Here is a 72,089-nt window from a genome sequence, read left to right as displayed (position 1 = left end):
ACTTCAAGACGTTAGCTGTAACTTTTGATAGAAGGCTCAGACACACATATTTATGGCTTTATCTTATAAAATTCAATATCCCCGTGTTGAGCAGACAGGTTTTAAAGCTGTTTGAGCTAAGATTTTCAAGTTATTCACATAATGAAAACCTATACTTTCTTTCGTAAGGGAACTCCATTCAAATGCATGTAATAGTCAGAAACGCACTGTCTCGGCGAAATAAAGTGTTTTTGTACGGCTTCATGAAGTTACATGTAACTTTTGATAGAAGGCTCAGACACACATATTTATGGTTTAATCTTATAGAATTCAATATCCCCATGTTGAGCAGACAGGTTTTAAAGCTGTTTGAGCTAAGATTTTCAAGTTATTCACAAGATGAAAACCTATACTTTGTTTCGTGCGAGAACTCCATTCAAATGCATGTAATAGTCAGAAACGCACTGTCTCGGCGAAATAAAGCCTTTTTGTACAACTTCATGAAGTTAGCTGTAACTTTTGATAGAAGGCTCAGATATACTTATTTATGGCTTCATCTTATAGAATTCTATATCCCCGTGTTGAGCAGACAGGTTTTAAAGCTGTTTGAGCTAAGATTTTCAAGTTATTCACATAATGAAAACCTATACTTTGTTTCGTGCGAGAACTCCATTCAAATGCATGTAATAGTCAGAAACGCACTGTCTCGGCGAAATAAAGTGTTTTTGTACAACTTCATGAAGTTAGCTGTAACTTTTGATAGAAGGCTCAGATATACGTATTTATGGCTTTATCTCATAGAATTCAATATCCCCGTGTTGAGCTGACAGGTTTTAAAGCTGTTTGAGCTAAGATTTTCAAGTTATTCACATAATGAAAACCTATACTTTGTTTCGTGCGAGAACTCCATTCAAATGCATGTAATAGTCAGAAACGCACTGTCTCGGCGAAATAAAGTGTTTTTGTACAACTTCAAGACGTTAGCTGTAACTTTTGATAGAAGGCTCAGACACACATATTTATGGCTTTATCTTATAAAATTCAATATCCCCGTGTTGAGCAGACAGGTTTTAAAGCTGTTTGAGCTAAGATTTTCAAGTTATTCACATAATGAAAACCTATACTTTGTTTCGTAAGGGAACACCATTCAAATGCATGTAATAGTCAGAAACGCACTGTCTCGGCGAAATAAAGTGTTTTTGTACGGCTTCATGAAGTTACATGTAACTTTTGATAGAAGGCTCAGACACACATATTTATGGTTTAATCTTATAGAATTCAATATCCCCATGTTGAGCAGACAGGTTTTAAAGCTGTTTGAGCTAAGATTTTCAAGTTATTCACAAGATGAAAACCTATACTTTGTTTCGTGCGAGAACTCCATTCAAATGCATGTAATAGTCAGAAACGCACTGTCTCGGCGAAATAAAGTATTTTTGTACAACTTCATGAAGTTAGCTGTAACTTTTGATAGAAGGCTCAGATATACTTATTTATGGCTTCGCCTTATAGAGTTCAATATTCCCGTGTTGAGCAAACAGGTTTTAAAGCTGTTTGAGCTAAGATTTTCAAGTTATTCACAAGATGAAAACCTATACTTTGTTTCGTGCGAGAACCTTATTCAAATGCATGTAATAGTCAGAAACGCACTGTCTCGGCGAAATAAAGTGTTTTTGTACAACTTCATGAAGTTAGCTGTAACTTTTGATAGAAGGCTCAGATATACGTATTTATGGCTTTATCTCATAGAATTCAATATCCCCGTGTTGAGCTGACAGGTTTTAAAGCTGTTTGAGCTAAGATTTTCAAGTTATTCACATAATGAAAACCTATAATTTGTTTCGTGCGAGAACTCCATTCAAATGCATGTAATAGTCAGAAACGCACTGTCTCGGCGAAATAAAGTGTTTTTGTACAACTTCAAGACGTTAGCTGTAACTTTTGATAGAAGGCTCAGACACACATATTTATGGCTTTATCTTATAAAATTCAATATCCCCGTGTTGAGCAGACAGGTTTTAAAGCTGTTTGAGCTAAGATTTTCAAGTTATTCACAAGATGAAAACCTATACTTTGTTTCGTGCGAGAACCTTATTCAAATGCATGTAATAGTCAGAAACGCACTGTCTCGGCGAAATAAAGTGTTTTTGTACAACTTCATGAAGTTAGCTGTAACTTTTGATAGAAGGCTCAGATATACGTATTTATGGCTTTATCTCATAGAATTCAATATCCCCGTGTTGAGCTGACAGGTTTTAAAGCTGTTTGAGCTAAGATTTTCAAGTTATTCACATAATGAAAACCTATACTTTGTTTCGTGCGAGAACTCCATTCAAATGCATGTAATAGTCAGAAACGCACTGTCTCGGCGAAATAAAGTGTTTTTGTACAACTTCAAGACGTTAGCTGTAACTTTTGATAGAAGGCTCAGACACACATATTTATGGCTTTATCTTATAAAATTCAATATCCCCGTGTTGAGCAGACAGGTTTTAAAGCTGTTTGAGCTAAGATTTTCAAGTTATTCACATAATGAAAACCTATACTTTGTTTCATGCGAGAACACCATTCAAATGCATGTAATAGTTAGAAACGCACTGTCTCAGCTAAATAAAGTATTTTTGTACAACTTCATGAAGTTAGCTGTAACTTTTGATAGAAGGCTCAGATATACGTATTTATGGTTTTATCTCATAGAATGCAATATTCCCGTGTTGAGCAAACAGGTTTTAAAGCTGTTTAAGCTAAGATTTTCAAGTTATTCACAAGATGAAAACCTATACTTTGTTTCGTGCGAGAACTTTATTCAAATGCATGTAATAGTCAGAAACGCACTGTCTCGGCGAAATAAAGTGTTTTTGTACAACTTCATGAAGTTAGCTGTAACTTTTGATAGAAGGCTCAGATATACGTATTTATGGCTTTATCTCATAGAATTCAATATCCCCGTGTTGAGCAAACAGGTTTTGCAGCTGTTTGAGCTAAGATTTTCAAGTTATTCACATAATGAAAACCTATACTTTGTTTCGTGCGAGAACTCCATTCAAATGCATGTAATAGTCAGAAACGCACTGTCTCAGCGAAATAAAGTGTTTTTGTACAACTTCATGAAGTTAGCTGTAACTTTTGATAGAAGGCTCAGATATACGTATTTATGGTTTTATCTCATAGAATTCAATATTCCCGTGTTGAGCAGACAGGATTTAAAGCTGTTTGAGCTAAGATTTTCAAGTTATTCACGTAATGAAAACCTATACTTAGTTTCATGCGAGAACTCCATTCAAATGCATGTAATAGTCAGAAACGCACTTTCTTGGCGAAATAAAGCCTTTTGTACAACTTCAAGACGTTAGGTGTAACTTTTTTATAGAAGGCTCAGACACACATATTTATGGTTTTATCTCATAGAATTCAATATCCCCGTGTTGAGCAAACAGGTTTTAAAGCTGTTTGAGCTAAGATTTTCAAGTTATTCACAAGATGAAAACCTATACTTTGTTTCGTGCGAGAACTCCATTCAAATGCATGTAATAGTCAGAAACGCACTGTCTCAGCTAAATAAAGCCTTTTTGTACAACTTCATGAAGTTAGCTGTAACTTTTGATAGAAGGCTCAGATATACGTATTTATGGTTTTATCTCATAGAATTCAATATTCCCGTGTTGAGCAGACAGGATTTGCAGCTGTTTGAGCTAAGATTTTCAAGTTATTCACATAATGAAAACCTATACTTAGTTTCATGCGAGAACTCCATTCAAATGCATGTAATAGTCAGAAACGCACTGTCTCGGCGAAATAAAGTATTTTTGTACAACTTCATGAAGTTACATGTAACTTTTGATAGAAGGCTCAGACACACATATTTATGGTTTTATCTCATAGAATTCAATATCCCCGTGTTGAGCAAACAGGTTTTAAAGCTGTTTGAGCTAAGATTTTCAAGTTATTCACATAATGAAAACCTATACTTTGTTTCGTGCGAGAACTCCATTCAAATGCATGTAATAGTCAGAAACGCACTGTCTCGGCGAAATAAAGTGTTTTTGTACAACTTCAAGACGTTAGCTGTAACTTTTGATAGAAGGCTCAGACACACATATTTATGGCTTTATCTTATAAAATTCAATATCCCCGTGTTGAGCAGACAGGTTTTAAAGCTGTTTGAGCTAAGATTTTCAAGTTATTCACATAATGAAAACCTATACTTTGTTTCATGCGAGAACACCATTCAAATGCATGTAATAGTTAGAAACGCACTGTCTCAGCTAAATAAAGTATTTTTGTACAACTTCATGAAGTTAGCTGTAACTTTTGATAGAAGGCTCAGATATACGTATTTATGGTTTTATCTCATAGAATGCAATATTCCCGTGTTGAGCAAACAGGTTTTAAAGCTGTTTAAGCTAAGATTTTCAAGTTATTCACAAGATGAAAACCTATACTTTGTTTCGTGCGAGAACTTTATTCAAATGCATGTAATAGTCAGAAACGCACTGTCTCGGCGAAATAAAGTGTTTTTGTACAACTTCATGAAGTTAGCTGTAACTTTTGATAGAAGGCTCAGATATACGTATTTATGGCTTTATCTCATAGAATTCAATATCCCCGTGTTGAGCAAACAGGTTTTGCAGCTGTTTGAGCTAAGATTTTCAAGTTATTCACATATTGAAAACCTATACTTTGTTTCGTGCGAGAACTCCATTCAAATGCATGTAATAGTCAGAAACGCACTGTCTCAGCGAAATAAAGTGTTTTTGTACAACTTCATGAAGTTAGCTGTAACTTTTGATAGAAGGCTCAGATATACGTATTTATGGTTTTATCTCATAGAATTCAATATTCCCGTGTTGAGCAGACAGGATTTAAAGCTGTTTGAGCTAAGATTTTCAAGTTATTCACGTAATGAAAACCGATACTTAGTTTCATGCGAGAACTCCATTCAAATGCATGTAATAGTCAGAAACGCACTTTCTTGGCGAAATAAAGCCTTTTGTACAACTTCAAGACGTTAGGTGTAACTTTTTTATAGAAGGCTCAGACACACATATTTATGGTTTTATCTCATAGAATTCAATATCCCCGTGTTGAGCAAACAGGTTTTAAAGCTGTTTGAGCTAAGATTTTCAAGTTATTCACAAGATGAAAACCTATACTTTGTTTCGTGCGAGAACTCCATTCAAATGCATGTAATAGTCAGAAACGCACTGTCTCAGCTAAATAAAGCCTTTTTGTACAACTTCATGAAGTTAGCTGTAACTTTTGATAGAAGGCTCAGATATACGTATTTATGGTTTTATCTCATAGAATTCAATATTCCCGTGTTGAGCAGACAGGATTTGCAGCTGTTTGAGCTAAGATTTTCAAGTTATTCACATAATGAAAACCTATACTTAGTTTCATGCGAGAACTCCATTCAAATGCATGTAATAGTCAGAAACGCACTGTCTCGGCGAAATAAAGTATTTTTGTACAACTTCATGAAGTTAGCTGTAACTTTTGATAGAAGGCTCAGACACACATATTTATGGCTTTATCTTATAAAATTCAATATTCCCGTGTTGAGCAGACAGGTTTTAAAGCTGTTTGAGCTAAGATTTTCAAGTTATTCACATAATGAAAACCTATACTTTGTTTCGTAAGGGAACTCCATTCAAATGCATGTAATAGTCAGAAACGCACTGTCTCGGCGAAATAAAGTGTTTTTGTACGGCTTCATGAAGTTACATGTAACTTTTGATAGAAGGCTCAGACACACATATTTATGGTTTAATCTTATATAATTCAATATCCCCATGTTGAGCAGACAGGTTTTAAAGCTGTTTGAGCTAAGATTTTCAAGTTATTCACAAGATGAAAACCTATACTTTGTTTCGTGCGAGAACTCCATTCAAATGCATGTAATAGTCAGAAACGCACTGTCTCGGCGAAATAAAGCCTTTTTGTACAACTTCATGAAGTTAGCTGTAACTTTTGATAGAAGGCTCAGATATACTTATTTATGGCTTCATCTTATAGAATTCTATATCCCCATGTTGAGCAGACAGGTTTTAAAGCTGTTTGAGCTAAGATTTTCAAGTTATTCACATAATGAAAACCTATACTTTGTTTCGTGCGAGAACTCCATTCAAATGCATGTAATAGTCAGAAACGCACTGTCTCGGCGAAATAAAGTATTTTTGTACAACTTCATGAAGTTAGCTGTAACTTTTGATAGAAGGCTCAGATATACGTATTTATGGCTTTATCTCATAGAATTCAATATCCCCGTGTTGAGCTGACAGGTTTTAAAGCTGTTTGAGCTAAGATTTTCAAGTTATTCACATAATGAAAACCTATACTTTGTTTCGTGCGAGAACTCCATTCAAATGCATGTAATAGTCAGAAACGCACTGTCTCGGCGAAATAAAGTGTTTTTGTACAACTTCAAGACGTTAGCTGTAACTTTTGATAGAAGGCTCAGACACACATATTTATGGCTTTATCTTATAAAATTCAATATCCCCGTGTTGAGCAGACAGGTTTTAAAGCTGTTTGAGCTAAGATTTTCAAGTTATTCACATAATGAAAACCTATACTTTGTTTCGTAAGGGAACACCATTCAAATGCATGTAATAGTCAGAAACGCACTGTCTCGGCGAAATAAAGTGTTTTTGTACGGCTTCATGAAGTTACATGTAACTTTTGATAGAAGGCTCAGACACACATATTTATGGTTTAATCTTATAGAATTCAATATCCCCATGTTGAGCAGACAGGTTTTAAAGCTGTTTGAGCTAAGATTTTTGAAGTTATTCACAAGATGAAAACCTATACTTTGTTTCGTGCGAGAACTCCATTCAAATGCATGTAATAGTCAGAAACGCACTGTCTCGGCGAAATAAAGCCTTTTTGTACAACTTCATGAAGTTAGCTGTAACTTTTGATAGAAGGCTCAGATATACTTATTTATGGCTTCATCTTATAGAATTCTATATCCCCATGTTGAGCAGACAGGTTTTAAAGCTGTTTGAGCTAAGATTTTCAAGTTATTCACATAATGAAAACCTATACTTTGTTTCGTGCGAGAACTCCATTCAAATGCATGTAATAGTCAGAAACGCACTGTCTCAGCGAAATAAAGCCTTTTTGTACAACTTCATGAAGTTAGCTGTAACTTTTGATAGAAGGCTCAGATATACGTATTTATGGTTTTATCTGATAGAATTCAATATTCCCGTGTTGAGCAGACAGGATTTACAGCTGTTTGAGCTAAGATTTTCAAGTTATTCACAAGATGAAAACCTATACTTTGTTTCGTGCGAGAACTCCATTCAAATGCATGTAATAGTCAGAAACGCACTGTCTCAGCGAAATAAAGCCTTTTTGTACAACTTCATGAAGTTAGCTGTAACTTTTGATAGAAGGCTCAGATATACGTACTTATGGTTTTATCTGATAGAATTCAATATTCCCGTGTTGAGCAGACAGGATTTACAGCTGTTTGAGCTAAGATTATCAAGTTATTCACAAGATGAAAACCTATACTTTGTTTCGTGCGAGAACTCCATTCAAATGCATGTAATAGTCAGAAACGCACTGTCTCAGCGAAATAAAGCCTTTTTGTACAACTTCATGAAGTTAGCTGTAACTTTTGATAGAAGGCTCAGATATACTTATTTATGGCTTTGCCTTATAGAATTCAATATTCCCGTGTTGAGCAAACAGGTTTTAAAGCTGTTTGAGCTAAGATTTTAGAGTTATTCACAAGATGAAAACCTATACTTTGTTTCATGCGAGAACTCCATTCAAATGCATGTAATAGTCAGAAACGCACTGTCTCAGCGAAATAAAGCCTTTTTGTACAACTTCAAGACGTTAGGTGTAACTTTTTTATAGAAGGCTCAGACACACATATTTATGGCTTTAGCTCATAGAATTCAATATCCCCGTGTTGAGCAGACAGGATTTAAAGCTGTTTGAGCTAAGATTTTCAAGTTATTCACATAATGAAAACCTATACTTAGTTTCATGCGAGAACTCCATTCAAATGCATGTAATAGTCAGAAACGCACCGTCTCAGCGAAATAAAGCCTTTTTGTACAACTTCATGAAGTTAGCTGTAACTTTTGATAGAAGGCTCAGATATACTTATTTATGGCTTTGCCTTATACAATTCAATATTCCCGTGTTGAGCAAACAGGTTTTAAAGCTGTTTAAGCTAAGATTTTCAAGTTATTCACAAGATGAAAACCTATACTTTGTTTCGTGCGAGAACTTTATTCAAATGCATGTAATAGTCAGAAACGCACTGTCTCGGCGAAATAAAGTGTTTTTGTACAACTTCATGAAGTTAGCTGTAACTTTTGATAGAAGGCTCAGATATACGTATTTATGGCTTTATCTCATAGAATTCAATATCCCCGTGTTGAGCAAACAGGTTTTGCAGCTGTTTGAGCTAAGATTTTCAAGTTATTCACATAATGAAAACCTATACTTTGTTTCGTGCGAGAACTCCATTCAAATGCATGTAATAGTCAGAAACGCACTTTCTTGGCGAAATAAAGCCTTTTTGTACAACTTCAAGACGTTAGGTGTAACTTTTTTATAGAAGGCTCAGACACACATATTTATGGCTTTATCTCATAGAATTCAATATTCCCGTGTTGAGCAAACAGGTTTTGCAGCTGTTTGAGCTAAGATTTTCAAGTTATTCACATAATGAAAACCTATACTTAGTTTCATGCGAGAACACCATTCAAATGCATGTAATAGTCAGAAACGCACTGTCTCGGCGAAATAAAGTATTTTTGTACAACTTCATGAAGTTAGCTGTAACTTTTGATAGAAGGCTCAGATATACTTATTTATGGCTTTGCCTTATAGAATTCAATATTCCCGTGTTGAGCAAACAGGTTTTGCAGCTGTTTGAGCTAAGATTTTCAAGTTATTCACATAATGAAAACCTATACTTTGTTTCGTGCGAGAACCTTATTCAAATGCATGTAATAGTCAGAAACGCACTGTCTCGGCGAAATAAAGTGTTTTTGTACAACTTCATGAAGTTAGCTGTAACTTTTGATAGAAGGCTCAGATATACGTATTTATGGCTTTATCTCATAGAATTCAATATCCCCGTGTTGAGCAGACAGGTTTCAAAGCTGTTTGAGCTAAGATTTTCAAGTTATTCACAAGATGAAAACCTATACTTTGTTTCGTGCGAGAACTCCATTCAAATGCATGTAATAGTCAGAAACGCACTGTCTCAGCGAAATAAAGCCTTTTTGTACAACTTCATGAAGTTAGCTGTAACCTTTGATAGAAGGCTCAGATATACGTATTTATGGTTTTATCTCATAGAATTCAATATTCCCGTGTTGAGCAGACAGGTTTTAAAGCTGTTTGAGCTAAGATTTTCAAGTTATTCACATAATGAAAACCTATACTTTGTTTCGTGCGAGAACTCCATTCAAATGCATGTAATAGTCAGAAACGCACTGTCTCAGCGAAATAAAGCCTTTTTGTACAACTTCATGAAGTTAGCTGTAACTTTTGATAGAAGGCTCAGATATACGTATTTATGGCTTTATCTCATAGAATTTAATATCCCTGTGTTGAGCAAACAGGTTTTAAAGCTGTTTGAGCTAAGATTTTCAAGTTATTCACATAATGAAAACCTATACTTTGTTTCGTGCGAGAACTCCATTCAAATGCATGTAATAGTCAGAAACGCACTGTCTCAGCGAAATAAAGCCTTTTTGTACAACTTCAAGACGTTAGGTGTAACTTTTTTATAGAAGGCTCAGACACACATATTTATGGCTTTATCTCATAGAATTCAATATCCCCGTGTTGAGCAAACAGGTTTTGCAGCTGTTTGAGCTAAGATTTTCAAGTTATTCACATAATGAAAACCTATACTTTGTTTCATGCGAGAACTCCATTCAAATGCATGTAATAGTCAGAAACGCACTGTCTCGGCGAAATAAAGTGTTTTTGTACAACTTCATGAAGTTAGCTGTAACTTTTGATAGAAGGCTCAGATATACGTATTTATGGTTTTATCTCATAGAATTCAATATTCCCGTGTTGAGCAGACAGGATTTAAAGCTGTTTGAGCTAAGATTTTCAAGTTATTCACATAATGAAAACCTATACTTTGTTTCATGCGAGAACTCCATTCAAATGCATGTAATAGTCAGAAACGCACTTTCTTGGCGAAATAAAGCCTTTTTGTACAACTTCAAGACGTTAGGTGTAACTTTTTTATAGAAGGCTCAGACACACATATTTATGGCTTTATCTCATAGAATTCAATACTCCCGTGTTGAGCAGACAGGATTTAAAGCTGTTTGAGCTAAGATTTTCAAGTTATTCACATAATGAAAACCTATACTTTGTTTCATGCGAGAACTCCATTCAAATGCATGTAATAGTCAGAAACGCACTGTCTCGGCGAAATAAAGTATTTTTGTACAACTTCATGAAGTTAGCTGTAACTTTTGATAGAAGGCTCAGATATACTTATTTATGGCTTTGCCTTATAGAATTCAATATTCCCGTGTTGAGCAAACAGGTTTTAAAGCTGTTTGAGCTAAGATTTTCAAGTTATTCACAAGATGAAAACCTATACTTTGTTTCGTGCGAGAACCTTATTCAAATGCATGTAATAGTCAGAAACGCACTGTCTCGGCGAAATAAAGTGTTTTTGTACAACTTCATGAAGTTAGCTGTACCTTTTTATAGAAGGCTCAGATATACGTATTTATGGCTTTATCTCATAGAATTCAATATCCCCGTGTTGAGCTGACAGGTTTTAAAGCTGTTTGAGCTAAGATTTTCAAGTTATTCACATAATGAAAACCTATACTTTGTTTCGTGCGAGAACTCCATTCAAATGCATGTAATAGTCAGAAACGCACTGTCTCGGCGAAATAAAGTGTTTTTGTACAACTTCAAGACGTTAGCTGTAACTTTTGATAGAAGGCTCAGACACACATATTTATGGCTTTATCTTATAAAATTCAATATCCCCATGTTGAGCAGACAGGTTTTAAAGCTGTTTGAGCTAAGATTTTCAAGTTATTCACATAATGAAAACCTATACTTTGTTTCATGCGAGAACACCATTCAAATGCATGTAATAGTTAGAAACGCACTGTCTCAGCTAAATAAAGTATTTTTGTACAACTTCATGAAGTTAGCTGTAACTTTTGATAGAAGGCTCAGATATACGTATTTATGGTTTTATCTCATAGAATGCAATATTCCCGTGTTGAGCAAACAGGTTTTAAAGCTGTTTAAGCTAAGATTTTCAAGTTATTCACAAGATGAAAACCTATACTTTGTTTCGTGCGAGAACTTTATTCAAATGCATGTAATAGTCAGAAACGCACTGTCTCGGCGAAATAAAGTGTTTTTGTACAACTTCATGAAGTTAGCTGTAACTTTTGATAGAAGGCTCAGATATACGTATTTATGGCTTTATCTCATAGAATTCAATATCCCCGTGTTGAGCAAACAGGTTTTGCAGCTGTTTGAGCTAAGATTTTCAAGTTATTCACATATTGAAAACCTATACTTTGTTTCGTGCGAGAACTCCATTCAAATGCATGTAATAGTCAGAAACGCACTGTCTCAGCGAAATAAAGTGTTTTTGTACAACTTCATGAAGTTAGCTGTAACTTTTGATAGAAGGCTCAGATATACGTATTTATGGTTTTATCTCATAGAATTCAATATTCCCGTGTTGAGCAGACAGGATTTAAAGCTGTTTGAGCTAAGATTTTCAAGTTATTCACGTAATGAAAACCGATACTTAGTTTCATGCGAGAACTCCATTCAAATGCATGTAATAGTCAGAAACGCACTTTCTTGGCGAAATAAAGCCTTTTGTACAACTTCAAGACGTTAGGTGTAACTTTTTTATAGAAGGCTCAGACACACATATTTATGGTTTTATCTCATAGAATTCAATATCCCCGTGTTGAGCAAACAGGTTTTAAAGCTGTTTGAGCTAAGATTTTCAAGTTATTCACAAGATGAAAACCTATACTTTGTTTCGTGCGAGAACTCCATTCAAATGCATGTAATAGTCAGAAACGCACTGTCTCAGCTAAATAAAGCCTTTTTGTACAACTTCATGAAGTTAGCTGTAACTTTTGATAGAAGGCTCAGATATACGTATTTATGGTTTTATCTCATAGAATTCAATATTCCCGTGTTGAGCAGACAGGATTTGCAGCTGTTTGAGCTAAGATTTTCAAGTTATTCACATAATGAAAACCTATACTTAGTTTCATGCGAGAACTCCATTCAAATGCATGTAATAGTCAGAAACGCACTGTCTCGGCGAAATAAAGTATTTTTGTACAACTTCATGAAGTTAGCTGTAACTTTTGATAGAAGGCTCAGACACACATATTTATGGCTTTATCTTATAAAATTCAATATTCCCGTGTTGAGCAGACAGGTTTTAAAGCTGTTTGAGCTAAGATTTTCAAGTTATTCACATAATGAAAACCTATACTTTGTTTCGTAAGGGAACTCCATTCAAATGCATGTAATAGTCAGAAACGCACTGTCTCGGCGAAATAAAGTGTTTTTGTACGGCTTCATGAAGTTACATGTAACTTTTGATAGAAGGCTCAGACACACATATTTATGGTTTAATCTTATATAATTCAATATCCCCATGTTGAGCAGACAGGTTTTAAAGCTGTTTGAGCTAAGATTTTCAAGTTATTCACAAGATGAAAACCTATACTTTGTTTCGTGCGAGAACTCCATTCAAATGCATGTAATAGTCAGAAACGCACTGTCTCGGCGAAATAAAGCCTTTTTGTACAACTTCATGAAGTTAGCTGTAACTTTTGATAGAAGGCTCAGATATACTTATTTATGGCTTCATCTTATAGAATTCTATATCCCCATGTTGAGCAGACAGGTTTTAAAGCTGTTTGAGCTAAGATTTTCAAGTTATTCACATAATGAAAACCTATACTTTGTTTCGTGCGAGAACTCCATTCAAATGCATGTAATAGTCAGAAACGCACTGTCTCGGCGAAATAAAGTATTTTTGTACAACTTCATGAAGTTAGCTGTAACTTTTGATAGAAGGCTCAGATATACGTATTTATGGCTTTATCTCATAGAATTCAATATCCCCGTGTTGAGCTGACAGGTTTTAAAGCTGTTTGAGCTAAGATTTTCAAGTTATTCACATAATGAAAACCTATACTTTGTTTCGTGCGAGAACTCCATTCAAATGCATGTAATAGTCAGAAACGCACTGTCTCGGCGAAATAAAGTGTTTTTGTACAACTTCAAGACGTTAGCTGTAACTTTTGATAGAAGGCTCAGACACACATATTTATGGCTTTATCTTATAAAATTCAATATCCCCGTGTTGAGCAGACAGGTTTTAAAGCTGTTTGAGCTAAGATTTTCAAGTTATTCACATAATGAAAACCTATACTTTGTTTCGTAAGGGAACACCATTCAAATGCATGTAATAGTCAGAAACGCACTGTCTCGGCGAAATAAAGTGTTTTTGTACGGCTTCATGAAGTTACATGTAACTTTTGATAGAAGGCTCAGACACACATATTTATGGTTTAATCTTATAGAATTCAATATCCCCATGTTGAGCAGACAGGTTTTAAAGCTGTTTGAGCTAAGATTTTTGAAGTTATTCACAAGATGAAAACCTATACTTTGTTTCGTGCGAGAACTCCATTCAAATGCATGTAATAGTCAGAAACGCACTGTCTCGGCGAAATAAAGCCTTTTTGTACAACTTCATGAAGTTAGCTGTAACTTTTGATAGAAGGCTCAGATATACTTATTTATGGCTTCATCTTATAGAATTCTATATCCCCATGTTGAGCAGACAGGTTTTAAAGCTGTTTGAGCTAAGATTTTCAAGTTATTCACATAATGAAAACCTATACTTTGTTTCGTGCGAGAACTCCATTCAAATGCATGTAATAGTCAGAAACGCACTGTCTCAGCGAAATAAAGCCTTTTTGTACAACTTCATGAAGTTAGCTGTAACTTTTGATAGAAGGCTCAGATATACGTATTTATGGTTTTATCTGATAGAATTCAATATTCCCGTGTTGAGCAGACAGGATTTACAGCTGTTTGAGCTAAGATTTTCAAGTTATTCACAAGATGAAAACCTATACTTTGTTTCGTGCGAGAACTCCATTCAAATGCATGTAATAGTCAGAAACGCACTGTCTCAGCGAAATAAAGCCTTTTTGTACAACTTCATGAAGTTAGCTGTAACTTTTGATAGAAGGCTCAGATATACGTACTTATGGTTTTATCTGATAGAATTCAATATTCCCGTGTTGAGCAGACAGGATTTACAGCTGTTTGAGCTAAGATTATCAAGTTATTCACAAGATGAAAACCTATACTTTGTTTCGTGCGAGAACTCCATTCAAATGCATGTAATAGTCAGAAACGCACTGTCTCAGCGAAATAAAGCCTTTTTGTACAACTTCATGAAGTTAGCTGTAACTTTTGATAGAAGGCTCAGATATACTTATTTATGGCTTTGCCTTATAGAATTCAATATTCCCGTGTTGAGCAAACAGGTTTTAAAGCTGTTTGAGCTAAGATTTTAGAGTTATTCACAAGATGAAAACCTATACTTTGTTTCGTGCGAGAACTTTATTCAAATGCATGTAATAGTCAGAAACGCACTGTCTCGGCGAAATAAAGTGTTTTTGTACAACTTCATGAAGTTAGCTGTAACTTTTGATAGAAGGCTCAGATATACGTATTTATGGCTTTATCTCATAGAATTCAATATTCCCGTGTTGAGCAGACAGGTTTTGCAGCTGTTTGAGCTAAGATTTTCAAGTTATTCACATAATGAAAACCTATACTTTGTTTCATGCGAGAACTCCATTCAAATGCATGTAATAGTCAGAAACGCACTGTCTCAGCGAAATAAAGCCTTTTTGTACAACTTCAAGACGTTAGGTGTAACTTTTTTATAGAAGGCTCAGACACACATATTTATGGCTTTAGCTCATAGAATTCAATATCCCCGTGTTGAGCAGACAGGATTTAAAGCTGTTTGAGCTAAGATTTTCAAGTTATTCACATAATGAAAACCTATACTTAGTTTCATGCGAGAACTCCATTCAAATGCATGTAATAGTCAGAAACGCACCGTCTCAGCGAAATAAAGCCTTTTTGTACAACTTCATGAAGTTAGCTGTAACTTTTGATAGAAGGCTCAGATATACTTATTTATGGCTTTGCCTTATACAATTCAATATTCCCGTGTTGAGCAAACAGGTTTTAAAGCTGTTTAAGCTAAGATTTTCAAGTTATTCACAAGATGAAAACCTATACTTTGTTTCGTGCGAGAACTTTATTCAAATGCATGTAATAGTCAGAAACGCACTGTCTCGGCGAAATAAAGTGTTTTTGTACAACTTCATGAAGTTAGCTGTAACTTTTGATAGAAGGCTCAGATATACGTATTTATGGCTTTATCTCATAGAATTCAATATCCCCGTGTTGAGCAAACAGGTTTTGCAGCTGTTTGAGCTAAGATTTTCAAGTTATTCACATAATGAAAACCTATACTTTGTTTCGTGCGAGAACTCCATTCAAATGCATGTAATAGTCAGAAACGCACTTTCTTGGCGAAATAAAGCCTTTTTGTACAACTTCAAGACGTTAGGTGTAACTTTTTTATAGAAGGCTCAGACACACATATTTATGGCTTTATCTCATAGAATTCAATATTCCCGTGTTGAGCAGACAGGATTTAAAGCTGTTTGAGCTAAGATTTTCAAGTTATTCACATAATGAAAACCTATACTTAGTTTCATGCGAGAACACCATTCAAATGCATGTAATAGTCAGAAACGCACTGTCTCGGCGAAATAAAGTATTTTTGTACAACTTCATGAAGTTAGCTGTAACTTTTGATAGAAGGCTCAGATATACTTATTTATGGCTTTGCCTTATAGAATTCAATATTCCCGTGTTGAGCAAACAGGTTTTGCAGCTGTTTGAGCTAAGATTTTCAAGTTATTCACATAATGAAAACCTATACTTTGTTTCGTGCGAGAACCTTATTCAAATGCATGTAATAGTCAGAAACGCACTGTCTCGGCGAAATAAAGTGTTTTTGTACAACTTCATGAAGTTAGCTGTAACTTTTGATAGAAGGCTCAGATATACGTATTTATGGCTTTATCTCATAGAATTCAATATCCCCGTGTTGAGCAGACAGGTTTCAAAGCTGTTTGAGCTAAGATTTTCAAGTTATTCACAAGATGAAAACCTATACTTTGTTTCGTGCGAGAACTCCATTCAAATGCATGTAATAGTCAGAAACGCACTGTCTCAGCGAAATAAAGCCTTTTTGTACAACTTCATGAAGTTAGCTGTAACCTTTGATAGAAGGCTCAGATATACGTATTTATGGTTTTATCTCATAGAATTCAATATTCCCGTGTTGAGCAAACAGGTTTTAAAGCTGTTTGAGCTAAGATTTTCAAGTTATTCACATAATGAAAACCTATACTTTGTTTCGTGCGAGAACTCCATTCAAATGCATGTAATAGTCAGAAACGCACTGTCTCAGCGAAATAAAGCCTTTTTGTACAACTTCATGAAGTTAGCTGTAACTTTTGATAGAAGGCTCAGATATACGTATTTATGGCTTTATCTCATAGAATTTAATATCCCTGTGTTGAGCAAACAGGTTTTAAAGCTGTTTGAGCTAAGATTTTCAAGTTATTCACATAATGAAAACCTATACTTTGTTTCGTGCGAGAACTCCATTCAAATGCATGTAATAGTCAGAAACGCACTGTCTCAGCGAAATAAAGCCTTTTTGTACAACTTCAAGACGTTAGGTGTAACTTTTTTATAGAAGGCTCAGACACACATATTTATGGCTTTATCTCATAGAATTCAATATCCCCGTGTTGAGCAAACAGGTTTTGCAGCTGTTTGAGCTAAGATTTTCAAGTTATTCACATAATGAAAACCTATACTTTGTTTCATGCGAGAACTCCATTCAAATGCATGTAATAGTCAGAAACGCACTGTCTCGGCGAAATAAAGTGTTTTTGTACAACTTCATGAAGTTAGCTGTAACTTTTGATAGAAGGCTCAGATATACGTATTTATGGTTTTATCTCATAGAATTCAATATTCCCGTGTTGAGCAGACAGGATTTAAAGCTGTTTGAGCTAAGATTTTCAAGTTATTCACATAATGAAAACCTATACTTTGTTTCATGCGAGAACTCCATTCAAATGCATGTAATAGTCAGAAACGCACTTTCTTGGCGAAATAAAGCCTTTTTGTACAACTTCAAGACGTTAGGTGTAACTTTTTTATAGAAGGCTCAGACACACATATTTATGGCTTTATCTCATAGAATTCAATACTCCCGTGTTGAGCAGACAGGATTTAAAGCTGTTTGAGCTAAGATTTTCAAGTTATTCACATAATGAAAACCTATACTTTGTTTCATGCGAGAACTCCATTCAAATGCATGTAATAGTCAGAAACGCACTGTCTCGGCGAAATAAAGTATTTTTGTACAACTTCATGAAGTTAGCTGTAACTTTTGATAGAAGGCTCAGATATACTTATTTATGGCTTTGCCTTATAGAATTCAATATTCCCGTGTTGAGCAAACAGGTTTTAAAGCTGTTTGAGCTAAGATTTTCAAGTTATTCACAAGATGAAAACCTATACTTTGTTTCGTGCGAGAACCTTATTCAAATGCATGTAATAGTCAGAAACGCACTGTCTCGGCGAAATAAAGTGTTTTTGTACAACTTCATGAAGTTAGCTGTACCTTTTTATAGAAGGCTCAGATATACGTATTTATGGCTTTATCTCATAGAATTCAATATCCCCGTGTTGAGCTGACAGGTTTTAAAGCTGTTTGAGCTAAGATTTTCAAGTTATTCACATAATGAAAACCTATACTTTGTTTCGTGCGAGAACTCCATTCAAATGCATGTAATAGTCAGAAACGCACTGTCTCGGCGAAATAAAGTGTTTTTGTACAACTTCAAGACGTTAGCTGTAACTTTTGATAGAAGGCTCAGACACACATATTTATGGCTTTATCTTATAAAATTAAATATCCCCGTGTTGAGCAGACAGGTTTTAAAGCTGTTTGAGCTAAGATTTTCAAGTTATTCACATAATGAAAACCTATACTTTGTTTCGTGCGGGAACTCCATTCAAATGCATGTAATAGTCAGAAACGCACTGTCTCGGCGAAATAAAGTGTTTTTGTACGGCTTCATGAAGTTACATGTAACTTTTGATAGAAGGCTCAGACACACATATTTATGGTTTAATCTTATAGAATTCAATATCCCCATGTTGAGCAGTTATGTTTTAAAGCTGTTTGAGCTAAGATTTTCAAGTTATTCACAAGATGAAAACCTATACTTTGTTTCGTGCGAGAACTCCATTCAAATGCATGTAATAGTCAGAAACGCACTGTCTCGGCGAAATAAAGCCTTTTTGTACAACTTCATGAAGTTAGCTGTAACTTTTGATAGAAGGCTCAGATATACTTATTTATGGCTTCATCTTATAGAATTCTATATCCCCATGTTGAGCAGACAGGTTTTAAAGCTGTTTGAGCTAAGATTTTCAAGTTATTCACATAATGAAAACCTATACTTTGTTTCGTGCGAGAACTCCATTCAAATGCATGGAATAGTCAGAAACGCACTGTCTCAGCGAAATAAAGCCTTTTTGTACAACTTCATGAAGTTAGCTGTAACTTTTGATAGAAGGCTCAGATATACGTATTTATGGTTTTATCTGATAGAATTCAATATTCCCGTGTTGAGCAGACAGGATTTAAAGCTGTTTGAGCTAAGATTTTCAAGTTATTCACAAGATGAAAACCTATACTTTGTTTCGTGCGAGAACTCCATTCAAATGCATGTAATAGTCAGAAACGCACTGTCTCAGCGAAATAAAGCCTTTTTGTACAACTTCATGAAGTTAGCTGTAACTTTTGATAGAAGGCTCAGATATACGTATTTATGGTTTTATCTCATAGAATTCAATATTCCCGTGTTGAGCAGACAGGTTTTAAAGCTGTTTGAGCTAAGATTTTCAAGTTATTCACATAATGAAAACCTATACTTTGTTTCGTGCGAGAACTCCATTCAAATGCATGTAATAGTCAGAAACGCACTTTCTTGGCGAAATAAAGCCTTTTTGTACAACTTCATGAAGTTAGCTGTAACTTTTGATAGAAGGCTCAGATATACGTATTTATGGCTTTATCTCATAGAATTCAATATCCCCGTGTTGAGCAAACAAGTTTTGCAGCTGTTTGAGCTAAGATTTTCAAGTTATTCACATAATGAAAACCTATACTTTGTTTCGTGCGAGAACTCCATTCAAATGCATGTAATAGTCAGAAACGCACTGTCTCGGCGAAATAAAGTGTTTTTGTACAACTTCAAGACGTTAGCTGTAACTTTTGATAGAAGGCTCAGACACACATATTTATGGCTTTATCTTATAAAATTAAATATCCCCGTGTTGAGCAGACAGGTTTTAAAGCTGTTTGAGCTAAGATTTTCAAGTTATTCACATAATGAAAACCTATACTTTGTTTCGTGCGGGAACTCCATTCAAATGCATATAATAGTCAGAAACGCACTGTCTCGGCGAAATAAAGTGTTTTTGTACGGCTTCATGAAGTTACATGTAACTTTTGATAGAAGGCTCAGACACACATATTTATGGTTTAATCTTATAGAATTCAATATCCCCATGTTGAGCAGTTATGTTTTAAAGCTGTTTGAGCTAAGATTTTCAAGTTATTCACAAGATGAAAACCTATACTTTGTTTCGTGCGAGAACTCCATTCAAATGCATGTAATAGTCAGAAACGCACTGTCTCGGCGAAATAAAGCCTTTTTGTACAACTTCATGAAGTTAGCTGTAACTTTTGATAGAAGGCTCAGATATACTTATTTATGGCTTCATCTTATAGAATTCTATATCCCCATGTTGAGCAGACAGGTTTTAAAGCTGTTTGAGCTAAGATTTTCAAGTTATTCACATAATGAAAACCTATACTTTGTTTCGTGCGAGAACTCCATTCAAATGCATGTAATAGTCAGAAACGCACTGTCTCAGCGAAATAAAGCCTTTTTGTACAACTTCATGAAGTTAGCTGTAACTTTTGATAGAAGGCTCAGATATACGTATTTATGGTTTTATCTGATAGAATTCAATATTCCCGTGTTGAGCAGACAGGATTTAAAGCTGTTTGAGCTAAGATTTTCAAGTTATTCACAAGATGAAAACCTATACTTTGTTTCGTGCGAGAACTCCATTCAAATGCATGTAATAGTCAGAAACGCACTGTCTCAGCGAAATAAAGCCTTTTTGTACAACTTCATGAAGTTAGCTGTAACTTTTGATAGAAGGCTCAGATATACGTATTTATGGTTTTATCTCATAGAATTCAATATTCCCGTGTTGAGCAGACAGGTTTTAAAGCTGTTTGAGCTAAGATTTTCAAGTTATTCACATAATGAAAACCTATACTTTGTTTCGTGCGAGAACTCCATTCAAATGCATGTAATAGTCAGAAACGCACTGTCTCAGCGAAATAAAGCCTTTTTGTACAACTTCATGAAGTTAGCTGTAACTTTTGATAGAAGGCTCAGATATACGTATTTATGGCTTTATCTCATAGAATTTAATATTCCTGTGTTGAGCAGACAGGTTTTAAAGCTGTTTGAGCTAAGATTTTCAAGTTATTCACATAATGAAAACCTATACTTTGTTTCGTGCGAGAACTCCATTCAAATGCATGGAATAGTCAGAAACGCACTGTCTCAGCGAAATAAAGCCTTTTTGTACAACTTCATGAAGTTAGCTGTAACTTTTGATAGAAGGCTCAGATATACGTATTTATGGTTTTATCTGATAGAATTCAATATTCCCGTGTTGAGCAGACAGGATTTAAAGCTGTTTGAGCTAAGATTTTCAAGTTATTCACAAGATGAAAACCTATACTTTGTTTCGTGCGAGAACTCCATTCAAATGCATGTAATAGTCAGAAACGCACTGTCTCAGCGAAATAAAGCCTTTTTGTACAACTTCATGAAGTTAGCTGTAACTTTTGATAGAAGGCTCAGATATACGTATTTATGGTTTTATCTCATAGAATTCAATATTCCCGTGTTGAGCAGACAGGTTTTAAAGCTGTTTGAGCTAAGATTTTCAAGTTATTCACATAATGAAAACCTATACTTTGTTTCGTGCGAGAACTCCATTCAAATGCATGTAATAGTCAGAAACGCACTTTCTTGGCGAAATAAAGCCTTTTTGTACAACTTCATGAAGTTAGCTGTAACTTTTGATAGAAGGCTCAGATATACGTATTTATGGCTTTATCTCATAGAATTCAATATCCCCGTGTTGAGCAAACAAGTTTTGCAGCTGTTTGAGCTAAGATTTTCAAGTTATTCACATAATGAAAACCTATACTTTGTTTCGTGCGAGAACTCCATTCAAATGCATGTAATAGTCAGAAACGCACTGTCTCAGCGAAATAAAGCCTTTTTGTACAACTTCATGAAGTTAGCTGTAACTTTTGATAGAAGGCTCAGATATACGTATTTATGGTTTTATCTCATAGAATTCAATATTCCCGTGTTGAGCAGACAGGATTTAAAGCTGTTTGAGCTAAGATTTTCAAGTTATTCACATAATGAAAACCTATACTTAGTTTCATGCGAGAACTCCATTCAAATGCATGTAATAGTCAGAAACGCACTTTCTTGGCGAAATAAAGCCTTTTGTACAACTTCAAGACGTTAGGTGTAACTTTTTTATAGAAGGCTCAGACACACATATTTATGGTTTTATCTCATAGAATTCAATATCCCCGTGTTGAGCAAACAGGTTTTAAAGCTGTTTGAGCTAAGATTTTCAAGTTATTCACATAATGAAAACCTATACTTAGTTTCATGCGAGAACACCATTCAAATGCATGTAATAGTCAGAAACGCACTGTCTCGGCGAAATAAAGTATTTTTGTACAACTTCATGAAGTTAGCTGTAACTTTTGATAGAAGGCTCAGATATACTTATTTATGGCTTTGCCTTATAGAATTCAATATTCCCGTGTTGAGCAAACAGGTTTTAAAGCTGTTTGAGCTAAGATTTTCAAGTTATTCACAAGATGAAAACCTATACTTTGTTTCGTGCGAGAACCTTATTCAAATGCATGTAATAGTCAGAAACGCACTGTCTCAGCGAAATAAAGTGTTTTTGTACAACTTCATGAAGTTAGCTGTAACTTTTGATAGAAGGCTCAGATATACGTATTTATGGCTTTATCTCATAGAATTCAATATCCCCGTGTTGAGCTGACAGGTTTTAAAGCTGTTTGAGCTAAGATTTTCAAGTTATTCACATAATGAAAACCTATACTTTGTTTCGTGCGAGAACTCCATTCAAATGCATGTAATAGTCAGAAACGCACTGTCTCGGCGAAATAAAGTGTTTTTGTACAACTTCATGAAGTTAGCTGTAACTTTTGATAGAAGGCTCAGATATACGTATTTATGGCTTTATCTCATAGAATTCAATATCCCCGTGTTGAGCTGACAGGTTTTAAAGCTGTTTGAGCTAAGATTTTCAAGTTATTCACATAATGAAAACCTATACTTTGTTTCGTGCGAGAACTCCATTCAAATGCATGTAATAGTCAGAAACGCACTGTCTCGGCGAAATAAAGTGTTTTTGTACAACTTCAAGACGTTAGCTGTAACTTTTGATAGAAGGCTCAGACACACATATTTATGGCTTTATCTTATAAAATTCAATATCCCCGTGTTGAGCAGACAGGTTTTAAAGCTGTTTGAGCTAAGATTTTCAAGTTATTCACATAATGAAAACCTATACTTTGTTTCATGCGAGAACACCATTCAAATGCATGTAATAGTTAGAAACGCACTGTCTCAGCGAAATAAAGTATTTTTGTACAACTTCATGAAGTTAGCTGTAACTTTTGATAGAAGGCTCAGATATACGTATTTATGGTTTTATCTCATAGAATGCAATATTCCCGTGTTGAGCAAACAGGTTTTAAAGCTGTTTAAGCTAAGATTTTCAAGTTATTCACAAGATGAAAACCTATACTTTGTTTCGTGCGAGAACTTTATTCAAATGCATGTAATAGTCAGAAACGCACTGTCTCGGCGAAATAAAGTGTTTTTGTACAACTTCATGAAGTTAGCTGTAACTTTTGATAGAAGGCTCAGATATACGTATTTATGGCTTTATCTCATAGAATTCAATATCCCCGTGTTGAGCAAACAGGTTTTGCAGCTGTTTGAGCTAAGATTTTCAAGTTATTCACATAATGAAAACCTATACTTTGTTTCGTGCGAGAACTCCATTCAAATGCATGTAATAGTCAGAAACGCACTGTCTCAGCGAAATAAAGCCTTTTTGTACAACTTCATGAAGTTAGCTGTAACTTTTGATAGAAGGCTCAGATATACGTATTTATGGTTTTATCTCATAGAATTCAATATTCCCGTGTTGAGCAGACAGGATTTAAAGCTGTTTGAGCTAAGATTTTCAAGTTATTCACATAATGAAAACCTATACTTAGTTTCATGCGAGAACACCATTCAAATGCATGTAATAGTCAGAAACGCACTGTCTCGGCGAAATAAAGTATTTTTGTACAACTTCATGAAGTTAGCTGTAACTTTTGATAGAAGGCTCAGATATACTTATTTATGGCTTTGCCTTATAGAATTCAATATTCCCGTGTTGAGCAAACAGGTTTTGCAGCTGTTTGAGCTAAGATTTTCAAGTTATTCACATAATGAAAACCTATACTTTGTTTCGTGCGATAACCTTATTCAAATGCATGTAATAGTCAGAAACGCACTGTCTCGGCGAAATAAAGTGTTTTTGTACAACTTCATGAAGTTAGCTGTAACTTTTGATAGAAGGCTCAGATATACGTATTTATGGCTTTATCTCATAGAATTCAATATCCCCGTGTTGAGCAGACAGGTTTCAAAGCTGTTTGAGCTAAGATTTTCAAGTTATTCACAAGATGAAAACCTATACTTTGTTTCGTGCGAGAACTCCATTCAAATGCATGTAATAGTCAGAAACGCACTGTCTCAGCGAAATAAAGCCTTTTTGTACAACTTCATGAAGTTAGCTGTAACCTTTGATAGAAGGCTCAGATATACGTATTTATGGTTTTATCTCATAGAATTCAATATTCCCGTGTTGAGCAGACAGGTTTTAAAGCTGTTTGAGCTAAGATTTTCAAGTTATTCACATAATGAAAACCTATACTTTGTTTCGTGCGAGAACTCCATTCAAATGCATGTAATAGTCAGAAACGCACTGTCTCAGCGAAATAAAGCCTTTTTGTACAACTTCATGAAGTTAGCTGTAACTTTTGATAGAAGGCTCAGATATACTTATTTATGGCTTTGCCTTATAGAATTCAATATTCCCGTGTTGAGCAAACAGGTTTTAAAGCTGTTTGAGCTAAGATTTTCAAGTTATTCACAAGATGAAAACCTATACTTTGTTTCGTGCGAGAACTTTATTCAAATGCATGTAATAGTCAGAAACGCACTGTCTCGGCGAAATAAAGTGTTTTTGTACAACTTCATGAAGTTAGCTGTAACTTTTGATAGAAGGCTCAGATATACGTATTTATGGCTTTATCTCATAGAATTTAATATCCCTGTGTTGAGCAAACAGGTTTTAAAGCTGTTTGAGCTAAGATTTTCAAGTTATTCACATAATGAAAACCTATACTTTGTTTCGTGCGAGAACTCCATTCAAATGCATGTAATAGTCAGAAACGCACTGTCTCAGCGAAATAAAGCCTTTTTGTACAACTTCAAGACGTTAGGTGTAACTTTTTTATAGAAGGCTCAGACACACATATTTATGGCTTTATCTCATAGAATTCAATATCCCCGTGTTGAGCAAACAGGTTTTGCAGCTGTTTGAGCTAAGATTTTCAAGTTATTCACATAATGAAAACCTATACTTTGTTTCATGCGAGAACTCCATTCAAATGCATGTAATAGTCAGAAACGCACTTTCTTGGCGAAATAAAGCCTTTTTGTACAACTTCAAGACGTTAGGTGTAACTTTTTTATAGAAGGCTCAGACACACATATTTATGGCTTTATCTCATAGAATTCAATACTCCCGTGTTGAGCAGACAGGATTTAAAGCTGTTTGAGCTAAGATTTTCAAGTTATTCACATAATGAAAACCTATACTTTGTTTCATGCGAGAACTCCATTCAAATGCATGTAATAGTCAGAAACGCACTGTCTCGGCGAAATAAAGTATTTTTGTACAACTTCATGAAGTTAGCTGTAACTTTTGATAGAAGGCTCAGATATACTTATTTATGGCTTTGCCTTATAGAATTCAATATTCCCGTGTTGAGCAAACAGGTTTTAAAGCTGTTTGAGCTAAGATTTTCAAGTTATTCACAAGATGAAAACCTATACTTTGTTTCGTGCGAGAACCTTATTCAAATGCATGTAATAGTCAGAAACGCACTGTCTCGGCGAAATAAAGTGTTTTTGTACAACTTCATGAAGTTAGCTGTACCTTTTTATAGAAGGCTCAGATATACGTATTTATGGCTTTATCTCATAGAATTCAATATCCCCGTGTTGAGCTGACAGGTTTTAAAGCTGTTTGAGCTAAGATTTTCAAGTTATTCACATAATGAAAACCTATACTTTGTTTCGTGCGAGAACTCCATTCAAATGCATGTAATAGTCAGAAACGCACTGTCTCGGCGAAATAAAGTGTTTTTGTACAACTTCAAGACGTTAGCTGTAACTTTTGATAGAAGGCTCAGACACACATATTTATGGCTTTATCTTATAAAATTAAATATCCCCGTGTTGAGCAGACAGGTTTTAAAGCTGTTTGAGCTAAGATTTTCAAGTTATTCACATAATGAAAACCTATACTTTGTTTCGTGCGGGAACTCCATTCAAATGCATGTAATAGTCAGAAACGCACTGTCTCGGCGAAATAAAGTGTTTTTGTACGGCTTCATGAAGTTACATGTAACTTTTGATAGAAGGCTCAGACACACATATTTATGGTTTAATCTTATAGAATTCAATATCCCCATGTTGAGCAGTTATGTTTTAAAGCTGTTTGAGCTAAGATTTTCAAGTTATTCACAAGATGAAAACCTATACTTTGTTTCGTGCGAGAACTCCATTCAAATGCATGTAATAGTCAGAAACGCACTGTCTCGGCGAAATAAAGCCTTTTTGTACAACTTCATGAAGTTAGCTGTAACTTTTGATAGAAGGCTCAGATATACTTATTTATGGCTTCATCTTATAGAATTCTATATCCCCATGTTGAGCAGACAGGTTTTAAAGCTGTTTGAGCTAAGATTTTCAAGTTATTCACATAATGAAAACCTATACTTTGTTTCGTGCGAGAACTCCATTCAAATGCATGTAATAGTCAGAAACGCACTGTCTCAGCGAAATAAAGCCTTTTTGTACAACTTCATGAAGTTAGCTGTAACTTTTGATAGAAGGCTCAGATATACGTATTTATGGTTTTATCTCATAGAATTCAATATTCCCGTGTTGAGCAGACAGGTTTTAAAGCTGTTTGAGCTAAGATTTTCAAGTTATTCACATAATGAAAACCTATACTTTGTTTCGTGCGAGAACTCCATTCAAATGCATGTAATAGTCAGAAACGCACTGTCTCAGCGAAATAAAGCCTTTTTGTACAACTTCATGAAGTTAGCTGTAACTTTTGATAGAAGGCTCAGATATACGTATTTATGGCTTTATCTCATAGAATTTAATATTCCTGTGTTGAGCAGACAGGTTTTAAAGCTGTTTGAGCTAAGATTTTCAAGTTATTCACATAATGAAAACCTATACTTTGTTTCGTGCGAGAACTCCATTCAAATGCATGGAATAGTCAGAAACGCACTGTCTCAGCGAAATAAAGCCTTTTTGTACAACTTCATGAAGTTAGCTGTAACTTTTGATAGAAGGCTCAGATATACGTATTTATGGTTTTATCTGATAGAATTCAATATTCCCGTGTTGAGCAGACAGGATTTAAAGCTGTTTGAGCTAAGATTTTCAAGTTATTCACAAGATGAAAACCTATACTTTGTTTCGTGCGAGAACTCCATTCAAATGCATGTAATAGTCAGAAACGCACTGTCTCAGCGAAATAAAGCCTTTTTGTACAACTTCATGAAGTTAGCTGTAACTTTTGATAGAAGGCTCAGATATACGTATTTATGGTTTTATCTCATAGAATTCAATATTCCCGTGTTGAGCAGACAGGTTTTAAAGCTGTTTGAGCTAAGATTTTCAAGTTATTCACATAATGAAAACCTATACTTTGTTTCGTGCGAGAACTCCATTCAAATGCATGTAATAGTCAGAAACGCACTTTCTTGGCGAAATAAAGCCTTTTTGTACAACTTCATGAAGTTAGCTGTAACTTTTGATAGAAGGCTCAGATATACGTATTTATGGCTTTATCTCATAGAATTCAATATCCCCGTGTTGAGCAAACAAGTTTTGCAGCTGTTTGAGCTAAGATTTTCAAGTTATTCACATAATGAAAACCTATACTTTGTTTCGTGCGAGAACTCCATTCAAATGCATGTAATAGTCAGAAACGCACTGTCTCGGCGAAATAAAGTGTTTTTGTACAACTTCAAGACGTTAGCTGTAACTTTTGATAGAAGGCTCAGACACACATATTTATGGCTTTATCTTATAAAATTAAATATCCCCGTGTTGAGCAGACAGGTTTTAAAGCTGTTTGAGCTAAGATTTTCAAGTTATTCACATAATGAAAACCTATACTTTGTTTCGTGCGGGAACTCCATTCAAATGCATGTAATAGTCAGAAACGCACTGTCTCGGCGAAATAAAGTGTTTTTGTACGGCTTCATGAAGTTACATGTAACTTTTGATAGAAGGCTCAGACACACATATTTATGGTTTAATCTTATAGAATTCAATATCCCCATGTTGAGCAGTTATGTTTTAAAGCTGTTTGAGCTAAGATTTTCAAGTTATTCACAAGATGAAAACCTATACTTTGTTTCGTGCGAGAACTCCATTCAAATGCATGTAATAGTCAGAAACGCACTGTCTCGGCGAAATAAAGCCTTTTTGTACAACTTCATGAAGTTAGCTGTAACTTTTGATAGAAGGCTCAGATATACTTATTTATGGCTTCATCTTATAGAATTCTATATCCCCATGTTGAGCAGACAGGTTTTAAAGCTGTTTGAGCTAAGATTTTCAAGTTATTCACATAATGAAAACCTATACTTTGTTTCGTGCGAGAACTCCATTCAAATGCATGTAATAGTCAGAAACGCACTGTCTCAGCGAAATAAAGCCTTTTTGTACAACTTCATGAAGTTAGCTGTAACTTTTGATAGAAGGCTCAGATATACGTATTTATGGTTTTATCTGATAGAATTCAATATTCCCGTGTTGAGCAGACAGGATTTAAAGCTGTTTGAGCTAAGATTTTCAAGTTATTCACAAGATGAAAACCTATACTTTGTTTCGTGCGAGAACTCCATTCAAATGCATGTAATAGTCAGAAACGCACTGTCTCAGCGAAATAAAGCCTTTTTGTACAACTTCATGAAGTTAGCTGTAACTTTTGATAGAAGGCTCAGATATACGTATTTATGGTTTTATCTCATAGAATTCAATATTCCCGTGTTGAGCAGACAGGTTTTAAAGCTGTTTGAGCTAAGATTTTCAAGTTATTCACATAATGAAAACCTATACTTTGTTTCGTGCGAGAACTCCATTCAAATGCATGTAATAGTCAGAAACGCACTGTCTCAGCGAAATAAAGCCTTTTTGTACAACTTCATGAAGTTAGCTGTAACTTTTGATAGAAGGCTCAGATATACGTATTTATGGCTTTATCTCATAGAATTTAATATTCCTGTGTTGAGCAGACAGGTTTTAAAGCTGTTTGAGCTAAGATTTTCAAGTTATTCACATAATGAAAACCTATACTTTGTTTCGTGCGAGAACTCCATTCAAATGCATGGAATAGTCAGAAACGCACTGTCTCAGCGAAATAAAGCCTTTTTGTACAACTTCATGAAGTTAGCTGTAACTTTTGATAGAAGGCTCAGATATACGTATTTATGGTTTTATCTGATAGAATTCAATATTCCCGTGTTGAGCAGACAGGATTTAAAGCTGTTTGAGCTAAGATTTTCAAGTTATTCACAAGATGAAAACCTATACTTTGTTTCGTGCGAGAACTCCATTCAAATGCATGTAATAGTCAGAAACGCACTGTCTCAGCGAAATAAAGCCTTTTTGTACAACTTCATGAAGTTAGCTGTAACTTTTGATAGAAGGCTCAGATATACGTATTTATGATTTTATCTCATAGAATTCAATATTCCCGTGTTGAGCAGACAGGATTTAAAGCTGTTTGAGCTAAGATTTTCAAGTTATTCACATAATGAAAACCTATACTTAGTTTCATGCGAGAACTCCATTCAAATGCATGTAATAGTCAGAAACGCACTTTCTTGGCGAAATAAAGCCTTTTGTACAACTTCAAGACGTTAGGTGTAACTTTTTTATAGAAGGCTCAGACACACATATTTATGGTTTTATCTCATAGAATTCAATATCCCCGTGTTGAGCAAACAGGTTTTAAAGCTGTTTGAGCTAAGATTTTCAAGTTATTCACATAATGAAAACCTATACTTAGTTTCATGCGAGAACACCATTCAAATGCATGTAATAGTCAGAAACGCACTGTCTCGGCGAAATAAAGTATTTTTGTACAACTTCATGAAGTTAGCTGTAACTTTTGATAGAAGGCTCAGATATACTTATTTATGGCTTTGCCTTATAGAATTCAATATTCCCGTGTTGAGCAAACAGGTTTTAAAGCTGTTTGAGCTAAGATTTTCAAGTTATTCACAAGATGAAAACCTATACTTTGTTTCGTGCGAGAACCTTATTCAAATGCATGTAATAGTCAGAAACGCACTGTCTCAGCGAAATAAAGTGTTTTTGTACAACTTCATGAAGTTAGCTGTAACTTTTGATAGAAGGCTCAGATATACGTATTTATGGCTTTATCTCATAGAATTCAATATCCCCGTGTTGAGCTGACAGGTTTTAAAGCTGTTTGAGCTAAGATTTTCAAGTTATTCACATAATGAAAACCTATACTTTGTTTCGTGCGAGAACTCCATTCAAATGCATGTAATAGTCAGAAACGCACTGTCTCGGCGAAATAAAGTGTTTTTGTACAACTTCATGAAGTTAGCTGTAACTTTTGATAGAAGGCTCAGATATACGTATTTATGGCTTTATCTCATAGAATTCAATATCCCCGTGTTGAGCTGACAGGTTTTAAAGCTGTTTGAGCTAAGATTTTCAAGTTATTCACATAATGAAAACCTATACTTTGTTTCGTGCGAGAACTCCATTCAAATGCATGTAATAGTCAGAAACGCACTGTCTCGGCGAAATAAAGTGTTTTTGTACAACTTCAAGACGTTAGCTGTAACTTTTGATAGAAGGCTCAGACACACATATTTATGGCTTTATCTTATAAAATTCAATATCCCCGTGTTGAGCAGACAGGTTTTAAAGCTGTTTGAGCTAAGATTTTCAAGTTATTCACATAATGAAAACCTATACTTTGTTTCATGCGAGAACACCATTCAAATGCATGTAATAGTTAGAAACGCACTGTCTCAGCGAAATAAAGTATTTTTGTACAACTTCATGAAGTTAGCTGTAACTTTTGATAGAAGGCTCAGATATACGTATTTATGGTTTTATCTCATAGAATGCAATATTCCCGTGTTGAGCAAACAGGTTTTAAAGCTGTTTAAGCTAAGATTTTCAAGTTATTCACAAGATGAAAACCTATACTTTGTTTCGTGCGAGAACTTTATTCAAATGCATGTAATAGTCAGAAACGCACTGTCTCGGCGAAATAAAGTGTTTTTGTACAACTTCATGAAGTTAGCTGTAACTTTTGATAGAAGGCTCAGATATACGTATTTATGGCTTTATCTCATAGAATTCAATATCCCCGTGTTGAGCAAACAGGTTTTGCAGCTGTTTGAGCTAAGATTTTCAAGTTATTCACATAATGAAAACCTATACTTTGTTTCGTGCGAGAACTCCATTCAAATGCATGTAATAGTCAGAAACGCACTGTCTCAGCGAAATAAAGCCTTTTTGTACAACTTCATGAAGTTAGCTGTAACTTTTGATAGAAGGCTCAGATATACGTATTTATGGTTTTATCTCATAGAATTCAATATTCCCGTGTTGAGCAGACAGGATTTAAAGCTGTTTGAGCTAAGATTTTCAAGTTATTCACATAATGAAAACCTATACTTAGTTTCATGGGAGAACTCCATTCAAATGCATGTAATAGTCAGAAACGCACTTTCTTGGCGAAATAAAGCCTTTTGTACAACTTCAAGACGTTAGGTGTAACTTTTTTATAGAAGGCTCAGACACACATATTTATGGTTTTATCTCATAGAATTCAATATCCCCGTGTTGAGCAAACAGGTTTTAAAGCTGTTTGAGCTAAGATTTTCAAGTTATTCACAAGATGAAAACCTATACTTTGTTTCGTGCGAGAACTCCATTCAAATGCATGTAATAGTCAGAAACGCACTGTCTCAGCTAAATAAAGCCTTTTTGTACAACTTCATGAAGTTAGCTGTAACTTTTGATAGAAGGCTCAGATATACGTATTTATGGTTTTATCTCATAGAATTCAATATTCCCGTGTTGAGCAGACAGGATTTGCAGCTGTTTGAGCTAAGATTTTCAAGTTATTCACATAATGAAAACCTATACGTAGTTTCATGCGAGAACTCCATTCAAATGCATGTAATAGTCAGAAACGCACTGTCTCGGCGAAATAAAGTATTTTTGTACAACTTCATGAAGTTACATGTAACTTTTGATAGAAGGCTCAGACACACATATTTATGGTTTTATCTCATAGAATTCAATATCCCCGTGTTGAGCAAACAGGTTTTAAAGCTGTTTGAGCTAAGATTTTCAAGTTATTCACAAGATGAAAACCTATACTTTGTTTCGTGCGAGAACCTTATTCAAATGCATGTAATAGTCAGAAACGCACTGTCTCGGCGAAATAAAGTGTTTTTGTACAACTTCATGAAGTTAGCTGTAACTTTTGATAGAAGGCTCAGATATACGTATTTATGGCTTTATCTCATAGAATTCAATATCCCCGTGTTGAGCTGACAGGTTTTAAAGCTGTTTGAGCTAAGATTTTCAAGTTATTCACATAATGAAAACCTATACTTTGTTTCGTGCGAGAACTCCATTCAAATGCATGTAATAGTCAGAAACGCACTGTCTCGGCGAAATAAAGTGTTTTTGTACGGCTTCATGACGTTACATGTAACTTTTGATAGAAGGCTCAGACACACATATTTATGGTTTAATCTTATAGAATTCAATATCCCCATGTTGAGCAGACAGGTTTTAAAGATGTTTGAGCTAAGATTTTCAAGTTATTCACAAGATGAAAACCTATACTTTGTTTCGTGCGAGAACTCCATTCAAATGCATGTAATAGTCAGAAACGCACTGTCTCGGCGAAATAAAGCCTTTTTGTACAACTTCATGAAGTTAGCTGTAACTTTTGATAGAAGGCTCAGATATACTTATTTATGGCTTCATCTGATAGAATTCTATATCCCCGTGTTGAGCAGACAGGATTTACAGCTGTTTCAGCTAAGATTTTCAAGTTATTCACAAGATGAAAACCTATACTTTGTTTCGTGCGAGAACTCCATTCAAATGCATGTAATAGTCAGAAACGCACTGTCTCAGCGAAATAAAGCCTTTTTGTACAACTTCATGAAGTTAGCTGTAACTTTTGATAGAAGGCTCAGATATACGTACTTATGGTTTTATCTGATAGAATTCAATATTCCCGTGTTGAGCAGACAGGATTTACAGCTGTTTGAGCTAAGATTATCAAGTTATTCACAAGATGAAAACCTATACTTTGTTTCGTGCGAGAACTCCATTCAAATGCATGTAATAGTCAGAAACGCACTGTCTCAGCGAAATAAAGCCTTTTTGTACAACTTCATGAAGTTAGCTGTAACTTTTGATAGAAGGCTCAGATATACGTATTTATGGCTTTATCTCATAGAATTTAATATTCCCGTGTTGAGCAGACAGGTTTTAAAGCTGTTTGAGCTAAGATTTTCAAGTTATTCACATAATGAAAACCTATACTTTGTTTCACGCGAGAACTCCATTCAAATGCATGTAATAGTCAGAAACGCACTGTCTCAGCGAAATAAAGCCTTTTTGTACAACTTCAAGACGTTAGGTGTAACTTTTTTATAGAAGGCTCAGACACACATATTTATGGCTTTATCTCATAGAATTCAATATCCCCGTGTTGAGCAGACAGGATTTAAAGCTGTTTGAGCTAAGATTTTCAAGTTATTCACATAATGAAAACCTATACTTAGTTTCATGCGAGAACTCCATTCAAATGCATGTAATAGTCAGAAACGCACCGTCTCAGCGAAATAAAGCCTTTTTGTACAACTTCATGAAGTTAGCTGTAACTTTCGATAGAAGGCTCAGATATACTTATTTATGGCTTTGCCTTATACAATTCAATATTCCCGTGTTGAGCAAACAGGTTGTAAAGCTGTTTAAGCTAAGATTTTCAAGTTATTCACAAGATGAAAACCTATACTTTGTTTCGTGCGAGAACTTTATTCAAATGCATGTAATAGTCAGAAACGCACTGTCTCGGCGAAATAAAGTGTTTTTGTACAACTTCATGAAGTTAGCTGTAACTTTTGATAGAAGGCTCAGATATACGTATTTATGGCTTTATCTCATAGAATTCAATATCCCCGTGTTGAGCAAACAGGTTTTGCAGCTGTTTGAGCTAAGATTTTCAAGTTATTCACATAATGAAAACCTATACTTTGTTTCGTGCGAGAACTCCATTCAAATGCATGTAATAGTCAGAAACGCACTGTCTCGGCGAAATAAAGTATTTTTGTACAACTTCATGAAGTTAGCTGTAACTTTTGATAGAAGGCTCAGATATACGTATTTATGGTTTTATCTCATAGAATTCAATATTCCCGTGTTGAGCAGACAGGATTTAAAGCTGTTTGAGCTAAGATTTTCAAGTTATTCACAAGATGAAAACCTATACTTTGTTTCGTGCGAGAACCTTATTCAAATGCATGTAATAGTCAGAAACGCACTGTCTCGGCGAAATAAAGTGTTTTTGTACAACTTCATGAAGTTAGCTGTAACTTTTGATAGAAGGCTCAGATATACGTATTTATGGCTTTATCTCATAGAATTCAATATCCCCGTGTTGAGCTGACAGGTTTTAAAGCTGTTTGAGCTAAGATTTTCAAGTTATTCACATAATGAAAACCTATACTTTGTTTCGTGCGAGAACTCCATTCAAATGCATGTAATAGTCAGAAACGCACTGTCTCGGCGAAATAAAGTGTTTTTGTACAACTTCAAGACGTTAGCTGTAACTTTTGATAGAAGGCTCAGACACACATATTTATGGCTTTATCTTATAAAATTCAATATCCCCGTGTTGAGCAGACATGTTTTAAAGCTGTTTGAGCTAAGATTTTCAAGTTATTCACATAATGAAAACCTATACTTTGTTTCGTAAGGGAACTCCATTCAAATGCATGTAATAGTCAGAAACGCACTGTCTCGGCGAAATAAAGTGTTTTTGTACGGCTTCATGAAGTTACATGTAACTTTTGATAGAAGGCTCAGACACACATATTTATGGTTTAATCTTATAGAATTCAATATCCCCATGTTGAGCAGACAGGTTTTAAAGCTGTTTGAGCTAAGATTTTCAAGTTATTCACAAGATGAAAACCTATACTTTGTTTCGTGCGAGAACTCCATTCAAATGCATGTAATAGTCAGAAACGCACTGTCTCGGCGAAATAAAGCCTTTTTGTACAACTTCATGAAGTTAGCTGTAACTTTTGATAGAAGGCTCAGATATACTTATTTATGGCTTCATCTTATAGAATTCTATATCCCCATGTTGAGCAGACAGGTTTTAAAGCTGTTTGAGCTAAGATTTTCAAGTTATTCACATAATGAAAACCTATACTTTGTTTCGTGCGAGAACTCCATTCAAATGCATGTAATAGTCAGAAACGCACTGTCTCAGCGAAATAAAGCCTTTTTGTACAACTTCATGAAGTTAGCTGTAACTTTTGATAGAAGGCTCAGATATACGTATTTATGGTTTTATCTGATAGAATTCTATATCCCCGTGTTGAGCAGACAGGATTTACAGCTGTTTCAGCTAAGATTTTCAAGTTATTCACAAGATGAAAACCTATACTTTGTTTCGTGCGAGAACTCCATTCAAATGCATGTAATAGTCAGAAACGCACTGTCTCAGCGAAATAAAGCCTTTTTGTACAACTTCATGAAGTTAGCTGTAACTTTTGATAGAAGGCTCAGATATACGTACTTATGGTTTTATCTGATAGAATTCAATATTCCCGTGTTGAGCAGACAGGATTTACAGCTGTTTGAGCTAAGATTATCAAGTTATTCACAAGATGAAAACCTATACTTTGTTTCGTGCGAGAACTCCATTCAAATGCATGTAATAGTCAGAAACGCACTGTCTCAGCGAAATAAAGCCTTTTTGTACAACTTCATGAAGTTAGCTGTAACTTTTGATAGAAGGCTCAGATATACGTATTTATGGCTTTATCTCATAGAATTTAATATTCCCGTGTTGAGCAGACAGGTTTTAAAGCTGTTTGAGCTAAGATTTTCAAGTTATTCACATAATGACAACCTATACTTTGTTTCACGCGAGAACTCCATTCAAATGCATGTAATAGTCAGAAACGCACTGTCTCAGCGAAATAAAGCCTTTTTGTACAACTTCAAGACGTTAGGTGTAACTTTTTTATAGAAGGCTCAGACACACATATTTATGGCTTTATCTCATAGAATTCAATATCCCCGTGTTGAGCAGACAGGATTTAAAGCTGTTTGAGCTAAGATTTTCAAGTTATTCACATAATGAAAACCTATACTTAGTTTCATGCGAGAACTCCATTCAAATGCATGTAATAGTCAGAAACGCACCGTCTCAGCGAAATAAAGCCTTTTTGTACAACTTCATGAAGTTAGCTGTAACTTTCGATAGAAGGCTCAGATATACTTATTTATGGCTTTGCCTTATACAATTCAATATTCCCGTGTTGAGCAAACAGGTTGTAAAGCTGTTTAAGCTAAGATTTTCAAGTTATTCACAAGATGAAAACCTATACTTTGTTTCGTGCGAGAACTTTATTCAAATGCATGTAATAGTCAGAAACGCACTGTCTCGGCGAAATAAAGTGTTTTTGTACAACTTCATGAAGTTAGCTGTAACTTTTGATAGAAGGCTCAGATATACGTATTTATGGCTTTATCTCATAGAATTCAATATCCCCGTGTTGAGCAAACAGGTTTTGCAGCTGTTTGAGCTAAGATTTTCAAGTTATTCACATAATGAAAACCTATACTTTGTTTCGTGCGAGAACTCCATTCAAATGCATGTAATAGTCAGAAACGCACTGTCTCGGCGAAATAAAGTATTTTTGTACAACTTCATGAAGTTAGCTGTAACTTTTGATAGAAGGCTCAGATATACGTATTTATGGTTTTATCTCATAGAATTCAACATTCCCGTGTTGAGCAGACAGGATTTAAAGCTGTTTGAGCTAAGATTTTCAAGTTATTCACATAATGAAAACCTATACTTAGTTTCATGCGAGAACACCATTCAAATGCATGTAATAGTCAGAAACGCACTGTCTCGGCGAAATAAAGTATTTTTGTACAACTTCATGAAGTTAGCTGTAACTTTTGATAGAAGGCTCAGATATACGTATTTATGGCTTTATCTCATAGAATTCAATATCCCCGTGTTGAGCAGACAGGTTTCAAAGCTGTTTGAGCTAAGATTTTCAAGTTATTCACAAGATGAAAACCTATACTTTGTTTCGTGCGAGAACTCCATTCAAATGCATGTAATAGTCAGAAACGCACTGTCTCAGCGAAATAAAGCCTTTTTGTACAACTTCATGAAGTTAGCTGTAACTTTTGATAGAAGGCTCAGATATACGTATTTATGGTTTTATCTCATAGAATTCAATATTCCCGTGTTGAGCAGACAGGTTTTAAAGCTGTTTGAGCTAAGATTTTCAAGTTATTCACATAATGAAAACCTATACTTTGTTTCGTGCGAGAACTCCATTCAAATGCATGTAATAGTCAGAAACGCACTGTCTCAGCGAAATAAAGCCTTTTTGTACAACTTCATGAAGTTAGCTGTAACTTTTGATAGAAGGCTCAGATATACTTATTTATGGCTTTGCCTTATAGAATTCAATATTCCCGTGTTGAGCAAACAGGTTTTAAAGCTGTTTGAGCTAAGATTTTCAAGTTATTCACAAGATGAAAACCTATACTTTGTTTCGTGCGAGAACTTTATTCAAATGTATGTAATAGTCAGAAACGCACTGTCTCGGCGAAATAAAGTGTTTTTGTACAACTTCATGAAGTTACATGTAACTTTTGATAGAAGGCTCAGATATACGTATTTATGGCTTTATCTCATAGAATTTAATATCCCTGTCTTGAGCAAACAGGTTTTGCAGCTGTTTGAGCTAAGATTTTCAAGTTATTCACATAATGAAAACCTATACTTTGTTTCGTGCGAGAACTCCATTCAAATGCATGTAATAGTCAGAAACGCACTGTCTCAGCGAAATAAAGCCTTTTTGTACAACTTCAAGACGTTAGGTGTAACTTTTTTATAGAAGGCTCAGACACACATATTTATGGCTTTATCTCATAGAATTCAATATCCCCGTGTTGAGCAAACAGGTTTTGCAGCTGTTTGAGCTAAGATTTTCAAGTTATTCACATAATGAAAACCTATACTTTGTTTCATGCGAGAACTCCATTCAAATGCATGTAATAGTCAGAAACGCACTGTCTCGGCGAAATAAAGTATTTTTGTACAACTTCATGAAGTTAGCTGTAACTTTTGATAGAAGGCTCAGATATACGTATTTATGGTTTTATCTCATAGAATTCAATATTCCCGTGTTGAGCAGACAGGATTTAAAGCTGTTTGAGCTAAGATTTTCAAGTTATTCACATAATGAAAACCTATACTTAGTTTCATGCGAGAACTCCATTCAAATGCATGTAATAGTCAGAAACGCACTTTCTTGGCGAAATAAAGCCTTTTTGTACAACTTCAAGACGTTAGGTGTAACTTTTTTATAGAAGGCTCAGACACACATATTTATGGCTTTATCTCATAGAATTCAATACTCCCGTGTTGAGCAGAAAGGATTTAAAGCTGTTTGAGCTAAGATTTTCAAGTTATTCACATAATGAAAACCTATACTTAGTTTCATGCGAGAACACCATTCAAATGCATGTAATAGTCAGAAACGCACTGTCTCGGCGAAATAAAGTATTTTTGTACAACTTCATGAAGTTAGCTGTAACTTTTGATAGAAGGCTCAGATATACTTATTTATGGCTTTATCTCATAGAATTCAATATCCCCGTGTTGAGCTGACAGGTTTTAAAGCTGTTTGAGCTAAGATTTTCAAGTTATTCACATAATGAAAACCTATACTTTGTTTCGTGCGAGAACTCCATTCAAATGCATGTAATAGTCAGAAACGCACTGTCTCAGCGAAATAAAGCCTTTTTGTACAACTTCATGAAGTTAGCTGTAACTTTTGATAGAAGGCTCAGATATACGTACTTATGGTTTTATCTGATAGAATTCAATATTCCCGTGTTGAGCAGACAGGATTTACAGCTGTTTGAGCTAAGATTATCAAGTTATTCACAAGATGAAAACCTATACTTTGTTTCGTGCGAGAACTCCATTCAAATGCATGTAATAGTCAGAAACGCACTGTCTCAGCGAAATAAAGCCTTTTTGTACAACTTCATGAAGTTAGCTGTAACTTTTGATAGAAGGCTCAGATATACGTATTTATGGCTTTATCTCATAGAATTTAATATTCCCGTGTTGAGCAGACAGGTTTTAAAGCTGTTTGAGCTAAGATTTTCAAGTTATTCACATAATGAAAACCTATACTTTGTTTCACGCGAGAACTCCATTCAAATGCATGTAATAGTCAGAAACGCACTGTCTCAGCGAAATAAAGCCTTTTTGTACAACTTCAAGACGTTAGGTGTAACTTTTTTATAGAAGGCTCAGACACACATATTTATGGCTTTATCTCATAGAATTCAATATCCCCGTGTTGAGCAGACAGGATTTAAAGCTGTTTGAGCTAAGATTTTCAAGTTATTCACATAATGAAAACCTATACTTAGTTTCATGCGAGAACTCCATTCAAATGCATGTAATAGTCAGAAACGCACCGTCTCAGCGAAATAAAGCCTTTTTGTACAACTTCATGAAGTTAGCTGTAACTTTTGATAGAAGGCTCAGATATACTTATTTATGGCTTTGCCTTATACAATTCAATATTCCCGTGTTGAGCAAACAGGTTGTAAAGCTGTTTAAGCTAAGATTTTCAAGTTATTCACAAGATGAAAACCTGTACTTTGTTTCGTGCGAGAACTTTATTCAAATGCATGTAATAGTCAGAAACGCACTGTCTCGGCGAAATAAAGTGTTTTTGTACAACTTCATGAAGTTATCTGTAACTTTTGATAGAAGGCTCAGATATACGTATTTATGGTTTTATCTCATAGAATTTAATATTCCCGTGTTGAGCAGACAGGTTTTAAAGCTGTTTGAGCTAAGATTTTCAAGTTATTCACATAATGAAAACCTATACTTTGTTTCATGCGAGAACTCCATTCAAATGCATGTAATAGTCAGAAACGCACTGTCTCAGCGAAATAAAGCCTTTTTGTACAACTTCAAGACGTTAGGTGTAACTTTTTTATAGAAGGCTCAGACACACATATTTATGGCTTTATCTCATAGAATTCAATATCCCCGTGTTGAGCAGACAGGATTTAAAGCTGTTTGAGCTAAGATTTTCAAGTTATTCACATAATGAAAACCTATACTTAGTTTCATGCGAGAACTCCATTCAAATGCATGTAATAGTCAGAAACGCACCGTCTCAGCGAAATAAAGCCTTTTTGTACAACTTCATGAAGTTAGCTGTAACTTTCGATAGAAGGCTCAGATATACTTATTTATGGCTTTGCCTTATACAATTCAATATTCCCGTGTTGAGCAAACAGGTTGTAAAGCTGTTTAAGCTAAGATTTTCAAGTTATTCACAAGATGAAAACCTATACTTTGTTTCGTGCGAGAACTTTATTCAAATGCATGTAATAGTCAGAAACGCACTGTCTCGGCGAAATAAAGTGTTTTTGTACAACTTCATGAAGTTAGCTGTAACTTTTGATAGAAGGCTCAGATATACGTATTTATGGCTTTATCTCATAGAATTCAATATCCCCGTGTTGAGCAAACAGGTTTTGCAGCTGTTTGAGCTAAGATTTTCAAGTTATTCACATAATGAAAACCTATACTTTGTTTCGTGCGAGAACTCCATTCAAATGCATGTAATAGTCAGAAACGCACTGTCTCGGCGAAATAAAGTATTTTTGTACAACTTCATGAAGTTACATGTAACTTTTGATAGAAGGCTCAGATATACTTATTTATGGCTTCGCCTTATAGAATTCAATATTCCCGTGTTGAGCAAACAGGTTTTAAAGCTGTTTGAGCTAAGATTTTCAAGTTATTCACATAATGAAAACCTATACTTTGTTTCATGCGAGAACTCCATTCAAATGCATGTAATAGTCAGAAACGCACTGTCTCAGCGAAATAAAGCCTTTTTGTACAACTTCATGAAGTTAGCTGTAACTTTTGATAGAAGGCTCAGATATACGTACTTATGGTTTTATCTGATAGAATTCAATATTCCCGTGTTGAGCAGACAGGATTTACAGCTGTTTGAGCTAAGATTATCAAGTTATTCACAAGATGAAAACCTATACTTTGTTTCGTGCGAGAACTCCATTCAAATGCATGTAATAGTCAGAAACGCACTGTCTCAGCGAAATAAAGCCTTTTTGTACAACTTCATGAAGTTAGCTGTAACTTTTGATAGAAGGCTCAGATATACGTATTTATGGCTTTATCTCATAGAATTTAATATTCCCGTGTTGAGCAGACAGGTTTTAAAGCTGTTTGAGCTAAGATTTTCAAGTTATTCACATAATGAAAACCTATACTTTGTTTCACGCGAGAACTCCATTCAAATGCATGTAATAGTCAGAAACGCACTGTCTCAGCGAAATAAAGCCTTTTTGTACAACTTCAAGACGTTAGGTGTAACTTTTTTATAGAAGGCTCAGACACACATATTTATGGCTTTATCTCATAGAATTCAATATCCCCGTGTTGAGCAGACAGGATTTAAAGCTGTTTGAGCTAAGATTTTCAAGTTATTCACATAATGAAAACCTATACTTAGTTTCATGCGAGAACTCCATTCAAATGCATGTAATAGTCAGAAACGCACCGTCTCAGCGAAATAAAGCCTTTTTGTACAACTTCATGAAGTTAGCTGTAACTTTTGATAGAAGGCTCAGATATACTTATTTATGGCTTTGCCTTATACAATTCAATATTCCCGTGTTGAGCAAACAGGTTGTAAAGCTGTTTAAGCTAAGATTTTCAAGTTATTCACAAGATGAAAACCTGTACTTTGTTTCGTGCGAGAACTTTATTCAAATGCATGTAATAGTCAGAAACGCACTGTCTCGGCGAAATAAAGTGTTTTTGTACAACTTCATGAAGTTATCTGTAACTTTTGATAGAAGGCTCAGATATACGTATTTATGGTTTTATCTCATAGAATTTAATATTCCCGTGTTGAGCAGACAGGTTTTAAAGCTGTTTGAGCTAAGATTTTCAAGTTATTCACATAATGAAAACCTATACTTTGTTTCATGCGAGAACTCCATTCAAATGCATGTAATAGTCAGAAACGCACTGTCTCAGCGAAATAAAGCCTTTTTGTACAACTTCAAGACGTTAGGTGTAACTTTTTTATAGAAGGCTCAGACACACATATTTATGGCTTTATCTCATAGAATTCAATATCCCCGTGTTGAGCAGACAGGATTTAAAGCTGTTTGAGCTAAGATTTTCAAGTTATTCACATAATGAAAACCTATACTTAGTTTCATGCGAGAACTCCATTCAAATGCATGTAATAGTCAGAAACGCACCGTCTCAGCGAAATAAAGCCTTTTTGTACAACTTCATGAAGTTAGCTGTAACTTTCGATAGAAGGCTCAGATATACTTATTTATGGCTTTGCCTTATACAATTCAATATTCCCGTGTTGAGCAAACAGGTTGTAAAGCTGTTTAAGCTAAGATTTTCAAGTTATTCACAAGATGAAAACCTATACTTTGTTTCGTGCGAGAACTTTATTCAAATGCATGTAATAGTCAGAAACGCACTGTCTCGGCGAAATAAAGTGTTTTTGTACAACTTCATGAAGTTAGCTGTAACTTTTGATAGAAGGCTCAGATATACGTATTTATGGCTTTATCTCATAGAATTCAATATCCCCGTGTTGAGCAAACAGGTTTTGCAGCTGTTTGAGCTAAGATTTTCAAGTTATTCACATAATGAAAACCTATACTTTGTTTCGTGCGAGAACTCCATTCAAATGCATGTAATAGTCAGAAACGCACTGTCTCGGCGAAATAAAGTATTTTTGTACAACTTCATGAAGTTAGCTGTAACTTTTGATAGAAGGCTCAGATATACGTATTTATGGTTTTATCTCATAGAATTCAATATTCCCGTGTTGAGCAGACAGGATTTAAAGCTGTTTGAGCTAAGATTTTCAAGTTATTCACATAATGAAAACCTATACTTAGTTTCATGCGAGAACACCATTCAAATGCATGTAATAGTCAGAAACGCACTGTCTCGGCGAAATAAAGTATTTTTGTACAACTTCATGAAGTTAGCTGTAACTTTTGATAGAAGGCTCAGATATACTTATTTACGGCTTTGCCTTATAGAATTCAATATTCCCGTGTTGAGCAAACAGGTTTTAAAGCTGTTTGAGCTAAGATTTTCAAGTTATTCACATAATGAAAACCTATACTTTGTTTCGTGCGAGAACCTTATTCAAATGCATGTAATAGTCAGAAACGCACTGTCTCGGCGAAATAAAGTATTTTTGTACAACTTCATGAAGTTAGCTGTAACTTTTGATAGAAGGCTCAGATATACGTATTTATGGCTTTATCTCATAGAATTCAATATCCCCGTGTTGAGCAGACAGGTTTCAAAGCTGTTTGAGCTAAGATTTTCAAGTTATTCACAAGATGAAAACCTATACTTTGTTTCGTGCGAGAACTCCATTCAAATGCATGTAATAGTCAGAAACGCACTGTCTCAGCGAAATAAAGCCTTTTTGTACAACTTCATGAAGTTAGCTGTAACTTTTGATAGAAGGCTCAGATATACGTATTTATGGTTTTATCTCATAGAATTCAATATTCCCGTGTTGAGCAGACAGGTTTTAAAGCTGTTTGAGCTAAGATTTTCAAGTTATTCACATAATGAAAACCTATACTTTGTTTCGTGCGAGAACTCCATTCAAATGCATGTAATAGTCAGAAACGCACTGTCTCAGCGAAATAAAGCCTTTTTGTACAACTTCAAGACGTTAGGTGTAACTTTTTTATAGAAGGCTCAGACACACATATTTTTGGCTTTATCTCATAGAATTCAATATCCCCGTGTTGAGCAAACAGGTTTTGCAGCTGTTTGAGCTAAGATTTTCAAGTTATTCACATAATGAAAACCTATACTTTGTTTCATGCGAGAACTCCATTCAAATGCATGTAATAGTCAGAAACGCACTGTCTCGGCGAAATAAAGTATTTTTGTACAACTTCATGAAGTTAGCTGTAACTTTTGATAGAAGGCTCAGATATACGTATTTATGGTTTTATCTCATAGAATTCAATATTCCCGTGTTGAGCAGACAGGATTTAAAGCTGTTTGAGCTAAGATTTTCAAGTTATTCACATAATGAAAACCTATACTTAGTTTCATGCGAGAACTCCATTCAAATGCATGTAATAGTCAGAAACGCACTTTCTTGGCGAAATAAAGCCTTTTTGTACAACTTCAAGACGTTAGGTGTAACTTTTTTATAGAAGGCTCAGACACACATATTTATGGCTTTATCTCATAGAATTCAATACTCCCGTGTTGAGCAGACAGGATTTAAAGCTGTTTGAGCTAAGATTTTCAAGTTATTCACATAATGAAAACCTATACTTAGTTTCATGCGAGAACACCATTCAAATGCATGTAATAGTCAGAAACGCACTGTCTCGGCGAAATAAAGTATTTTTGTACAACTTCATGAAGTTAGCTGTAACTTTTGATAGAAGGCTCAGATATACTTATTTATGGCTTTGCCTTATAGAATTCAATATTCCCGTGTTGAGCAAACAGGTTTTAAAGCTGTTTGAGCTAAGATTTTCAAGTTATTCACAAGATGAAAACCTATACTTTGTTTCGTGCGAGAACCTTATTCAAATGCATGTAATAGTTAGAAACGCACTGTCTCGGCGAAATAAAGTGTTTTTGTACAACTTCATGAAGTTAGCTGTAACTTTTGATAGAAGGCTCAGATATACGTATTTATGGCTTTATCTCATAGAATTCAATATCCCCGTGTTGAGCTGACAGGTTTTAAAGCTGTTTGAGCTAAGATTTTCAAGTTATTCACATAATGAAAACCTATACTTTGTTTCGTGCGAGAACTCCATTCAAATGCATGTAATAGTCAGAAACGCACTGTCTCGGCGAAATAAAGTGTTTTTGTACAACTTCAAGACGTTAGCTGTAACTTTTGATAGAAGGCTCAGACACACATATTTATGGCTTTATCTTATAAAATTCAATATCCCCGTGTTGAGCAGACAGGTTTTAAAGCTGTTTGAGCTAAGATTTTCAAGTTATTCACATAATGAAAACCTATACTTTGTTTCATGCGAGAACTCCATTCAAATGCATGTAATAGTCAGAAACGCACTGTCTCAGCGAAATAAAGCCTTTTTGTACAACTTCAAGACGTTAGGTGTAACTTTTTTATAGAAGGCTCAGACACACATATTTATGGCTTTATCTCATAGAATTCAATATCCCCGTGTTGAGCAGACAGGATTTAAAGCTGTTTGAGCTAAGATTTTCAAGTTATTCACATAATGAAAACCTATACTTAGTTTCATGCGAGAACTCCATTCAAATGCATGTAATAGTCAGAAACGCACCGTCTCAGCGAAATAAAGCCTTTTTCTACAACTTCATGAAGTTAGCTGTAACTTTCGATAGAAGGCTCAGATATACTTATTTATGGCTTTGCCTTATACAATTCAATATTCCCGTGTTGAGCAAACAGGTTGTAAAGCTGTTTAAGCTAAGATTTTCAAGTTATTCACAAGATGAAAACCTATACTTTGTTTCGTGCGAGAACTTTATTCAAATGCATGTAATAGTCAGAAACGCACTGTCTCGGCGAAATAAAGTGTTTTTGTACAACTTCATGAAGTTAGCTGTAACTTTTGATAGAAGGCTCAGATATACGTATTTATGGCTTTATCTCATAGAATTCAATATCCCCGTGTTGAGCAAACAGGTTTTGCAGCTGTTTGAGCTAAGATTTTCAAGTTATTCACATAATGAAAACCTATACTTTGTTTCGTGCGAGAACTCCATTCAAATGCATGTAATAGTCAGAAACGCACTGTCTCGGCGAAATAAAGTATTTTTGTACAACTTCATGAAGTTAGCTGTAACTTTTGATAGAAGGCTCAGATATACGTATTTATGGTTTTATCTCATAGAATTCAATATTCCCGTGTTGAGCAGACAGGATTTAAAGCTGTTTGAGCTAAGATTTTCAAGTTATTCACATAATGAAAACCTATACTTAGTTTCATGCGAGAACACCATTCAAATGCATGTAATAGTCAGAAACGCACTGTCTCGGCGAAATAAAGTATTTTTGTACAACTTCATGAAGTTAGCTGTAACTTTTGATAGAAGGCTCAGATATACTTATTTACGGCTTTGCCTTATAGAATTCAATATTCCCGTGTTGAGCAAACAGGTTTTAAAGCTGTTTGAGCTAAGATTTTCAAGTTATTCACAAGATGAAAACCTATACTTTGTTTCGTGCGAGAACCTTATTCAAATGCATGTAATAGTTAGAAACGCACTGTCTCGGCGAAATAAAGTGTTTTTGTACAACTTCATGAAGTTAGCTGTAACTTTTGATAGAAGGCTCAGATATACGTATTTATGGCTTTATCTCATAGAATTCAATATCCCCGTGTTGAGCTGACAGGTTTTAAAGCTGTTTGAGCTAAGATTTTCAAGTTATTCACATAATGAAAACCTATACTTTGTTTCGTGCGAGAACTCCATTCAAATGCATGTAATAGTCAGAAACGCACTGTCTCGGCGAAATAAAGTGTTTTTGTACAACTTCAAGACGTTAGCTGTAACTTTTGATAGAAGGCTCAGACACACATATTTATGGCTTTATCTTATAAAATTCAATATCCCCGTGTTGAGCAGACAGGTTTTAAAGCTGTTTGAGCTAAGATTTTCAAGTTATTCACATAATGAAAACCTATACTTTGTTTCGTGCGGGAACTCCATTCAAATGCATGTAATAGTCAGAAACGCACTGTCTCGGCGAAATAAAGTGTTTTTGTACGGCTTCATGAAGTTACATGTAACTTTTGATAGAAGGCTCAGACACACATATTTATGGTTTAATCTTATAGAATTCAATATCCCCATGTTGAGCAGTTATGTTTTAAAGCTGTTTGAGCTAAGATTTTCAAGTTATTCACAAGATGAAAACCTATACTTTGTTTCGTGCGAGAACTCCATTCAAATGCATGTAATAGTCAGAAACGCACTGTCTCGGCGAAATAAAGCCTTTTTGTACAACTTCATGAAGTTAGCTGTAACTTTTGATAGAAGGCTCAGATATACGTATTTATGGTTTTATCTGATAGAATTCAATATTCCCGTGTTGAGCAGACAGGATTTAAAGCTGTTTGAGCTAAGATTTTCAAGTTATTCACATAATGAAAACCTATACTTTGTTTCGTGCGAGAACTCCATTCAAATGCATGTAATAGTCAGAAACGCACTGTCTCAGCGAAATAAAGCCTTTTTGTACAACTTCATGAAGTTAGCTGTAACTTTTGATAGAAGGCTCAGATATACGTATTTATGGTTTTATCTCATAGAATTCAATATTCCCGTGTTGAGCAGACAGGATTTAAAGCTGTTTGAGCTAAGATTTTCAAGTTATTCACATAATGAAAACCTATACTTTGTTTCATGCGAGAACTCCATTCAAATGCATGTAATAGTCAGAAACGCACTGTCTCAGCGAAATAAAGCCTTTTTGTACAACTTCATGAAGTTAGCTGTAACTTTTGATAGAAGGCTCAGATATACTTATTTATGGCTTTGCCTTATAGAATTCAATATTCCCGTGTTGAGCAAACAGGTTTTAAAGCTGTTTGAGCTAAGATTTTCAAGTTATTCACAAGATGAAAACCTATACTTTGTTTCGTGCGAGAACCTTATTCAAATGCATGTAATAGTTAGAAACGCACTGTCTCGGCGAAATAAAGTGTTTTTGTACAACTTCATGAAGTTAGCTGTAACTTTTGATAGAAGGCTCAGATATACGTATTTATGGCTTTATCTCATAGAATTAAATATCCCCGTGTTGAGCTGACAGGTTTTAAAGCTGTTTGAGCTAAGATTTTCAAGTTATTCACATAATGAAAACCTATACTTTGTTTCGTGCGAGAACTCCATTCAAATGCATGTAATAGTCAGAAACGCACTGTCTCGGCGAAATAAAGTGTTTTTGTACAACTTCAAGACGTTAGCTGTAACTTTTGATAGAAGGCTCAGACACACATATTTATGGCTTTATCTTATAAAATTCAATATCCCCGTGTTGAGCAGACAGGTTTTAAAGCTGTTTGAGCTAAGATTTTCAAGTTATTCACATAATGAAAACCTATACTTTGTTTCGTGCGGGAACTCCATTCAAATGCATGTAATAGTCAGAAACGCACTGTCTCGGCGAAATAAAGTGTTTTTGTACGGCTTCATGAAGTTACATGTAACTTTTGATAGAAGGCTCAGACACACATATTTATGGTTTAATCTTATAGAATTCAATATCCCCATGTTGAGCAGTTATGTTTTAAAGCTGTTTGAGCTAAGATTTTCAAGTTATTCACAAGATGAAAACCTATACTTTGTTTCGTGCGAGAACTCCATTCAAATGCATGTAATAGTCAGAAACGCACTGTCTCGGCGAAATAAAGCCTTTTTGTACAACTTCATGAAGTTAGCTGTAACTTTTGATAGAAGGCTCAGATATACGTATTTATGGTTTTATCTGATAGAATTCAATATTCCCGTGTTGAGCAGACAGGATTTAAAGCTGTTTGAGCTAAGATTTTCAAGTTATTCACAAGATGAAAACCTATACTTTGTTTCGTGCGAGAACTCCATTCAAATGCATGTAATAGTCAGAAACGCACTGTCTCAGCGAAATAAAGCCTTTTTGTACAACTTCATGAAGTTAGCTGTAACTTTTGATAGAAGGCTCAGATATACGTATTTATGGTTTTATCTCATAGAATTCAATATTCCCGTGTTGAGCAGACAGGATTTAAAGCTGTTTGAGCTAAGATTTTCAAGTTATTCACATAATGAAAACCTATACTTTGTTTCATGCGAGAACTCCATTCAAATGCATGTAATAGTCAGAAACGCACTGTCTCAGCGAAATAAAGCCTTTTTGTACAACTTCATGAAGTTAGCTGTAACTTTTGATAGAAGGCTCAGATATACTTATTTATGGCTTTGCCTTATACAATTCAATATTCCCGTGTTGAGCAAACAGGTTTTAAAGCTGTTTAAGCTAAGATTTTCAAGTTATTCACAAGATGAAAACCTATACTTTGTTTCGTGCGAGAACTTTATTCAAATGCATGTAATAGTCAGAAACGCACTGTCTCGGCGAAATAAAGTGTTTTTGTACAACTTCATGAAGTTAGCTGTAACTTTTGATAGAAGGCTCAGATATACGTATTTATGGTTTTATCTCATAGAATTCAATATTCCCGTGTTGAGCAGACAGGATTTAAAGCTGTTTGAGCTAAGATTTTAAAGTTATTCACATAATGAAAACCTATACTTAGTTTCATGCGAGAACTCCATTCAAATGCATGTAATAGTCAGAAACGCACTTTCTTGGCGAAATAAAGCCTTTTTGTACAACTTCAAGACGTTAGGTGTAACTTTTTTATAGAAGGCTCAGACACACATATTTATGGCTTTATCTCATAGAATTCAATATTCCCGTGTTGAGCAGACAGGATTTAAAGCTGTTTGAGCTAAGATTTTCAAGTTATTCACATAATGAAAACCTATACTTAGTTTCATGCGAGAACACCATTCAAATGCATGTAATAGTCAGAAACGCACTGTCTCGGCGAAATAAAGTATTTTTGTACAACTTCATGAAGTTAGCTGTAACTTTTGATAGAAGGCTCAGATATACTTATTTATGGCTTTGCCTTATAGAATTCAATATTCCCGTGTTGAGCAAACAGGTTTTAAAGCTGTTTGAGCTAAGATTTTCAAGTTATTCACATAATGAAAACCTATACTTTGTTTCGTGCGAGAACCTTATTCAAATGCATGTAATAGTCAGAAACGCACTGTCTCGGCGAAATAAAGTGTTTTTGTACAACTTCATGAAGTTAGCTGTAACTTTTGATAGAAGGCTCAGATATACGTATTTATGGCTTTATCTCATAGAATTCAATATCCCCGTGTTGAGCAGACAGGTTTCAAAGCTGTTTGAGCTAAGATTTTCAAGTTATTCACAAGATGAAAACCTATACTTTGTTTCGTGCGAGAACTCCATTCAAATGCATGTAATAGTCAGAAACGCACTGTCTCAGCGAAATAAAGCCTTTTTGTACAACTTCATGAAGTTAGCTGTAACTTTTGATAGAAGGCTCAGATATACGTATTTATGGTTTTATCTCATAGAATTCAATATTCCCGTGTTGAGCAGACAGGTTTTAAAGCTGTTTGAGCTAAGATTTTCAAGTTATTCACATAATGAAAACCTATACTTTGTTTCGTGCGAGAACTCCATTCAAATGCATGTAATAGTCAGAAACGCACTGTCTCAGCGAAATAAAGCCTTTTTGTACAACTTCAAGACGTTAGGTGTAACTTTTTTATAGAAGGCTCAGACACACATATTTATGGCTTTATCTCATAGAATTCAATATCCCCGTGTTGAGCAAACAGGTTTTGCAGCTGTTTGAGCTAAGATTTTCAAGTTATTCACATAATGAAAACCTATACTTTGTTTCATGCGAGAACTCCATTCAAATGCATGTAATAGTCAGAAACGCACTGTCTCGGCGAAATAAAGTATTTTTGTACAACTTCATGAAGTTAGCTGTAACTTTTGATAGAAGGCTCAGATATACGTATTTATGGTTTTATCTCATAGAATTCAATATTCCCGTGTTGAGCAGACAGGATTTAAAGCTGTTTGAGCTAAGATTTTCAAGTTATTCACATAATGAAAACCTATACTTAGTTTCATGCGAGAACTCCATTCAAATGCATGTAATAGTCAGAAACGCACTTTCTTGGCGAAATAAAGCCTTTTTGTACAACTTCAAGACGTTAGGTGTAACTTTTTTATAGAAGGCTCAGACACACATATTTATGGCTTTATCTCATAGAATTCAATACTCCCGTGTTGAGCAGACAGGATTTAAAGCTGTTTGAGCTAAGATTTTCAAGTTATTCACATAATGAAAACCTATACTTAGTTTCATGCGAGAACACCATTCAAATGCATGTAATAGTCAGAAACGCACTGTCTCGGCGAAATAAAGTATTTTTGTACAACTTCATGAAGTTAGCTGTAACTTTTGATAGAAGGCTCAGATATACTTATTTATGGCTTTGCCTTATAGAATTCAATATTCCCGTGTTGAGCAGACAGGTTTTAAAGCTGTTTGAGCTAAGATTTTCAAGTTATTCACAAGATGAAAACCTATACTTTGTTTCGTGCGAGAACCTTATTCAAATGCATGTAATAGTCAGAAACGCACTGTCTCGGCGAAATAAAGTGTTTTTGTACAACTTCATGAAGTTAGCTGTAACTTTTGATAGAAGGCTCAGATATACGTATTTATGGCTTTATCTCATAGAATTCAATATCCCCGTGTTGAGCTGACAGGTTTTAAAGCTGTTTGAGCTAAGATTTTCAAGTTATTCACATAATGAAAACCTATACTTTGTTTCGTGCGAGAACTCCATTCAAATGCATGTAATAGTCAGAAACGCACTGTCTTGGCGAAATAAAGTGTTTTTGTACAACTTCAAGACGTTAGCTGTAACTTTTGATAGAAGGCTCAGACACACATATTTATGGCTTTATCTTATAAAATTCAATATCCCCGTGTTGAGCAGACAGGTTTTAAAGCTGTTTGAGCTAAGATTTTCAAGTTATTCACATAATGAAAACCTATACTTTGTTTCGTGCGGGAACTCCATTCAAATGCATGTAATAGTCAGAAACAAACTGTCTCGGCGAAATAAAGTGTTTTTGTACGGCTTCATGAAGTTACATGTAACTTTTGATAGAAGGCTCAGACACACATATTTATGGTTTAATCTTATAGAATTCAATATCCCCATGTTGAGCAGTTATGTTTTAAAGCTGTTTGAGCTAAGATTTTCAAGTTATTCACAAGATGAAAACCTATACTTTGTTTCGTGCGAGAACTCCATTCAAATGCATGTAATAGTCAGAAACGCACTGTCTCGGCGAAATAAAGCCTTTTTGTACAACTTCATGAAGTTAGCTGTAACTTTTGATAGAAGGCTCAGATATACGTATTTATGGTTTTATCTGATAGAATTCAATATTCCCGTGTTGAGCAGACAGGATTTAAAGCTGTTTGAGCTAAGATTTTCAAGTTATTCACAAGATGAAAACCTATACTTTGTTTCGTGCGAGAACTCCATTCAAATGCATGTAATAGTCAGAAACGCACTGTCTCAGCGAAATAAAGCCTTTTTGTACAACTTCATGAAGTTAGCTGTAACTTTTGATAGAAGGCTCAGATATACGTATTTATGGTTTTATCTCATAGAATTCAATATTCCCGTGTTGAGCAGACAGGTTTTAAAGCTGTTTGAGCTAAGATTTTCAAGTTATTCACATAATGAAAACCTATACTTTGTTTCGTGCGAGAACTCCATTCAAATGCATGTAATAGTCAGAAACGCACTGTCTCAGCGAAATAAAGCCTTTTTGTACAACTTCATGAAGTTAGCTGTAACTTTTGATAGAAGGCTCAGATATACGTATTTATGGCTTTGCCTTATAGAATTCAATATTCCCGTGTTGAGCAAACAGGTTTTAAAGCTGTTTGAGCTAAGATTTTCAAGTTATTCACAAGATGAAAACCTATACTTTGTTTCGTGCGAGAACTTTATTCAAATGCATGTAATAGTCAGAAACGCACTGTCTCGGCGAAATAAAGTGTTTTTGTACAACTTCATGAAGTTAGCTGTAACTTTTGATAGAAGGCTCAGATATACGTATTTATGGCTTTATCTCATAGAATTTAATATCCCTGTGTTGAGCAAACAGGTTTTGCAGCTGTTTGAGCTAAGATTTTCAAGTTATTCACATAATGAAAACCTATACTTTGTTTCGTGCGAGAACTCCATTCAAATGCATGTAATAGTCAGAAACGCACTGTCTCAGCGAAATAAAGCCTTTTTGTACAACTTCAAGACGTTAGGTGTAACTTTTTTATAGAAGGCTCAGACACACATATTTATGGCTTTATCTCATAGAATTCAATATCCCCGTGTTGAGCAAACAGGTTTTGCAGCTGTTTGAGCTAAGATTTTCAAGTTATTCACATAATGAAAACCTATACTTTGTTTCATGCGAGAACTCCATTCAAATGCATGTAATAGTCAGAAACGCACTGTCTCGGCGAAATAAAGTATTTTTGTACAACTTCATGAAGTTAGCTGTAACTTTTGATAGAAGGCTCAGATATACGTATTTATGGTTTTATCTCATAGAATTCAATATTCCCGTGTTGAGCAGACAGGATTTAAAGCTGTTTGAGCTAAGATTTTCAAGTTATTCACATAATGAAAACCTATACTTAGTTTCATGCGAGAACTCCATTCAAATGCATGTAATAGTCAGAAACGCACTTTCTTGGCGAAATAAAGCCTTTTTGTACAACTTCAAGACGTTAGGTGTAACTTTTTTATAGAAGGCTCAGACACACATATTTATGGCTTTATCTCATAGAATTCAATACTCCCGTGTTGAGCAGACAGGATTTAAAGCTGTTTGAGCTAAGATTTTCAAGTTATTCACATAATGAAAACCTATACTTAGTTTCATGCGAGAACACCATTCAAATGCATGTAATAGTCAGAAACGCACTGTCTCGGCGAAATAAAGTATTTTTGTACAACTTCATGAAGTTAGCTGTAACTTTTGATAGAAGGCTCAGATATACTTATTTATGGCTTTGCCTTATAGAATTCAATATTCCCGTGTTGAGCAGACAGGTTTTAAAGCTGTTTGAGCTAAGATTTTCAAGTTATTCACAAGATGAAAACCTATACTTTGTTTCGTGCGAGAACCTTATTCAAATGCATGTAATAGTCAGAAACGCACTGTCTCGGCGAAATAAAGTGTTTTTGTACAACTTCATGAAGTTAGCTGTAACTTTTGATAGAAGACTCAGATATACGTATTTATGGCTTTATCTCATAGAATTCAATATCCCCGTGTTGAGCTGACAGGTTTTAAAGCTGTTTGAGCTAAGATTTTCAAGTTATTCACATAATGAAAACCTATACTTTGTTTCGTGCGAGAACTCCATTCAAATGCATGTAATAGTCAGAAACGCACTGTCTCGGCGAAATAAAGTGTTTTTGTACAACTTCAAGACGTTAGCTGTAACTTTTGATAGAAGGCTCAGACACACATATTTATGGCTTTATCTTATAAAATTCAATATCCCCGTGTTGAGCAGACAGGTTTTAAAGCTGTTTGAGCTAAGATTTTCAAGTTATTCACATAATGAAAACCTATACTTTGTTTCGTGCGGGAACTCCATTCAAATGCATGTAATAGTCAGAAACGCACTGTCTCGGCGAAATAAAGTGTTTTTGTACGGCTTCATGAAGTTACATGTAACTTTTGATAGAAGGCTCAGACACACATATTTATGGTTTAATCTTATAGAATTCAATATCCCCATGTTGAGCAGTTATGTTTTAAAGCTGTTTGAGCTAAGATTTTCAAGTTATTCACAAGATGAAAACCTATACTTTGTTTCGTGCGAGAACTCCATTCAAATGCATGTAATAGTCAGAAACGCACTGTCTCGGCGAAATAAAGCCTTTTTGTACAACTTCATGAAGTTAGCTGTAACTTTTGATAGAAGGCTCAGATATACTTATTTATGGCTTCATCTTATAGAATTCTATATCCCCATGTTGAGCAGACAGGTTTTAAAGCTGTTTGAGCTAAGATTTTCAAGTTATTCACATAATGAAAACCTATACTTTGTTTCGTGCGAGAACTCCATTCAAATGCATGTAATAGTCAGAAACGCACTGTCTCAGCGAAATAAAGCCTTTTTGTACAACTTCATGAAGTTAGCTGTAACTTTTGATAGAAGGCTCAGATATACGTATTTATGGTTTTATCTGATAGAATTCAATATTCCCGTGTTGAGCAGACAGGATTTAAAGCTGTTTGAGCTAAGATTTTCAAGTTATTCACAAGATGAAAACCTATACTTTGTTTCGTGCGAGAACTCCATTCAAATGCATGTAATAGTCAGAAACGCACTGTCTCAGCGAAATAAAGCCTTTTTGTACAACTTCATGAAGTTAGCTGTAACTTTTGATAGAAGGCTCAGATATACGTATTTATGGTTTTATCTCATAGAATTCAATATTCCCGTGTTGAGCAGACAGGTTTTAAAGCTGTTTGAGCTAAGATTTTCAAGTTATTCACATAATGAAAACCTATACTTTGTTTCGTGCGAGAACTCCATTCAAATGCATGTAATAGTCAGAAACGCACTGTCTCAGCGAAATAAAGCCTTTTTGTACAACTTCATGAAGTTAGCTGTAACTTTTGATAGAAGGCTCAGATATACGTATTTATGGCTTTATCTCATAGAATTTAATATTCCTGTGTTGAGCAGACAGGTTTTAAAGCTGTTTGAGCTAAGATTTTCAAGTTATTCACATAATGAAAACCTATACTTTGTTTCGTGCGAGAACTCCATTCAAATGCATGTAATAGTCAGAAACGCACTGTCTCAGCGAAATAAAGCCTTTTTGTACAACTTCATGAAGTTAGCTGTAACTTTTGATAGAAGGCTCAGATATACGTATTTATGGTTTTATCTGATAGAATTCAATATTCCCGTGTTGAGCAGACAGGATTTAAAGCTGTTTGAGCCAAGATTTTCAAGTTATTCACATAATGAAAACCTATACTTTGTTTCGTGCGAGAACTCCATTCAAATGCATGTAATAGTCAGAAACGCACTGTCTCAGCGAAATAAAGCCTTTTTGTACAACTTCATGAAGTTAGCTGTAACTTTTGATAGAAGGCTCAGATATACGTATTTATGGCTTTATCTCATAGAATTTAATATCCCCGTGTTGAGCAAACAGGTTTTGCAGCTGTTTGAGCTAAGATTTTCAAGTTATTCACATAATGAAAACCTATACTTTTTTTCGTGCGAGAACTCCATTCAAATGCATGTAATAGTCAGAAACGCACTGTCTCAGCGAAATAAAGCCTTTTTGTACAACTTCATGAAGTTAGCTGTAACTTTTGATAGAAGGCTCAGATATACTTATTTATGGCTTTGCCTTATAGAATTCAATATTCCCGTGTTGAGCAAACAGGTTTTAAAGCTGTTTGAGCTAAGATTTTCAAGTTATTCACAAGATGAAAACCTATACTTTGTTTCGTGCGAGAACTTTATTCAAATGCATGTAATAGTCAGAAACGCACTGTCTCGGCGAAATAAAGTGTTTTTGTACAACTTCATGAAGTTAGCTGTAACTTTTGATAGAAGGCTCAGATATACGTATTTATGGCTTTATCTCATAGAATTTAATATCCCTGTGTTGAGCAAACAGGTTTTGCAGCTGTTTGAGCTAAGATTTTCAAGTTATTCACATAATGAAAACCTATACTTTGTTTCATGCGAGAACTCCATTCAAATGCATGTAATAGTCAGAAACGCACTGTCTCAGCGAAATAAAGCCTTTTTGTACAACTTCATGAAGTTAGCTGTAACTTTTGATAGAAGGCTCAGATATACGTATTTATGGTTTTATCTCATAGAATTCAATATTCCTGTGTTGAGCAGACAGGTTTTAAAGCTGTTTGAGCTAAGATTTTCAAGTTATTCACATAATGAAAACCTATACTTTGTTTCGTGCGAGAACTCCATTCAAATGCATGGAATAGTCAGAAACGCACTGTCTCAGCGAAATAAAGCCTTTTTGTACAACTTCATGAAGTTAGCTGTAACTTTTGATAGAAGGCTCAGATATACGTATTTATGGTTTTATCTCATAGAATTCAATATTCCTGTGTTGAGCAGACAGGTTTTAAAGCTGTTTGAGCTAAGATTTTCAAGTTATTCACATAATGAAAACCTATACTTTGTTTCGTGCGAGAACTCCATTCAAATGCATGGAATAGTCAGAAACGCACTGTCTCAGCGAAATAAAGCCTTTTTGTACAACTTCATGAAGTTAGCTGTAACTTTTGATAGAAGGCTCAGATATACGTATTTATGGTTTTATCTGATAGAATTCAATATTCCCGTGTTGAGCAGACAGGATTTAAAGCTGTTTGAGCTAAGATTTTCAAGTTATTCACAAGATGAAAACCTATACTTTGTTTCGTGCGAGAACTCCATTCAAATGCATGTAATAGTCAGAAACGCACTGTCTCAGCGAAATAAAGCCTTTTTGTACAACTTCATGAAGTTAGCTGTAACTTTTGATAGAAGGCTCAGATATACGTATTTATGGTTTTATCTCATAGAATTCAATATTCCCGTGTTGAGCAAACAGGTTTTAAAGCTGTTTGAGCTAAGATTTTCAAGTTATTCACATAATGAAAACCTATACTTTGTTTCGTGCGAGAACTCCATTCAAATGCATGTAATAGTCAGAAACGCACTGTCTCAGCGAAATAAAGCCTTTTTGTACAACTTCATGAAGTTAGCTGTAACTTTTGATAGAAGGCTCAGATATACTTATTTATGGCTTTGCCTTATAGAATTCAATATTCCCGTGTTGAGCAAACAGGTTTTAAAGCTGTTTGAGCTCAGATTTTCAAGTTATTCACAAGATGAAAACCTATACTTTGTTTCGTGCGAGAACTTTATTCAAATGCATGTAATAGTCAGAAACGCACTGTCTCGGCGAAATAAAGTGTTTTTGTACAACTTCATGAAGTTAGCTGTAACTTTTGATAGAAGGCTCAGATATACGTATTTATGGCTTTATCTCATAGAATTTAATATCCCCGTGTTGAGCAAACAGGTTTTGCAGCTGTTTGAGCTAAGATTTTCAAGTTATTCACATAATGAAAACCTATACTTTGTTTCGTGCGAGAACTCCATTCAAATGCATGTAATAGTCAGAAACGCACTGTCTCGGCGAAATAAAGTGTTTTTGTACAACTTCATGAAGTTACATGTAACTTTTGATAGAAGGCTCAGATATACGTATTTATGGCTTTATCTCATAGAATTCAATATCCCCGTGTTGAGCAAACAGGTTTTAAAGCTGTTTGAGCTAAGATTTTCAAGTTATTCACATAATGAAAACCTATACTTTGTTTCGTGCGAGAACTCCATTCAAATGCATGTAATAGTCAGAAACGCACTGTCTCAGCGAAATAAAGCCTTTTTGTACAACTTCATGAAGTTAGCTGTAACTTTTGATAGAAGGCTCAGATATACGTATTTATGGTTTTATCTCATAGAATTCAATATTCCCGTGTTGAGCTGACAGGTTTTAAAGCTGTTTGAGCTAAGATTTTCAAGTTATTCACATAATGAAAACCTATACTTTGTTTCGTGCGAGAACTCCATTCAAATGCATGTAATAGTCAGAAACGCACTGTCTCAGCGAAATGAAGCCTTTTTGTACAACTTCATGAAGTTAGCTGTAACTTTTGATAGAAGGCTCAGATATACGTATTTATGGTTTTATCTGATAGAATTCAATATTCCCGTGTTGAGCAGACAGGTTTTAAAGCTGTTTGAGCTAAGATTTTCAAGTTATTCACAAGATGAAAACCTATACTTTGTTTCGTGCGAGAACTCCATTCAAATGCATGTAATAGTCAGAAACGCACTGTCTCAGCGAAATAAAGCCTTTTTGTACAACTTCATGAAGTTAGCTGTAACTTTTGATAGAAGGCTCAGATATACGTATTTATGGCTTTATCTCATAGAATTCAATATCCCCGTGTTGAGCAAACAGGTTTTGCAGCTGTTTGAGCTAAGATTTTCAAGTTATTCACATAATGAAAACCTATACTTTGTTTCGTGCGAGAACTCCATTCAAATGCATGTAATAGTCAGAAACGCACTGTCTCGGCGAAATAAAGTATTTTTGTACAACTTCATGAAGTTACATGTAACTTTTGATAGAAGGCTCAGATATACTTATTTATGGCTTTGCCTTATAGAATTCAATATTCCCGTGTTGAGAAAACAGGTTTTGCAGCTGTTTGAGCTAAGATTTTCAAGTTATTCACATAATGAGAACCTATACTTTGTTTCGTGCGAGAACTCCATTCAAATGCATGTAATAGTCAGAAACGCACTGTCTCGGCGAAATAAAGCCTTTTTCTACAACTTCATGAAGTTAGCTTTAACTTTTGATAGAAGGCTCAGATATACGTATTTATGGTTTTATCTCATACAATTCAATATCCCCATGTTGAGCCGACAGGTTTTAAAGCTGTTTGAGCTAAGACTTTCAAGTTATTCACATAATGAAAACCTATACTTTGTTTCGTGCGAGAACTCCATTCAAATGCATGTAATAGTCAGAAACGCACTGTCTTGGCGAAATAAAGTGTTTTTGTACAACTTCAAGACGTTAGCTGTAACTTTTGATAGAAGGCTCATACACACATATTTATGGCTTTATCTTATAGAATTCTATATCCCCGTGTTGAGCAAACAGGTTTTAAAGCTGTTTGAGCTAAGATTTTCAAGTTATTCACATAATGAAAACCTATACTTTGTTTCGTGCGAGAACTCCATTCAAATGCATGTAATAGTCAGAAACGCACTGTCTCGGCGAAATAAAGTGTTTTTGTACAACTTCAAGACGTTAGCTGTAACTTTTGATAGAAGGCTCATACACACATATTTATGGCTTTATCTCATAGAATTCAATATTCCCGTGTTGAGCAGACAGGTTTTAAAGCTGTTTGAGCTAAGATTTTCAAGTTATTCACAAGATGAAAACCTATACTTTGTTTCGTGCGAGAACTCCATTCAAATGCATGTAATAGTCAGAAACGCACTGTCTCGGCGAAATAAAGTATTTTTGTACAACTTCATGAAGTTAGCTGTAACTTTTGATAGAAGGCTCAGATATACTTATTTATGGCTTCATCTTATAGAATTCTATATCCCCATGTTGAGCAGACAGGTTTTGCAGCTGTTTGAGCTAAGATTTTCAAGTTATTCACAAGATGAAAACCTATACTTTGTTTCGTGCGAGAACTCCATTCAAATGCATGTAATAGTCAGAAACGCACTGTCTTGGCGAAATAAAGTATTTTTGTACAACTTCATGAAGTTACATGTAACTTTTGATAGAAGGCTCAGATATACTTATTTATGGCTTCATCTTATAGAATTCAATATCTCCATGTTGAGCAGACAGGTTTTGCAGCTGTTTGAGCTAAGATTTTCAAGTTATTCACATAATGAAAACCTATACTTTGTTTCGTGCGAGAACTCCATTCAAATGCATGTAATAGTCAGAAACGCACTGTCTCGGCGAAATAAAGTATTTTTGTACAACTTCATGAAGTTAGCTGTAACTTTTGATAGAAGGCTCAGATATACGTATTTATGGCTTCATCTTATAGAATTCTATATCCCCATGTTGAGCAGACAGGTTTTAAAGCTGTTTGAGCTAAGATTTTCAAGTTATTCACAAGATGAAAACCTATACATTGTTTCGTGCGAGAACTCCATTCAAATGCATGTAATAGTCAGAAACGCACTGTCTCAGCGAAATAAAGCCTTTTTGTACAACTTCATGAAGTTAGCTGTAACTTTTGATAGAAGGCTCAGATATACTTATTTATGGCTTCATCTTATAGAATTCTATATCCCCATGTTGAGCAGACAGGTTTTGCAGCTTTTTGAGCTAAGATTTTCAAGTTATTCACATAATGAAAACCTATACTTTGTTTCGTGCGAGAACTCCATTCAAATGCATGTAATAGTCAGAAACGCACTGTCTTGGCGAAATAAAGTATTTTTGTACAACTTCATGAAGTTACATGTAACTTTTGATAGAAGGCTCAGATATACTTATTTATGGCTTCATCTTATAGAATTCAATATCTCCATGTTGAGCAAACAGGTTTTGCAGCTGTTTGAGCTAAGATTTTCAAGTTATTCACATAATGAAAACCTATACTTTGTTTCGTGCGAGAACTCCATTCAAATGCATGTAATAGTCAGAAACGCACTGTCTCGGCGAAATAAAGTATTTTTGTACAACTTCATGAAGTTAGCTGTAACTTTTGATAGAAGGCTCAGATACACGTATTTATGGCTTTATCTCATAGAATTCAATATTCCCGTGTTGAGCAAACAGGTTTTAAAGCTGTTTGAGCTAAGATTTTCAAGTTATTCACAAGATGAAAACCTATACTTTGTTTCGTGCGAGAACTCCATTCAAATGCATGTAATAGTCAGAAACGCACTGTCTCAGCGAAATAAAGCCTTTTTGTACAACTTCATGAAGTTAGCTGTAACTTTTGATAGAAGGCTCAGATATACGTATTTATGGCTTCATCTTATAGAATTCTATATCCCCATGTTGAGCAGACAGGTTTTGCAGCTGTTTGAACTAAGATTTTCAAGTTATTCACATAATGAAAACCTATACTTTGTTTCGTGCGAGAACTCCATTCAAATGCATGTAATAGTCAGAAACGCACTGTCTTGGCGAAATAAAGTATTTTTGTACAACTTCATGAAGTTACATGTAACTTTTGATAGAAGGCTCAGATATACTTATTTATGGCTTCATCTTATAGAATTCTATATCTCCATGTTGAGCAGACAGGTTTTGCAGCTGTTTGAGCCAAGATTTTCAAGTTATTCACATAATGAAAACCTATACTTTGTTTCGTGCGAGAACTCCATTCAAATGCATGTAATAGTCAGAAACGCACTGTCTCAGCGAAATAAAGCCTTTTTGTACAACTTCATGAAGTTAGCTGTAACTTTTGATAGAAGGCTCAGATATACGTATTTATGGTTTTATCTCATAGAATTCAATATTCCCGTGTTGAGCAGACAGGTTTTAAAGCTGTTTGAGCTAAGATTTTCAAGTTATTCACATAATGAAAACCTATACTTTGTTTCGTGCGAGACCTCCATTCAAATGCATGTAATAGTCAGAAACGCACTGTCTCAGCGAAATAAAGCCTTTTTGTACAACTTCATGAAGTTAGCTGTAACTTTTGATAGAAGGCTCAGATATACGTATTTATGGTTTTATCTCATAGAATTCAATATTCCCGTGTTGAGCAGACAGGTTTTAAAGCTGTTTGAGCTAAGATTTTCAAGTTATTCACATAATGAAAACCTATACTTTGTTTCGTGCGAGAACTCCATTCAAATGCATGTAATAGTCAGAAACGCACTGTCTCAGCGAAATAAAGTATTTTTGTACAACTTCATGAAGTTAGCTGTAACTTTTGATAGAAGGCTCAGATATACTTATTTATGAATTTGCCTTATAGAATTCAATATCCCCGTGTTGAGCAAACAGGTTTTGCAGCTGTTTGAGCTAAGATTTTCAAGTTATTCACATAATGAAAACCTATACTTTGTTTCGTGCGAGAACTCCATTCAAATGCATGTAATAGTCAGAAACGCACTGTCTCAGCGAAATAAAGCCTTTTTGTACAACTTCATGAAGTTAGCTGTAACTTTTGATAGAAGGCTCAGATATACGTATTTATGGTTTTATCTCATAGAATTCAATATTCCCGTGTTGAGCAGACAGGTTTTAAAGCTGTTTGAGCTAAGATTTTTAAGTTATTCACATAATGAAAACCTATACTTTGTTTCGTGCGAGAACTCCATTCAAATGCATGTAATAGTCAGAAACGCACTGTCTCGGCGAAATAAAGTGTTTTTGTACAACTTCAAGACGTTAGCTGTAACTTTTGATAGAAGGCTCAGACACACATATTTATGGCTTTATCTTATAAAATTCAATATCCCCGTGTTGAGCAGACAGGTTTTAAAGCTGTTTGAGCTAAGATTTTCAAGTTATTCACAAGATGAAAACCTATACTTTGTTTCGTGCGAGAACTCCATTCAAATGCATGTAATAGTCAGAAACGCACTGTCTCAGCGAAATAAAGCCTTTTTCTACAACTTCTTGAAGTTAGCTGTAACTTTTGATAGAAGGCTCAGATATACGTATTTATGGCTTTATCTCATAGAATTCAATATTCTCGTGTTCAGCAAACAGGTTTTAAAGCTGTTTGAGCTAAGATTTTCAAGTTATTCACAAGATGAAAACCTATACTTTGTTTCGTGCGAGAACTCCATTCAAATGCATGTAATAGTCAGAAACGCACTGTCTTAGCGAAATAAAGCCTTTTTGTACAACTTCATGAAGTTAGCTGTAACTTTTGATAGAAGGCTCAGATATACTTATTTATGGCTTCATCTTATAGAATTCTATATCTCCATGTTGAGCAGACAGGTTTTGCAGCTGTTTGAGCCAAGATTTTCAAGTTATTCACATAATGAAAACCTATACTTTGTTTCGTGCGAGAACTCCATTCAAATGCATGTAATAGTCAGAAACGCACTGTCTTGGCGAAATAAAGTATTTTTGTACAACTTCATGAAGTTACATGTAACTTTTGATAGAAGGCTCAGATATACTTATTTATGGCTTCATCTTATAGAATTCTATATCTCCATGTTGAGCAGACAGGTTTTGCAGCTGTTTGAGCCAAGATTTTCAAGTTATTCACATAATGAAAACCTATACTTTGTTTCGTGCGAGAACTCCATTCAAATGCATGTAATAGTCAGAAACGCACTGTCTCAGCGAAATAAAGCCTTTTTGTACAACTTCATGAAGTTAGCTGTAACTTTTGATAGAAGGCTCAGATATACGTATTTATGGTTTTATCTCATAGAATTCAATATTCCCGTGTTGAGCAGACAGGTTTTAAAGCTGTTTGAGCTAAGATTTTCAAGTTATTCACATAATGAAAACCTATACTTTGTTTCGTGCGAGAACTCCATTCAAATGCATGTAATAGTCAGAAACGCACTGTCTCAGCGAAATAAAGCCTTTTTGTACAACTTCATGAAGTTAGCTGTAACTTTTGATAGAAGGCTCAGATATACGTATTTATGGTTTTATCTCATAGAATTCAATATTCCCGTGTTGAGCAGACAGGTTTTAAAGCTGTTTGAGCTAAGATTTTCAAGTTATTCACATAATGAAAACCTATACTTTGTTTCGTGCGAGAACTCCATTCAAATGCATGTAATAGTCAGAAACGCACTGTCTCGGCGAAATAAAGTGTTTTTGTACAACTTCAAGACGTTAGCTGTAACTTTTGATAGAAGGCTCAGACACACATATTTATGGCTTTATCTTATAAAATTCAATATCCCCGTGTTGAGCAGACAGGTTTTAAAGCTGTTTGAGCTAAGATTTTCAAGTTATTCACAAGATGAAAACCTATACTTTGTTTCGTGCGAGAACTCCATTCAAATGCATGTAATAGTCAGAAACGCACTGTCTCAGCGAAATAAAGCCTTTTTCTACAACTTCTTGAAGTTAGCTGTAACTTTTGATAGAAGGCTCAGATATACGTATTTATGGCTTTATCTCATAGAATTCAATATTCTCGTGTTCAGCAAACAGGTTTTAAAGCTGTTTGAGCTAAGATTTTCAAGTTATTCACAAGATGAAAACCTATACTTTGTTTCGTGCGAGAACTCCATTCAAATGCATGTAATAGTCAGAAACGCACTGTCTTAGCGAAATAAAGCCTTTTTGTACAACTTCATGAAGTTAGCTGTAACTTTTGATAGAAGGCTCAGATATACTTATTTATGGCTTCATCTTATAGAATTCTATATCTCCATGTTGAGCAGACAGGTTTTGCAGCTGTTTGAGCCAAGATTTTCAAGTTATTCACATAATGAAAACCTATACTTTGTTTCGTGCGAGAACTCCATTCAAATGCATGTAATAGTCAGAAACGCACTGTCTTGGCGAAATAAAGTATTTTTGTACAACTTCATGAAGTTACATGTAACTTTTGATAGAAGGCTCAGATATACTTATTTATGGCTTCATCTTATAGAATTCTATATCTCCATGTTGAGCAGACAGGTTTTGCAGCTGTTTGAGCTAAGATTTTCAAGTTATTCACATAATGAAAACCTATACTTTGTTTCGTGCGAGAACTCCATTCAAATGCATGTAATAGTCAGAAACGCACTGTCTCAGCGAAATAAAGCCTTTTTGTACAACTTCATGAAGTTAGCTGTAACTTTTGATAGAAGGCTCAGATATACGTATTTATGGTTTTATCTCATAGAATTCAATATTCCCGTGTTGAGCAGACAGGTTTTAAAGCTGTTTGAGCTAAGATTTTCAAGTTATTCACATAATGAAAACCTATACTTTGTTTCGTGCGAGAACTCCATTCAAATGCATGTAATAGTCAGAAACGCACTGTCTCGGCGAAATAAAGTGTTTTTGTACAACTTCAAGACGTTAGCTGTAACTTTTGATAGAAGGCTCAGACACACATATTTATGGCTTTATCTTATAAAATTCAATATCCCCGTGTTGAGCAGACAGGTTTTAAAGCTGTTTGAGCTAAGATTTTCAAGTTATTCACAAGATGAAAACCTATACTTTGTTTCGTGCGAGAACTCCATTCAAATGCATGTAATAGTCAGAAACGCACTGTCTCAGCGAAATAAAGCCTTTTTCTACAACTTCATGAAGTTAGCTGTAACTTTTGATAGAAGGCTCAGATATACGTATTTATGGCTTTATCTCATAGAATTCAATATTCTCGTGTTGAGCAAACAGGTTTTAAAGCTGTTTGAGCTAAGATTTTCAAGTTATTCACAAGATGAAAACCTATACTTTGTTTCGTGCGAGAACTCCATTCAAATGCATGTAATAGTCAGAAACGCACTGTCTTAGCGAAATAAAGCCTTTTTGTACAACTTCATGAAGTTAGCTGTAACTTTTGATAGAAGGCTCAGATATACTTATTTATGGCTTCATCTTATAGAATTCTATATCTCCATGTTGAGCAGACAGGTTTTGCAGCTGTTTGAGCCAAGATTTTCAAGTTATTCACATAATGAAAACCTATACTTTGTTTCGTGCGAGAACTCCATTCAAATGCATGTAATAGTCAGAAACGCACTGTCTTGGCGAAATAAAGTATTTTTGTACAACTTCATGAAGTTACATGTAACTTTTGATAGAAGGCTCAGATATACTTATTTATGGCTTTGCCTTATAGAATTCAATATCCCCGTGTTGAGCAAACAGGTTTTGCAGCTGTTTGAGCTAAGATTTTCAAGTTATTCACATAATGAAAACCTATAATTTGTTTCGTGCGAGAACTCCATTCAAATGCATGTAATAGTCAGAAACGCACTGTCTCAGCGAAATAAAGCCTTTTTGTACAACTTCATGAAGTTAGCTGTAACTTTTGATAGAAGGCTCAGATATACGTATTTATGGTTTTATCTCATAGAATTCAATATTCCCGTGTTGAGCAGACAGGTTTTAAAGCTGTTTGAGCTAAGATTTTCAAGTTATTCACATAATGAAAACCTATACTTTGTTTCGTGCGAGAACTCCATTCAAATGCATGTAATAGTCAGAAACGCACTGTCTCGGCGAAATAAAGTGTTTTTGTACAACTTCAAGACGTTAGCTGTAACTTTTGATAGAAGGCTCAGACACACATATTTATGGCTTTATCTTATAAAATTCAATATCCCCGTGTTGAGCAGACAGGTTTTAAAGCTGTTTGAGCTAAGATTTTCAAGTTATTCACAAGATGAAAACCTATACTTTGTTTCGTGCGAGAACTCCATTCAAATGCATGTAATAGTCAGAAACGCACTGTCTCGGCGAAATAAAGCCTTTTTCTACAACTTCATGAAGTTAGCTGTAACTTTTGATAGAAGGCTCAGATATACGTATTTATGGTTTTATCTCATAGAATTAAATATTCCCGTGTTGAGCAAACAGGTTTTAAAGCTGTTTGAGCTAAGATTTTCAAATTATTCACATAATGAAAACCTATACTTTGTTTCGTGCGAGAACTCCATTCAAATGCATGTAATAGTCAGAAACGCACTGTCTTGGCGAAATAAAGTATTTTTGTACAACTTCATGAAGTTACATGTAACTTTTGATAGAAGGCTCAGATATACTTATTTATGGCTTCATCTTATAGAATTCAATAGCTCCATGTTGAGCAGACAGGTTTTGCAGCTGTTTGAGCCAAGATTTTCAAGTTATTCACATAATGAAAACCTATACTTTGTTTCGTGCGAGAACTCCATTCAAATGCATGTAATAGTCAGAAACGCACTGTCTCAGCGAAATAAAGCCTTTTTGTACAACTTCATGAAGTTAGCTGTAACTTTTGATAGAAGGCTCAGATATACTTATTTATGGCTTCATCTTATAGAATTCTATATCCCCATGTTGAGCAGACAGGTTTTGCAGCTGTTTGAGCTAAGATTTTCAAGTTATTCACATAATGAAAACCTATACTTTGTTTCGTGCGAGAACTCCATTCAAATGCATGTAATAGTCAGAAACGCACTGTCTTGGCGAAATAAAGTATTTTTGTACAACTTCATGAAGTTACATGTAACTTTTGATAGAAGGCTCAGATATACTTATTTATGGCTTCATCTTATAGAATTCAATAGCTCCATGTTGAGCAGACAGGTTTTGCAGCTGTTTGAGCCAAGATTTTCAAGTTATTCACATAATGAAAACCTATACTTTGTTTCGTGCGAGAACTCCATTCAAATGCATGTAATAGTCAGAAACGCACTGTCTCAGCGAAATAAAGCCTTTTTGTACAACTTCATGAAGTTAGCTGTAACTTTTGATAGAAGGCTCAGATATACGTATTTATGGTTTTATCTCATAGAATTCAATATTCCCGTGTTGAGCAGACAGGTTTTAAAGCTGTTTGAGCTAAGATTTTCAAGTTATTCACATAATGAAAACCTATACTTTGTTTCGTGCGAGAACTCCATTCAAATGCATGTAATAGTCAGAAACGCACTGTCTCAGCGAAATAAAGCCTTTTTGTACAACTTCATGAAGTTAGCTGTAACTTTTGATAGAAGGCTCAGATATACTTATTTATGGCTTCATCTTATAGAATTCTATATCCCCATGTTGAGCAGACAGGTTTTGCAGCTGTTTGAGCTAAGATTTTCAAGTTATTCACATAATGAAAACCTATACTTTGTTTCGTGCGAGAACTCCATTCAAATGCATGTAATAGTCAGAAACGCACTGTCTTGGCGAAATAAAGTATTTTTGTACAACTTCATGAAGTTACATGTAACTTTTGATAGAAGGCTCAGATATACTTATTTATGGCTTCATCTTATAGAATTCAATAGCTCCATGTTGAGCAGACAGGTTTTGCAGCTGTTTGAGCCAAGATTTTCAAGTTATTCACATAATGAAAACCTATACTTTGTTTCGTGCGAGAACTCCATTCAAATGCATGTAATAGTCAGAAACGCACTGTCTCAGCGAAATAAAGCCTTTTTGTACAACTTCATGAAGTTAGCTGTAACTTTTGATAGAAGGCTCAGATATACGTATTTATGGTTTTATCTCATAGAATTCAATATTCCCGTGTTGAGCAGACAGGTTTTAAAGCTGTTTGAGCTAAGATTTTCAAGTTATTCACATAATGAAAACCTATACTTTGTTTCGTGCGAGAACTCCATTCAAATGCATGTAATAGTCAGAAACGCACTGTCTCAGCGAAATAAAGCCTTTTTGTACAACTTCATGAAGTTAGCTTTAACTTTTGATAGAAGGCTCAGATATACTTATTTATGGCTTTGCCTTATAGAATTCAATATTCCCGTGTTGAGCAAACAGGTTTTAAAGCTGTTTGAGCTAAGATTTTCAAGTTATTCACAAGATGAAAACCTATACTTTGTTTCGTGCGAGAACTTTATTCAAATGCATGTAATAGTCAGAAACGCACTGTCTCAGCGAAATAAAGCCTTTTTGTACAACTTCATGAAGTTAGCTGTAACTTTTGATAGAAGGCTCAGATATACGTATTTATGGTTTTATCTCATAGAATTCAATATTCCCGTGTTGAGCAAACAGGTTTTAAAGCTGTTTGAGCTAAGATTTTCAAGTTATTCACATAATGAAAACCTATACTTTGTTTCGTGCGAGAACTCCATTCAAATGCATGTAATAGTCAGAAACGCACTGTCTCGGCGAAATAAAGCCTTTTTGTACAACTTCATGAAGTTAGCTGTAACTTTTGATAGAAGCTTCAGATATACTTATTTATGGCTTCATCTTATAGAATTCTATATCCCCGTGTTGAGCAGACAGGTTTTGCAGCTTTTTGAGCTAAGATTTTCAAGTTATTCACATAATGAAAACCTATACTTTGTTTCATGCGAGAACTCCATTCAAATGCATGTAATAGTCAGAAACGCACTGTCTTGGCGAAATAAAGTATTTTTGTACAACTTCATGAAGTTACATGTAACTTTTGATAGAAGGCTCAGATATACTTATTTATGGCTTCATCTTATAGAATTCTATATCTCCATGTTGAGCAGACAGGTTTTGCAGCTGTTTGAGCCAAGATTTTCAAGTTATTCACATAATGAAAACCTATACTTTGTTTCGTGCGAGAACTCCATTCAAATGCATGTAATAGTCAGAAACGCACTGTCTCAGCGAAATAAAGCCTTTTTGTACAACTTCATGAAGTTAGCTGTAACTTTTGATAGAAGGCTCAGATATACGTATTTATGGTTTTATCTCATAGAATTCAATATTCCCGTGTTGAGCAGACAGGTTTTAAAGCTGTTTGAGCTAAGATTTTCAAGTTATTCACATAATGAAAACCTATACTTTGTTTCGTGCGAGAACTCCATTCAAATGCATGTAATAGTCAGAAACGCACTGTCTCAGCGAAATAAAGCCTTTTTGTACAACTTCATGAAGTTAGCTGTAACTTTTGATAGAAGGCTCAGATATACGTATTTATGGTTTTATCTCATAGAATTCAATATTCCCGTGTTGAGCAGACAGGTTTTAAAGCTGTTTGAGCTAAGATTTTCAAGTTATTCACATAATGAAAACCTATACTTTGTTTCGTGCGAGAACTCCATTCAAATGCATGTAATAGTCAGAAACGCACTGTCTCAGCGAAATAAAGTATTTTTGTACAACTTCATGAAGTTAGCTGTAACTTTTGATAGAAGGCTCAGATATACTTATTTATGGCTTTGCCTTATAGAATTCAATATCCCCGTGTTGAGCAAACAGGTTTTGCAGCTGTTTGAGCTAAGATTTTCAAGTTATTCACATAATGAAAACCTATACTTTGTTTCGTGCGAGAACTCCATTCAAATGCATGTAATAGTCAGAAACGCACTGTCTCAGCGAAATAAAGCCTTTTTGTACAACTTCATGAAGTTAGCTGTAACTTTTGATAGAAGGCTCAGATATACGTATTTATGGTTTTATCTCATAGAATTCAATATTCCCGTGTTGAGCAAACAGGTTTTAAAGCTGTTTGAGCTAAGATTTTCAAGTTATTCACATAATGAAAACCTATACTTTGTTTCGTGCGAGAACTCCATTCAAATGCATGTAATAGTCAGAAACGCACTGTCTCGGCGAAATAAAGCCTTTTTGTACAACTTCATGAAGTTAGCTGTAACTTTTGATAGAAGGCTCAGATATACTTATTTATGGCTTCATCTTATAGAATTCTATATCCCCATGTTGAGCAGACAGGTTTTAAAGCTGTTTGAGCTAAGATTTTCAAGTTATTCACAAGATGAAAACCTATACTTTGTTTCGTGCGAGAACTTTATTCAAATGCATGTAATAGTCAGAAACGCACTGTCTTGGTGAAATAAAGCCTTTTTGTACAACTTCATGAAGTTACATGTAACTTTTGATAGAAGGCTCAGATATACGTATTTATGGCTTTATCTCATAGAATTCAATATCCCCGTGTTGAGCAAACAGGTTTTGCAGCTGTTTGAGCTAAGATTTTCAAGTTATTCACATAATGAAAACCTATACTTTGTTTCATGCGAGAACTCCATTCAAATGCATGTAATAGTCAGAAACGCACTGTCTCAGCGAAATAAAGCCTTTTTGTACAACTTCATGAAGTTAGCTGTAACTTTTGATAGAAGGCTCAGATATACGTATTTATGGTTTTATCTCATAGAATTCAACATCCCCGTGTTGAGCAAACAGGTTTTAAAGCTGTTTGAGCTAAGATTTTCAAGTTATTCACATAATGAAAACCTATACTTTGTTTCGTGCGAGAACTCCATTCAAATGCATGTAATAGTCAGAAACGCACTGTCTTGGCGAAATAAAGTATTTTTGTACAACTTCATGAAGTTACATGTAACTTTTGATAGAAGGCTCAGATATACGTATTTATGGCTTTATCTCATAGAATTCAATATCCCCGTGTTGAGCAAACAGGTTTTGCAGCTGTTTGAGCTAAGATTTTCAAGTTATTCACATAATGAAAACCTATACTTTGTTTCGTGCGAGAACTCCATTCAAATGCATGTAATAGTCAGAAACGCACTGTCTCAGCGAAATAAAGCCTTTTTGTACAACTTCATGAAGTTAGCTGTAACTTTTGATAGAAGGCTCAGATATACGTATTTATGGTTTTATCTCATAGAATTCTATATCCCCGTGTTGAGCAGACAGGTTTTAAAGCTGTTTGAGCTAAGATTTTCAAGTTATTCACAAGATGAAAACCTAAACTTTGTTTCGTGCGAGAACTCCATTCAAATGCATGTAATAGTCAGAAACGCACTGTCTCGGCGAAATAAAGTATTTTTGTACAACTTCATGAAGTTACATGTAACTTTTGATAGAAGGCTCAGATATACTTATTTATGGCTTTGCCTTATAGAATTCAATATTCCCGTGTTGAGCAAACAGGTTTTGCAGCTGTTTGAGCTAAGATTTTCAAGTTATTCACAAGATGAAAACCTATACTTAGTTTCGTGCGAGAACTCCATTCAAATGCATGTAATAGTCAGAAACGCACTGTCTCGGCGAAATAAAGTGTTTTTGTACAACTTCAAGACGTT

This window comes from Perissodus microlepis, chromosome 15 (assembly GCF_051167445.1).
Source record: "Perissodus microlepis isolate ML-2025 ecotype Zambia chromosome 15, ASM5116744v1, whole genome shotgun sequence".
Lineage (NCBI taxonomy): Eukaryota > Metazoa > Chordata > Actinopteri > Cichliformes > Cichlidae > Perissodus > Perissodus microlepis.
The sequence above is the reverse complement of the archived record's forward strand: the minus strand, read 5'-3'. Positions refer to the sequence as shown.